Source organism: Talpa occidentalis, unplaced genomic scaffold (genome assembly GCF_014898055.3).
Source record: "Talpa occidentalis isolate TD23 unplaced genomic scaffold, MPIMG_talOcc4v2.1 talOcc4.12, whole genome shotgun sequence".
Classification (NCBI taxonomy): Eukaryota; Metazoa; Chordata; class Mammalia; order Eulipotyphla; family Talpidae; genus Talpa; species Talpa occidentalis.
This window is the reverse complement of record NW_023601212.1, coordinates 8,823,505-8,893,768: the sequence shown is the minus strand read 5'-3', so window position 1 is coordinate 8,893,768 and position 70,264 is coordinate 8,823,505. Positions and strand designations below refer to the sequence as shown.

The window sequence follows — 70,264 nt, the reverse complement described above, 5'->3', positions numbered from 1 at the left end:
GACTGTGGGCACCTTCCGTGGTTCGTGTCTGTGTTCTGAGTGGAACCAGCCCCCGCTCTCCGAAGGATGACTGTGCGGCAGAGCCAAGGAGGAAAGTCCAGTTTCTATAGACCTCATTTCCTCTCGGTCCCCAAGTCCTGGAAGGACCTTGAACACTGAACACCGCGTTCTCCCCTTTCAGCTTTTGGAGGCACTTCAGAAACATGTATTGACAACATTCCTGGTATAACCCTCCCCGGCAACTATCCTTCCTCTGACTGCCCATCCTAATGGCGGTGGAGGGAACAGAGACAGATGTGCTGACAGCCACCGGGGTGGAGGGCAGCAGGTAGACGGCCAAGAGGCAGGTTTAAATGTGCATGTGTCAGAAGGCCCCTCTGATGAGGTGCCATTTAAGCAGAGACAAGAAAAGTGAGAAAGAGCCAGTCAGCAGAAAAGGTGCAGGCAACGGCAGGTGCAAAAACACGGAGGTGGGAACCAGCATTGGAGAAACTGAAAGAAGCCCAGATAATCCCACTCTCTTCTCGGCTGAAATCCTGAGCCTCCTCCTGCCATCAGGGATAAAACTGGTCCCCAGAGCCTGTGTTTTTCATAATGAACATCAGCACTTAGACCCCCAGCAGGGCCTAGTACACAGTAGGTGCTTAATTAACACAGGTTGCTGACATAATAAACAAAACAGAGAAGGGATTTAAAAGACCAGTCAGTCCAGGGCTAAAATATTCAAATGCCACCAGGGCAGTCCACGTTCAAGCCCCCAGTTTGGTTTCTCTTTTTTAATCACACAAGAAAATGAGCTCTAGGGGTGGTCGATTCTGCATGAGATTTTTTATCCATTCCCTTCATTATGTTTGTGGAAAAAACGGAGTTCAGAGCCATTATTAAACGGCACTTGCCATTGAATCCTGATGATGATTAGCTGCTGTTAATTGAGAGCCTACTATAGCTTCCCATACATTCTCTCAACAAACACAACTCCCACGAATAAACAGTGGGATCCCCTTATTTGTTTTCTAAGTGATAAGGAATCAGAGGTTTGGAGAGGTAAGTTTTTTATACCATTCCCTCCTAGAGTTAACCCCTCCATGCCTTCGTCCAGGAGAAAACCGAAACTCAGCAGAATGGGGGGTGAGGGTGGGGGCAGTGAAACTCAGTGCAGCCAACAGCGACTGAGTATTTCCTCTGAGACCCCAATCCTAAGAACCAAACAGGCTGATTCTCGTCCCCAAATCCTGGTTTACCCAAGCTACAGGCTAGGGTTCTCCAACCCCACTGCAAGGGCTCCAGGGCTCCTGCCCTGCGGTAGGCGCTTAATGAGCTGTCTGATGGAGGTTATGGAGGCAGGGACCAGGCTGTGAGAGGCAGAGGGTCCTGCTTCCCTGCCACCCCCCTCTAACCCCCCCACCCACCCCGCTCAGACCCACTGGGCCTCCCAGCCCCCGCGCACTCCCGAGCTCTTCCACCGCAATTACGGTAATTAGCTCCACGCGGAGCGCCGAGGAGGGAGGAAGGAGGGAGGCGGACTTTGGCCCAGGCTGACCTGCTTCCGGGCGGGCGATGGGATTGGGCCTCCCCGGGCACGTGACGGGCGCTGCGGACTTGTTGCTGGGCATCTCGGCGTTGCCAGGGAAACGCCTGCCGCATGTCCTCTCAGCCAAGTGCTGGCGAGAAGTGGCTGTGCTGAGGGTCTCCAGACTGTGGGAGGCGAGGAGGGGGGATCCGGAGAGGGAGACGAGCTTGGCCTCCCTCCCCTGGCTCTCCCCAGGCCTCCGCCCTCCCAGCCCGCGCGTCCTGGCCCCCCACGGACACTGGCATCCACGTGGGTAGACCCAGCAGGTTCAGCTCCACGGACCTGGGGGGGGGGCACGCATCTGGCAACACAGATGGGACCCAAGCCTGGGACTCCCCCAGGAGCAGACAGAGTGTGCAGACAGAACACAGACATACAGATCTCGCGTTTAACACAGTCACTGAAGGCGCACCAGGTTTAGAGCCTGTGTCAGAAGATGCCACTAGAAAAATACAACGATGAGACAGTCCCTGTCCCCACCCCCGGCCCTGCCCCCAGTCTTGTCCGAGTTAGTCTCCCTGCACCTGATCACTCCCTGGCTCAGGGCCTCTGCTAAGCATTCCCTCTTCATTACACCCTGTGTTAATCCCATTTTACAGATGAGGAAACTGAGACGGGTCCGAATGGGGCATGCACCTATCCAACAGGCAGGGACTCCACCCTCCAAGCGCACATTCTTACTCAGTTTTCAAAACTTAATATAATGGTGGTGACGATGGTGATGTTTTACTACGCTATAGCTGTGTAAAAACTTCCCCCTGCCCCCCTAAAACTTAGTGACTTAAAACAACCATATTTATGTCTCATAGTTTCTGTAGATCAGAAATCCAAAGGTGACTTAGTTGTGTGTTCTGTGTTAGAACATTTCAGGCTGTAATCAAGGTGTTGGTAAGTCCTGGGGTTTTATCTGACTGGGGAAGGATTCACTTCCAAGTTCATGTGGTTGTTGGCAGAACTAAGTTCCTTGAGGGCTGGAGGCTGCCCTTGGGTCTGTGCCATGTGGGACTCTCTGCATGGATTGCTTCATTAAAGCATGCAGACCCAAGAGACAATAATCTGCTAAGAAGATGGAAGATGAAGTCTTTTATAACCTAATCAGGGAAATGATTTCCCATTACTTTGTGTGTGTGTGTGTGTTTATTGTGGTTATATATATCATAAAATTTGCCATTTTAGCCATTTTTGTTAAATTGTAAGCATACAATTTGGTGGAATTAAGCACATTTGCAGTGCTGTGAAACCAGCACCACTATTTCCAAAACTTTTTCATTTCTCTGAATAGAAACTCTATACCCACTAACAAAAACTCCTGGTTCTCCCTTTTTCTGGCTCCTGTAACCTCTAATTTATACTGGCTCTATGGATTTGCCTATTCTAGGCACCTCATATAAATGGAATAACAATATTTGTTATTTTGTCTCTGGCTTATTGTACTCAGCATAATGTTTTCAAGGTTTATCATAGCATAAATATCATAGTATAAATATCATAGCATAAATCAGAACATCATTTCTTTTTAAGGCTTGGTAATATTCATATTGAGTATATCTTATATATAGTTTATCTAGTCATCTATTGATGACACTGGAATGTTCCTCCTTTGGCTATTGTGCTCCATTCTGCTGTGAACATAGGCGAACCTACCTGTTTGAGTGTCTCATCACTTTTTTTTTAAAGATTTATTTATTTATCTATACAAGCACTGGGTACAGTCAGAAGGGCAAGAGGGTGAGAGAATTCACCGGAGCCAGAGCGGGGAACAGAACAGGCAGACTGATGAAGTACACTGCTGAGGGGAGCAGCGGGCACAGCAGGAGAGGTCTGTGCACCATGTGGGACCCTCGCTGGTGGCTGGGGATCGAACCAGCGCTGCAGAGGCTGCAGGCAGCTTCGCAGCCCAGCTCTCAACTGCTGCACCACTGGGAAGGCCCCTGCTGTATTTTATAATCATGCACCCCATAATGACATTTTGGTCAATGGTGAACCAAGGTGTGCAGTGGCTGTGCCACTTTGGTTTGGGTAAGTAAACTCTATGATGTTCACCCGAGACAACATCACCTGCCGATACATTTCTCAGAACATATCCCCATTGTTGAGACACTTGATTATTTGCTAGACACAAGTCACTCCTAAAGTAGAAGAGAGGAGAACAACTTGACTTCAGAGGAGGGAGTCAAGGAAGGATTTTGTGAAAATGGAAGTGACGTTTAGGCCACAACATAAAGGATGAGGATAAAGCAGCCAGCGATCAGATAACTTGGTGGAAGGATAATGCCAGCAGAAAAAAGAGCCCTGGAGGTAGGAATGAGGGTGTCTATTTCAGGATCAACAATGTCAAAGTGGCTGAGTGACGGGAGGAAACAAGCTCCCACCTGTCCAGATGTGTGATCGTTTTCCAGCTCTAGAAGCTGATATAGGCACACAGGGAGGGAGGAGTTGGGTGCATTTTTTCAAAAATTGTGCCGAAACCACATAACACAAAATTGACTATCTTAATCCTTTTAAAATGTACTGTAAATAATTGTTAAGTACATGATATTATATGAAACAGATCTCCAGAACTTTTTCAGTTTGCAAATCTGAAATTCTATATCCATTAAAACTATTTTCCCGTTTCTCCCTTCTCCAACCCCGGGCTACTACCATTTACTTTCTGTTTCTGTGAACCTGTTTCTGTGAACCTGTTTTTATATACCTCAAAATGGAATTAGACACCATTTGTCCATTTGGTTCTGGCTTATTTCACTGAGCATAATGTCCTTAAGGATCATCCACATTATAGCATGGATTTCTTTGCTTTATCAGTCTGTGTAATATTCCATTTTATGAATGCACGTATTTTGTTCACCCATTCAACCACTGAGGAAAATTTGAGTTGTTTCCAGCTCTTGCTGCTTGGACATGGGTGTGAAACTATCTTTTTGTGACTCTGAGTTCACTCCTTTTGGCTATTAGAGAACCAGAAGTGAGATTGCTGGATCATATGGTAATTCTATTTTTTATTTTTTTTTAAGATTTATTTATTTATACAAGCACTGGGTACAGTCAGAAGTGCGGGAGGGTGAGAGAATTCACCAGAGCCAGAGCGGGGAGTAGAACAGGCAGAAGGACCGAAGTACACTGCTGAGGGGAGCAGCAGGCGGCAGGAGAGGTCTGCGCGCCATGTGGGACCCTGGCCCAGCAGCCGGGGATCGAACCGGTGCTGCAGAGGCTGCGGGCAGCTTCGCAGCCCAGAGCTCAACCGCTGCGCCACCAGGGGAGGCCCCTATTTTTTAATTTTTTTTAGGAAATTTCACACTTTTCCACAGCAGCAGCACCATTTCCTAACCCCACTTGCTATTTTCTTTTTATTTTATTTTATGCTAATAGATATGAAAGCTGGATGTCTTTTGTATTAGGATCTTACTATGTGAATTTGAAAAACTTGGAAGGCAAGGAGGGATGGAAGACTAGGGAGTGTGTTGGTCATGAAAGGGGAATTACAGCCTCCCATGAACGGTCTGGGGGTCATGGGAGAAATTGCTAAGAGGATTATGGGGTGAAAATGCAAGAGGAAAGCTGGTGGGAGCGCTCTTGGGGTGAGGCAATATTGTGATTCATAATAAGATACATATATGTATGTGTGCATGTATATGTACACATGCACATTTATGTATAGTCTTTGTCCCCACTACTGATTCAGAGTTTTTCCTACATGACTAAAGCCAGAAAGATGAAATGGGTGATTTTGTTATCCAAAGGCCAGTGACTTCATAAATCGTGGCTATGTAATGAAGCAACCAGAATAATCCCGAAAGGACAGATTTAAGAGCTTCCAGGTAGGTGAACATATGGAGGTGCCAGGAGAGGACATGGAAGCTCTGTGCCTGTGCCCCATACCTTGCCCTCTGCATCTCTTTCATTTGGTCCTTCCTGACCTATAGCCTTTAAAAATAAACCCATAATCTAATAAGTGAACTGTTTTCCTGAGTTCTGTGAGTCATTCTAATATCATCCAACCTGAAGAGGGGGCTTTGGGGCTGCCAATTTATAGCCAACAGATGAGAAAGACGTGCAGGTGATGACCTGGACTTTCAGTTGGAGTATGAAATAGGAGTCTTATGGCACCGAGCCCTTAACCTGTGAGATTTGACACTGTCTCTAGGTAGAAAGTGTCAGAATTGAATTAAATTGTAGGAAACCTAGTTGGTGTCTGCAACTTTCTTGGTGCAGGGGGAAACAAACTCACACAATTTGGTGAAGTTCACCATATTGTTCTCCAGCTCTAATCTCTCCCATGACTCCTTAGTGCCCTCGAAATAATGTCCATGTTTCAATTTGCTCCTCTGCAAAATGGGGCTACTAATAGCATCAACCTCCTTGGGATGTCATGAGAATAAAATGCGAGAACACAGGAAGAATACAAACCATGTTGGGCATATAGTCAGGCCTCAAGTTCGGACTGTGACCGTGACAACTGGTCTCTATGATAGTTACCATTTCAGATTGGCTTCTGCAAGCCATCATGTACCCCACTCCACCAAAGACTTCCCTTTGATACAGTAAGTACCTTTACACCGGAGAACTTCAGTTTCTTCTTCTTTTTTTTAGATTTGTTTATTTATAGATACAAGAACTGGGGTACAGGTCAAAGTTGCAGGGGGTGAGAAGATTCACCAGAGAAAGAAGGGGGAACAGAATAGGCAGATCGACTGAAGTACACTGCTGAGGGGAGCAGCGGGTGAGACAGGAGAGGTCTGCCTCTCCATGCGGGTAGCGCTGCACTGTGAGGCTGTCTGCAGTCTCTGTGGTGAATACTTTTTTTAACCCACAAGCGAAATGCTTACCCCAGTGTTTTGCACATAGCAAATGCCCTGAAATTTTCAGTTAGTATAAAATGCTGATTATTAAACTTTTGACTTTGAGATAATTGTAGATTCATATGCAGTTGCAAGTTGTAATCTGACAGTAACACAGTGAGATTCAGTGGCCCTTTATCGAAGCTGACCCTAGGTAACAGCCTACAAGCTACACCCAAGATATTGACCTTGAACATTTCTGTCACCATGGTGCAACCTGCTTTTGCGTTTTTTATAGCCGCCCCTAATTTCTCTCCCCCCCCACCATAACCCCTGGCAACCACTAATTTGTCCTCCATTTCCACAATTTTGTCATTTCAAGAAGGCTACACAAATGGAAGCAAGCGGTGTGTAACCTTTGGGAACTGGCTTTTTTCTATCAACATAATTCTCTAGAGATTCACTCGGGTTGTTGTGTGTTATTGCTTCATTTTTTTTTGTTGTTGTAACTGCTGGGTAGATCCACGTATAGACTTCACTTTCTCTTTCAGAAAGAATATAAAATTTTGCAAGATTAGTACCTTTTCTTCTTGGGTAGCCACTGTCCAACCTCATCAGTTGCTAATACCTTACTACATACATCTTGTCATTGTCACTGCATCTCTTAAGGGACTTGGCACCTCTGAGCAAAAGGCTATTCTCTTACGTAATTAAGATCCAATAAGTTCATGAAATTTAACGACGAGGCAGTATTATTATCCATGTGTCATACATATTCAAATTTTGTCCACTGCCTGCATTGTTTTTTATAGCTCATTCTTTTTCAATCTGGGATATAATCAGACTCTTACGATGCATTGGGTGTTTCTGTCTGAACAGGCTTTCTTTGTCTTCCATGACATTTGATGAGAGCTGAGACATTGCTTCATGGATTGTTTCATTTTGCGTTTGTCCAATTCATCTTTCTTTGGGAGTCTCTAATTCATTTCATTCGTTCAACACTCATTGGGCACCTACTCCATGCCAAGTACTGGCTTCACAGAAGCGAACAGGACCTACAGTGATGCAATAAAACCAGCAAGTGAATGGGATATAAAGATGCTTTGAGAGTCCCAGCCCTTCCTTGCCCTACATCCCAGCTCCACCCTTCACTCGCTGTGTGAGCCTGCACTGAACGCTTCCCCTCTCAGCGCTTCAGTTTCCTCATCAGAAAAATGTCACCGAAGCTTATTTTTCCCACTTACTGGGGTTGTGAGATTTCAATGGGACAACAACGGGCGAAGCTGGTAAATACCAAATACGTAATGAATATTGTTAACTCTTATGATTTTTATTATTCTATGAAACTAGTTCAGGCTCTCTAACCTGGCACAGCTGACATTGGGCCCAACCATTCTATGCCCTGTGCGTGATCAAGTACCGAGCAACATCCCTGGACTCCAAGCACTCATGCTAGGAGAACCCTCTTTAAGTATGACAACCACAAATGTCCCCAGACATTTCCTAGTGTCTCATGAGGAGGAGAATCACCTCTCAGTGCTTCATAACATGGGATTTTAAAGAATGATGATATTTGAAAAAATTCAGAATTTGGAGATCAAATACAACTTGAGAGACGCCAATGAGTCTAAAGTCACTTTCTAAGTGTCTTGAGCGTAAGGTTCCTGGGTTCACACATGCACGATTTCCCAAACTGTGGTCAGACCCTCCACTTGCTGCCCAGCCTGCCTGGCTCCCCAGGGCATCACTCCTGGTTCATCTGCTATGCCTTTGTGGGCATGGGGGCAGCTGCCCACCCACCTCTGCTGCCAGTTGTGAGAACAGGGGCTCAGGTTTCAGCTCGGGACAGCTGCAGGGAGGTCCCCAGCAGGTGAGGGGCTTGGGAGGGAGGCCTTGCTGATGAGGATGGAGCCCCATAATCCCTGTGTCACTCATGCCCTGTGCAGTTTCCCAGATCACTCGTGACAGCCAGTTCAGGGGCCCCAGAGACAGGGAGAGTCTGTGTGCATGGAAGGTCCCAGAGTATCCTGTCCCAGGTGTCTGCACAGGGTGAGGAGGGCATTTGGCAATGTTTAGGCTTATTTGCTTCCTTTTGCTCCTTTTCTGGAACTTTGGCTGTTTCTAAGCTTATTAAATCCAAAGTCAGAAAAAGGCAGAAATTTTAGAGAGAGATAAAGAGAGTGAAACTGGCAGATGCAGACTATGTCTTCCTGAAACCATGGTGACCAGCATGACTTGGGAGTTGGGGGGGTTGCTAATGATATTAATAATTATTTGCTGGTGGATTTTGCCAGCATAGGTTATTGTGTAGGCAAGGGAGCCTGTGTGTGTGCATGTGTATATGCATATGCATACCCTGGGTTATGGCTGTATGTGTGCATATTTATGTAGGTGTATGAATGTGTGTGTGTGTGTGTGCATTGCAGGCGTGTGGCTCTGTGTGTGCGGTGCATGGATATGACTGTATGTGTGTGCACTTTTATGTAGGTTTTTTTGGTAAGATTTATTTATTTATGCATAAAGAACTGGGGTGAAAGCCAGAGGTGTGAGAGGTGTGTGTGTGTGAGAGGATTCACCAGAGACAGAGTGGGGCGCAGAACAGACAGATCAACTGAAATACACTGCTGAGGGGAGCAGTGGACAAGACAGAAGAGGTCTGCTGTGCTATGTGGGTAGCTCCCTGGCCGGCCAAGGATTAGGATAGCTTGATAGCACTGTCTTTTACCCCTGCGCCACCAGGGAGGCCCCTTACGTAGGTGTTGAGTTGCATGTGAACCCATGCCAAGTCCCTCGCATCTGTATCCCTTGCACTTGTGTGACCAGCTGTGAGCACATGGGTGCTCACAGGTGTGACCACATGCACATTTATGTAGGCATTTGAATCACTTTGCACAAACATGTGCTCTTTTGTGAGCCACCTATGTACTGGATGCAGGTGTGTGGCCCCCAAACATGGTGGGTGCACGCAAGACTCTTGTGTGTGAACTCACAAGTGTATATGCATTTAGGAGTGTGCCATGAGGGGAGCTTAAAATAAAATCCAGGAAAACGGAAATCCACAGTCTGGGCGACAGTGTTGTGCCAATGTCAATTTCTTGATTTGACTGTACTAGAGTTATGTAAGATGCTGCTGCAGGGAGAAGCTGGGGGAGGGGATGCCTTTGCTATTTTTGCAACTTCCTGTAGAGCCTATAATTATTTTTTTTAAGTTCAAAAAAATCTAGAGATAAGAACCATAAATTTCACACATTTTTGTGTCTCCTCCAAACAACAGAAGAAAACAGCAAAAAATCCAAATGGACAGTTGATGTTTTTTGTAAAGGAAGATTTAGCTGAGAACATAGGTTGTTGCCCAGTCTCCTGGGTGGGGATGGGAGTCTCCTGGGTGGGGGTTGGTGATCCAGGAAGGGCGTGTGTGTGTCTGTTTTTATGTGTGCCTATGTGTATAGGTGTGTCTGTGTCATACGTGTGTCATATGTGTGTATGTCTGTGGCTGGGCATGCCTGTGTATGTGCATCAGTGAGTGTGTGTGAGTGTGGTGGAGGATGGGTGTGGGGAGGTTCAGATCCTGTGACCTGGCAGGTGCTGTTTGTGTTATCAGCATGTGGCCGTCTGGTGACCTGGGACTACCCTGGAGGGGCTGCACAGGATCTGCCGCTTCGGGGAATGTGTGGGACTTCACAGATGAAGTGGAGGAGATTTAATCAAGGTGGAGTGAAAAAGTCATCGGCATCAAATCTCTTGGGGTGGCTGGGGAGCCAGGGGCAGAGCAGTTAATCCTCAGGGTGTCAAGTTGTCTGACCACCTGCCATGAAGGGGGGTCCTACCCCAACCCTAGGGTCTCCAGTTTGAAAGGATGGGGGTGGGGAGGGAGGCAGGGGAGACAGTGGTGCAGAGCGGGAGGCAGGAGGGAGACAGAGGCCAGGCAGAACACACACACACACACAGGCGCACACACACAGAAACAGAGACAAAGAGAGACAGAGAGGGAGGGAAACAGAAACATGGGTGATCAGAAACAACCAGGACACAGGCAGTGAGAAACCCAGAGAGCATTAGAGCTGCTGCCCCGGCCCCTAAAAGATGGGGGGACAGCAGAAGTCCCCCCCCCACCCGCTGGAGAGAAGCAGAAAATAACACAGATCAGGAATGGAGAAAGTGGGCCAAGGAAGGGAAAGACAGGCCCGAGTAGGAGGCAGAGACGTTGGGGCAGGAGTTTGGGGAACCCTGAGTCCATATGCTCAGAATCCCCCCACCCCTTAGTGCTGGAGCCCCCGTGGGCCAGGCTGCAAGTGGGGAAGTGGCTACAAGACAAGGTTCTTGCAGAGCTGAGGTCGACAAGATGGCTGGGAGAGACCGTGGGTGCCTTTTGCCTGCCTCTACCCAGCGCCTGCTGTCTGCTTCGAAACGGACATGGGCGGCCGTGGGACACCCGGGCGCTGAGTGGCCAGCCCAGGGAGGCCTCCTTTCTCTCTTCACTCCCACTTTCCATCCCTGGAAACGATGGCTTGTCTGCTGTGCTGGCTGACTTTGGGCCCAATAACTGTCAAGGACCTGCTTCCAGGAGTGGGGAGAACCTGGTTTCCTTTCCCTCCCAAGGGGGAGCCAAGGAACTCCTGTGGGTGCCCTGGAACGAGCCTCACTTCCCATCAATCACCAAGGAATTTCCTTTTCCTCCCAATATGCCTTCTCCTATCACAGCGCTGGTGCAGGCTGTCGTCATCACTTGTTTGGGTGATGCCCCTGCCTCCTCCTGACCCCTACTGCCACCCCACTTCCCTCCCCGTCCTCCGGGAGTTTGGGACACACCAGCCTGAGCAGGTGAGCGAGTCATTCTCCAGCACGAAACCTGCCCACAAAGACAGAAAGTGGCCCCACTGTTTGGGAAAAGCAATTGGCAGCTGCTGAAAACATTAATCATATACTTCCCATACCAGTCACTCCAATTCTTGCCAGTTATTTAAGAGAAATAAAAACATAATCCACATGCAGACTTGTCCATAAACATTCCTAACCACTTTCTAAGTGATTGCCAGTTGAAAGAAAGCTGTTCAAAAATGGCAGCAACAACAATAACTTTCCTTGGGGACAATAGGATGACGTCTTCCAAACTTAGAAAAGAAATATGCCCTTGGGCTAGGCATCCCCAGCCTCTTGGGTGAATCACACATGTGCCCACTGACATACGTGCAGGACTATTTCTTTTCTTTTCCTTTTTTTTAAAGACTTATTTATTTATTTATACAAGACCCAGGAGACAGGCCAGATACACGGGAGGGTGAGAGGATTCACCAGACACAGAGTGGGGAACAGAACAGGCAGACTGATGAAATACTCTGCTGAGGGGAGCAGCGGGCGAGACAGGAGAGGTCTGCTGCGCCATGTGGGACTGTTGCTGGCCAGCTGGGATCAAACCCACGCTGCAGAGGCTGCAGACAGTCTCACAGCTCTGTGCTCAACCGCCTGGGCCACCAGGGGAGGCCCCGTGCAGGACTATTTCTCTAGCATCACATGTATAACATAGTGGACACTAAATAAACATTGATCAACCAGGGACTGGCCAAACCAGTTATTAGAAATTCATGCGAAGAAATATTATATTATATAGCTGGTAAGAGTAACAAGGAAGCTCTTTATGTTACTGTTAAACACGTTTAGCAAAGTACACTCAGTTACCAATTGTTTCTGTGCATGCTGGAGAAATACATTTCTGCTCAGGGCCTTTGCATCGGCCCCTGCTTGAAATGCTCTTGAAATGCTCTTCCTGCTGATCTCCACATGACTCATTCCCCAGCCTCTGTTAGGCCTATGCTCATGTTACTTTCTCCACAGAGCTTCCCCTGGGCACCTGATCTATGATCTCATATTTCCCTACTATCCTTAGATTTCCCATCCCCTTTCTTGGATTAATTTTTTTTCCTTAGCATTTAACACCATCCAATATAATAGTTTATATATTGATACTGTTTTCTATCTACCTGTCCCATTGCAATGTGAACTCCACCAAGGCAGCAATTTTTAGTTGCTTCGAGTGCTGCTGTGTTCCAGCTCCTCTAACCACGGCCGTGTTCTGCAGGTAACGCCACAAGCCAATGGGCATTTAAATGTCACTATACTTTCACAGGCTGCCTTTGAAACACTTCATCTGCAGGGGGCCTCCCTGGTCACACAAAAAGTTAAGCTTCAGCACTATGAAGCTATCTGCAGCCACTGCAGCACGAGTTCAATCCCCAGCCAGGGAGATACCCACATGGTGCAGCAGACCTCTCCTGACTCACCTGCTGCTCCCCTCAGCAGTGTCTTTCAGTGGATCTGCCTGTTCTGCTCCCCAGTCTCTCTCTGGTGAATCCTCTCACCTCCTGTACCTCTGGCCTGTACCCCAGCTCTTGTATGCATAAATAAATAAAAATCTTTAAAAAAAAAAAAAAGAAAGAAAGAAACACTTCTTCTGTACCTTCCCACTCCCTACACTACCAGCCAGCCATTGCTGATAACAAATTACCCCACAGTAAAACAACGAGGCTTCAAACAGTCTCTGTGGGCCAAGAATCCAGAAGTTGACTGGGTGGTTCTGGCTCAGGTCTCTGTCTTAAGTTACAGCCAAATTATTGGTGGGGGCTCTGTCATCTGAGGTTCTACTGGTACCAAGACACTTACACAGCTGTTGGCAGGAGCTGGATTCCAGCTAGCTTTTGTTTTATTTTATCTTATTTTACTCTGAAATAATTGCAGACTTATAAAGTGTTGCCAAAATAGCATACAGAATTTCCATCTACCCTTCACCCAGCTTTCTCTTATTTAACATCTTTCATAACCATAAGAAATTAACATTAAAACCACACAATGAACTAATCTTAAGAACTTATTTATATGCATGTACAGTCACACATCACAGAAGGACATTTTGGTTTTCTTTTTAATAATTTTTAAAGATTTATTTTTATTTATTTAAAATAAATACAAAAACGGGGGTCTAGGCCAGAGATGCAGGGATGGGGGTGAGAGGATTCACCAGAGACAGAGTGGGGAGCAGAACAGGCGGACTGACCGCAGTACACTGCTGAGGGGAGCAGCCAGCGAGTCCGAGTCCGAGCGAGTCAGGAGAGGTCTGCTGTGCCTCTGTGGGTGGGTCTGCTCCCTGGCTGGGGTTCAAAGTCATGCCTCAGTGGCTGGTGATAGCTTGATAGTGCTGAGATTTCAACCCCTGCACCACCAGGGAGACCCTATAAAATTTTAATTTCAATATGCTTTTCAAAGTTCTGTTCATGTCCCAATACAATACTATTTAAATGAAGTATAGGTCCCAGTTGCTGACTCTGCCTGTCCCCTGCCCTTTGGCTGACATCTTTGTCTTCTTTGCCCTTGGCCATTCCCCCCCCCACCCCCCACCCCCTCACTCCCTGCTGGCAGGACCGTGCCTGCTTATCTCCACCTCTTCCCTCTGCCCCTCCTGTCCCTCTGTCTCTGTCCCTCGGTGTATCTCCATATCGCTATCATTTTCCCTGGCTCTGCTCCGCTCTGGGCTCCCCTGCCCCCCCACCAAGGGAAAGCAAGAGGGAATCATGGCCCAGTGAGTCTGGGACACCCCCTCCTTGGTTGCCAGGGCATTGGGGCCAGGGGGGCTGCTGGTTCATTACCCTAATGGCATCTGCTGAGGGCACCCAGCCAGCCCAGGAAATGGACCACTTAAGCTCACAGGAGCTGAAGGCAGCCCGGGTGCTTCTCCCAAGCTGCTTTCAGGGCTGGAGTGGGGGAGAGGCAAATGGGGAGGGGGAGAGGCAGAGGAGAGAAGTATGGGGGAGAAGAGAAAGTGGAAGAGGGAGGAGCAGGGGAGGGGAAGGAGGGAGGTGGAGCTGTCCTTCTTGGGAGTCCTGGGGACACTAGCTGGGAGGCTGGACCTCATACAGCAGCAGCACGGTACCCCTCGGGTACCCCAGAGAGTGCCATCCCCAAGGTCACCCCGGAGCTTGCACTGGGGGTCACAGTCACCCCCTGTTGTTTGGGCAGTTCCTGGGAGCGCACCTGGGACACTGCAGCCTCACACAGGAGTGTCCCAGGGCCACACACACAAGCATCTGAGGTCACCGGCAAGAGGTTTTGCACAGGATCCTGACACACATGCAACCCTAGAGACACAAGCTCGGCCCAGAGCTCACACAGCGCATGATGCCGGTCACGCGTGTGCTCACACCCATCCCCACACGCACCGGCACAGGAGACGTGCCCAAGGGCCTCTCCGCGGGACACGCCCCCCACAAGCACCTGGACACAGTCAAATGTCGCAAATGTCCACAGAGACACACATCCATTCACAGTCATGGGCACACGTTGGAAATACAGTCACACACCGAGGACGTGTCTGCATGTGCCCCACACACACCCATGGCCACGGAGGCCACGGGCCCACGACACAGGGACACAGATGGAACCTCAGTGCAGTCACTGACACACGGTCAGAGTGCACACTCACACTCACACCCACAGCCAGGCCCCAGACCACAAGCACACGGCACCTCACTCACAGCACCCAGGCTCACAGAGAACGAAGCATACACCAGGCTGCAGCCACTGCCAAATGGCTGGCACACACAGGGTGAGGGTAGGCACTCGCCGCACACAGTCTGTGCCCAGGGGCAGCATGTCCACTGCCAACACACAGGCCCACAGACTCAGACATGCAGACACACACCGAGACACTAGCAACTACAGAGACATGGGCTCTTGCCTTGCCTCTGCCTCCGGCTATCGGCAGGACAACAAACCCCACATGCTCTGAGCGGCCAAATTTTTCTTGAGAAGTTGGAGATCTGGATTTTGTGTGAAACCATTTATAGAGGTTGGAGAAAAAGAAAAGAAACTGCTTGCGGGCCTCCCTGGTGGCGTAGGGGTTAAGTCTCAGCACTAGGAAGCTATCCGCAGCCTCTGCAGCACGAGTTCAATCCCCAGCCAGGGAGCTACCCACATGGCACAGCAGACCTCTCCTGCCTCACCCCACTGCTCCCCTCAGCAGTGTATTTCAGTGGATCTGCCTGTTCTGCTCCCCACTCTGTCTCTGGTGAATCCTCTCACCCTCCACCCCTCACCTCTAGCCTTCACCCCAGTTCTTATATGCATTAACAAATAAAATAAATTTAAAAAAGATTTAGAGGATACAGAAACTCATGGGGAAGGGGCAAGAAACTGCCCCTGAGGTTACCATATTCTCTTATATGTTTCAGGTGTTTACATTAAGGGGGGACAGCCCCCTCCAACCCCACCGGTAACTTTCTAGACAGAAAGGGCCTCAGTGAACATTTTCTGATGGAAATGGTCTCTGTCTTTCTCTCTCTGTGTGCCCACCCCCCTCCCTGCACATAGGTTTGCTTTACAAAGTATCATTTCATCGACTTTTCATTTAACTGATCTCACACAGCTCTCTAAATCAATGCACATAGATCTACCCTGCTCATTCTTTTCTTTAATTGGATCAATTTTTGCATAAACAGCATGTGCACACGGGCCAAATTCCAAAGGCACTCAAGAGTGCGTGTTGACAAGTCTCTCCCCGGTCATCACCCAGATGCCTCTCCGGGGGGGGGGGGGGGACCACCGACTCCTTTTGCTTCCTTCCAAGATTTCAGTCTTATTGAAGCAAATATACATGTACAAATATAAATATACACTCTTGGCATATGTGTGTTATAGGATACATAATAACTACATATTACCATGTTATTTAATAGAGATTCTATGACACAAGCATAAAGAATATTTGTACATATTATATAACATACAGCATACAATCTGTATAAAATACGTACAGTATGACAATTCACTGTATGTACACAGTCAGGAGTCAACCCCAGGCTGCGTGTGTGAGGGGCATTCCCAGAGCCTGCACCTCCAGCTTGGGTGTGAGTGGGTGTTCGCACAATGGTGACATCAGCTAAGACTCAAGTCTCAAAATGTATCCCTGTCATTAGGGACGTAAGACTATGTATTGTGACTATGGCCACAATAAGTTAATTAACACCCATCCCCTTACATAGTGACACATTTCTTTTCCTGTGGTGAGAACTTTTAAGATCTACTCTGTTAGCATCATTCAAATACACTGCAGAGTACTGCTATCCTTTTACATAAAGGATGCTTTTTTTTCTTTACTTAGCAACCCGTCTTGGAGATTTTTCCAGCTCCATGCAGCCAAGCACCTCCTGCTTCCTATTTCCCAGCCCCTTCGTTCTTCCAGTATTCCAGCAGTCAGCTGTATCGTGACAGATAGAACCAGTTTCTTATTAGGGGGCACTTTGGCGACTTTTGAATGATGCTGTAACGGTATCCTGGGCACCGCAGCTTCACGCATGCCTGGAAGAACTGTTTGTTTTAAAATAGTGGAGAGGGGGCCTCCCTGGTGGTGCAAGGGGTTAGGTCTCAGCACTATGAAGATATCTGCAGCCACTGTGGGTGGCACAGCATTTGTTCGATCCCCAGCCAGGGAGCTACCCACATGGGGCAGCAGACCTCTCTAGTCTCACCCGCTGCGCCCCTCAGCAGTGTATTTCAGTCAATCTGCCTGTTCTGCTCCCCGCTCTGTCTCTGGTAAATCCTCTCACCCCCTGCATCTCTGGCCTGTGCCCCAGCTCTTGTATGCATAAATAAATAAATCTTAAAAAAATTAAATAGTGGATAGGCTAGAGGGTAGATGGATGGGGTCAGTGTTTCATGGGAACAAAGTTTCAGCTGGAGATGAGGGAAGTGTTCTGGGGGTGGAGGTGGGTGTGGGGGTGGCTACACAGCAGCGTGAATGTGCTTAATGCTGTTGAATTATCTGCTTGAAAATGGGTTTTGATGAGAAATAAAATTATGTGATGTATAGTCTATGTTGTGTCTGTTTTACAGATTTTGTAAAAAATTAATAATTTCCAAACAGAGTGCATTCATAGAAAATTTGAGGCCCATTAAGGCAAATAGACTAAGAGGTGACTGCCAGTGACAATAGAGTTTGTCATAGACCCCAAGAGACAGGTACACTGTGCCTCACAGGGCCACGTGGGGAAGCACCAGGGTCATCAGGAGGGGACAGAAACCTTTATTGGGGTTTCCACTGGGAGGTACAGATGAGCCAAGGTAAGTGACTAGGACTGGTTAGTTTGAATAATTTGGGGCTCTGGGGCATAGGGGCTGTCCTTACTTGACTGATGTCTGACCCTTGGGGTGATTAGGGCTGGGGATAGTGGCCCCCAGCACAGGCACCCCATAAAGGAGGGGCTGGGGTGTGGGATTGGGGTTGGCTGGCTTGTTTTGGAGAAGCATGCTAGAGGACAAGTTGTTTACTGTCTCCAGGAATCAGCCACCCTTGGGAGGGGCCATTCCTGCAGGGTCAGGAGGCCCCAGGTGTCAAAGCATCAGACTTCAAAAGGCATGGCTAATACAGTGTCCCCAGAAGGGACATCTGCGTCTGGAGAGAGGGGCTTTCATCTGGGAAGAGTGTGGCCGAGTCCCCTCCTGAGCCACTGTTCTCTCAGGCTACTCCGAGGTCTCTCCTGAGAGCTAACCAAGTCCCTGGAAGGTTGCACCAAGGTCTGGAAAACACAATTCTTGAGAACTTTAACTCTTTCAGGGCAGAACTTAAAACAGGCACTCCCATGACTGCTCAAGTTCAGGGGCACCAGGGGAAATGTCAGTGAGGCTAAATAGTTAACTTGCTTTCAGAACTTAAAGAGCACAAAAGGAAACCTTATCTAACTTTCTCTCTGAGGCTTGTATTTATAAATGAGTAACAACAACAATAACCTTGAGCTGAGCTCCAAAGCCAGCAGGGAACTGAAGACACAGGGAAAGAAGGGGCTACTCAGAGGCTGGGCACCTTGAAAAAACTGAATCCTGGGCTTCCCTGGTGGCCTAGGGATTAAATCTCAGCACTCCCACCACATGGGCCCCACCATGGCCTGAGTTGGATCTCCGGCCAGGGAGCTGACCCACATGGTGCCACAGACCTCTCCTGTCTCGCCCGCTGCTCCCCTCAGCAGTGTATTTCATCAATCTGCCTGTTCTGCTCCCCACTCTGTCTCTGGTGAGTCCTCTCACCCCCTACACCTCTGGCCTATGCCCCAGTTCTATGCAAAATAAATAAAATGAACAAAAATCTTACAATAAAGGAACAATTCTTAAAAAAAAAAACACATAAAAGAAGGAGAAGCAGGACATGCTCAGAGGAGGGAGCTGTCACTGGCCTGGTGACCATGAGTTCCTTGTCCTTGCCCTGCTCGTCCTTAACTCTGCTCCTACTTATCTTTCCTTGGCGACAAAATCAGAAAACCAGGCAAAACAGACTCACACCAAGACAGAGGTAGGAGGAAAGAAGGATTAAGTCCCTCATAGCTTCTGACCATGGCACCATTCATGCCCACCAGCGCCATGACAGTGATTCTAAGAGTAAGCTTTGAGGAAAAAGTGGTGTGATGCGGCTGCTGGAAAACTCTATTTCTCAGAAATCCTGTGGACACAGACCCTCCAGCTGCTCCCCTCCCTAGCACCCTGCCATGTGAGTCCCTGCAGGGCCCAGTTCGGGGAGATGCCTTTGTGACAGGAGCCTGCGCTGTGTGCAGCTTGGCTGCCACCTGACTAAACTGATTTCCTTGCACCAACTCTTGTCTCTCAAGTTTTGGCTTATGAGCAGCGAGGAACAGACCCCCTGCTCCCCAGAGAACTCCTATCACAGAACCAGCAGCTCTGTTGAGATGAGACCTAAACCACCATTTTATTGCTGAGGAGCTGAAACTTGACCATGAAGAAAAAGGCCAATGACTTTGGCTGCAATGTCTCAGCCGTCACCCTCTCAGCCACGCCACTCCCTGCTGTGTGGTCTTACTGGGCTTTTTGAAATGTCAGCATCCAAAATTTCCCCCATTTATTTATTTATCTATTTATTTATTTATTTATTTATAATAGAGGCATGTTTTTATTTATTTGTTTGTTTTGTTTATACAAGCACTGGGTGCAGTCAGAAGCGCGGGAGGGTGAGAGAATTCACCAGAGCCAGAGCGGGGAGCAGAGCAGGCAGAAGGACCGAAGTACACTGCTGAGGGGAGCAGCGGGCGGCAGGAGAGGTCTGTGCGCCATGTGGGACCCTCCTCTGGTGGCCGGGGAGCAGCCGGGGATCAAACCGGCGCTGCAGAGGCTGTGGGCAGCTTCGCAACCCAGCGCTCAACCACTGCGCCACCGGGGAGGCCCTCCCCCATTTATTTTTATTGTGGCAAAATACTTATCACATAAAATTAGCCATTTCAACCATTTCTAGGTGCAAGCTCAGTGGCATTAAACACATTCATGTTGTTGTGTGATCATCCCCACCCAACAGCTCTAGAATGTTCTCATCTTCCCAAATGAAGCTCCGTCCCCATTAAACACTAGCCCCCTACCGCTCCCCCAGAGCTGGCACCCACCAGCTACCGCCTGTCTCTATGGCTGTGACTCCTCTAGGGTCCTCTTGTGAGAGGATCTCCCGGGATTTGTCCTTTATGCTCTGAGGGCCTAGAAAGGTAGGTTCCTGTGAGCCTCTGCTCACATCTGTATCAACTAATTTTTACAGAATTATAACTAATTGTATCAACTAATTGTTACAGAATTTGTCCTTTATGCCCCGAGGGCCTAGAAAGGTAGGTTCCTGTGAGCCTCTGCTCACATCTCTATCAACTAATTGTTACAGAATTACAACTAATTGTATCAACTAATTGTTACAGAATTAGTGACAATTACTAATTGTTACAGAAGCTTGTTTTTTGTGTGTGTTTCTGTCTAAAGACGCCTTATTTAATATATACTATTGATTCATTAGCACTTAGCCCCTGGTGAACGGCCCCATAACTCAGGCTGAGCAAAGCTTATCTAATACATGGACTTTCTCCACAAGGTACATCACCGCCTTCTTGCTCTTAGGAACACTGGGCACTTCAGCACTGAGCTTGAAGGCCATTAAAACAGCCCCCCCAACACACACACAAATATGAAAAACACAGCATTCAATAGACCCTAAAAGAACATCGCTGACAGGAGGAGCTGAAAGAGAAAGCAGGGTTGCCTTGCCTGACCTCAGCTGGGATTAGGCACGGAGGGCAAGTCAAAATTTTCGCCATTCTATGCATGTCCTCAAACCATGAGGAAAGTCACAGGTATTTACTTGGGGGCTTCAAATAGATTTTATCACACAGGAGAATTCACAAATAAAACATCTGTAAATAACGAGGACTGGCATATATATGCATACACATATGAGTGTGTCTGTGTATGTAAGTCATATACAGCTGTCTAACTCCAGCTAAAATGTCACCTGGAGGGCCTCCCTGGTGGCACAAGGGGTTAAGACGCAACCTATGAAGCTGTCCGCAGCCACTGCAGCATGAGTTTGAGCCCCAGCCAGGGAGAAACCCACATGGTGCAGCAGACCTCTCCTGACTGGCCCGCTGCTCCCCTCAGCAGTGTGTTTCAGTCAGTCTGCCTGTTCTGCTCCCCGCTCTGTCTCTGGTGAATCCTCTCACCCCCACACCTCTGGCCTGAACCCCAGGTCTTGTATGCATAAATAAATAAATCTTTTTTGTTGTTGTTGTTCTTATGAGGCTAAGCAGTTCCCAGGGAACTTCGACAAAGAGACTCAAAATTCAAAATCTACCACACCCAGGTAACAGCTGCCATTGTCTCTGCCAAGGGCCAGGAGCCTCCCCAGGACTCCTCACCCGTATCTCTTCTCAGAGCCTCCCCTCCACCGGTCTCCTCCCAGCAGTACTGGGGTGCAAGTCAAAGCCGGAAAAGCAAGAACACAAGAGCACACGTGTGTTCAGTCATAAGTCAAGCATGGCCACTCCACTCGGCCCCTCGTTCCTCGCAGCCCCCCCATTTAGAAAATGGGGTTCATGGCATGCTGGGAGTTGTAATTCCGGCCCCTGAGACCTTCAGTGTGGAGATGGCCCAGGAGGCTATAAAAAAGGCCAGGTGTGGCTTGTCTCTCTAATACTCTCTTCCACAGACCCGCTTTTCCCATTTCTCTGCCTCGCTTCCTGTCTCTGCTCCCTGTCAGGGAATCTCTGTCTGTATCTCCCCGGCCCTGTGCTTGGGCCAAGGGTGTGTGTGCTTGTGCTGATGGCAGCTCCAGTGAGTGGGGTCCCCATGGCAGTGCCTGTCACCTCACACATTCACATCAGAACCCAGGGCAACCCACCCAGGCTGACAGCCACAGAGAGGTTTCAAGTCACACCCCACCATCTCATCTACAAAGTACAGCCTCTCAAGCACCCTGCTCTAATGCTGAGAAGGGAAAAGGAATGGGGGGCCCTACCCCCCAAACCCCCCCAAACCTGGATGGGTGGGAATCCAGGCCCAGCCAAGGATATTGGAGTCCAGGTCTCAGGGGAGAGGCCTCAATGGGGGGTTCAGGGAGGGAAGGGGACTTAGACTAGGGGTTCAAGAGGGGGGACTCAAGGAAGGGGCTCACAGAAGGAGGGGAAGAGAGAGGGTGGCTCAAAGTAGGGAGGGCACGCCAGGAAAAATGGGGAGGGACTGAGGGGAAGGGGGCAGCAGGCAGCCTGGGTTCCTGCAGCAAACCAAGAGTTGTGCTCTGCATTCCCCCAGTGGGGGAGGGGGTGTGTGTGCAAGGGGGAAGGTAGGGGGGGTGCAGCCACCCTACCTCACTGCCTAGAGAAGGGGCACCCTGAGCAGCAACTGAGGTCAGACCAGCTGACCCTTTCGGAGTAGGGACCCCTGTTCAGCAGCGCCCTCCCCCAGTCCCAGAGACAGTGGGGGAAGGGCGAAGGGCTTCCAGGGGGGGCGTCTGTGTGTATTTTACCCCCATGGGACTCTGTCACCCTTCGGGCCCCTAGGGCAGCCCTGTCCTCCTAATCAGGCAGGGGAACTCTGATCCCTGTGCTTCGGGCATTCAGAAGCCCCCATGGGGTGTCTACACACACAGGTCCCCCTAACACACAGGTCTTGGTGGCTCTGCAGGTCCTCGCTCAGATCCCCTTTACCCTGGCTCACGGGGTCTTCATGTCACCCCCTCCCTCCTCGCCCGCCCCGCCCTCCCAGCAGCCCACTAGGCCCCCTGCCGACTTTAATTGGCTTTCTTGAATTCACAGGGACTCTGCGCAGCCTTGCTTGGTGGGGCCAGGTCGCTCAGCTCTCCCGCCTTCCGGCCTGGCTAATTGGGGGGCTCCATTGTGGAGAGGCTGTGCCCCACCACCCCCTGCCCCCTCCCCGTGGCTGCCGACTAGCTCCCGCAGACAAAGCCAGCAGCCGCTGTCTTCAAGGGCGGGCTGCTGCAAATCGGTCTAATTCAAACCCGGAGACAGCGATTAGTGTTAATAAACAGACCCCTACCCTGCTTTGTCTCCCCGGGCCCCCACCTCGGCCTCCACTCCCTCCCTGCCCAGCTCCCTTTTCTCTCTGGAGCCCTTGGGGAGGGCGGGCAGGAACAGAAAGGCCTCCAAGCCTGTTCAAAAAATGACTGTGGCCCTGGACCCAGAAACTGGGGTTCATTTGTCTCCCTTGTATCCTAGGGGCGGGCCAAGGATCTGCTCCTCAGCCCCACCCTCACCTAAATACCAATCAGCCCCTCCGGTAGGTGACTCTGCAGGCCCCTCCCCGCCTCTCTTTACTTCTACCCAAATTCAAGGTCAAGGTTTGTCGTGAGGCTTGGGGGTACGTTCCCCAGGTGGGTCAGGGCCCTAGCTTGCCTGCACTGGATGGGGCTCCAGAAGAGAATTCCATCAAGGCCTTTAGGCTTAAGAAAGTGTGAGAGGGTCTGGGGAAACCCACGGGGGGGGGGGGGGGCAGTGGAGGGGGGGGCCCCGCACTGGGGGCCCACAACATGGGGGAGGGGCAGCATGCTCTTGGCAGAGGAGGGAGTAGCTAAAGAGTCCCCAGAGGAACTGTAGGGAAGGGTGCTATGGGCAGCTGAGTATGAGCTGTGGGTCCCCCCTCCCTTGGTGCTGCTGTCACCAGGACCTGGTGGCTGGGGAGGGGCCATCCTGGGCCCTGTGGGCAGCATCCCTGGCCCCACCCACTTCATGCATAGAGCCCCCCAACCCAAGTCATGTTGACCAAAAATGTCTACAGATTATTACCTAATATCCCCTGGGGAGCAGAATCGCCCCTAAAGGAGACCCGCTGGTGTACAGTGACGGTGCTGGCCCAGACGTTGCTTTCAGAGACCTGGGTTTGTGTTTCAAGTCTGCCTTGTACTGGAGATGGTCTAATAATGGCGTTTGTTTTCCTCATCAGCGCCGTAATGAAATGACACTGTAGTGGCAGGAATGCACAGAGCAGGCTCTCTGTGGATCTAGCGGGCGGGAAAAGGAGAGTCCTGAGCCCTCCGTGGCTTTTTCAGGCTTTTCATGATCTTTTGACACCATTTGCAGTGCGGCAACCAGGTGCAGGGCAGGCAGAGGGGCCTCTCTGGGCTCTGTGGCTTTCTCTGCTGCTCTCCACTGCTCTCCACCTCATGGTCCTCTGCTGCTCTTATATGCCGAGAGGTGCCACTTACACGTGCCCATACTGCATTCCGGGTGTCCATCATTAGGCACGCGCACCCGGAGGCCACGGTCCCAAGCGCCTCCTGCATTCAAGGCCGTGGGTGATGGCCACAGAGGCCAGGGGCGTACACGCCTGAGCGGTCTTCATTTACCCTACAGACGTTGAATCCTGGTTTTCTTATACAAGTCATTTTGCTTCAAGTCACAGCTTACTGCCCACTTACTGTCGGGGAGATTTGGGGCTACGAAAAGTTGGCCTCGCTGGAGCCATATTAAAATAGAGCTGGAGAAAACCATGGCAGGAAAAGATGCTCTTCTGTCCTCTTTAAACTACATCTGAGCCTGGTGCTGGGCCAAACTATTTTCCAAGGAGCCAACAAGAAGCGAAATATCTTATTCGAAAGCCCTGAGGAAGAGAACTTCCTCGTGACCTCCAACCCCCCCACCCCCCCACCCTCCCACCCCCGCCCTTCTCACTATGACCGCTCCTGACTCCGCCTTCTCCTCCACCACTCACCCTTCTTTTTCCCTCCATAAGAATTCCCCTGCCTGGGTCCACTCTCAGCACATGTTTTAGGGTTCTACCTTCATCTTTGCACCCCTAATCGCAGCCCTCAATTTATTCCCAAATTTACATTTATTCCCAAATAAATGTATTTTGACTTACTGCCAACCTTGCAGTTCTCTACTTGAAGATTAATAAGGCAAAAGTCTTAACTCCCTGGAGCCTCAGTTCCCACCAAGAAAATGGGGTGAAGGATGGTCACACAATCTCATGGTTGCTGTGAGCGTTGGGGGAATGAGCGCATGTGAGTGATCCTCACCCGTGCCAGCTCACAGTCATAAGCCACCAGCCAATGGTTACTCCTCCTACAAGGGACGCATGTTAGAGACACAGTTATCGGAAGAGCTCTAAGTTCTGTCTCGCCTTTCACTGCCTGTTCATCTGGCTGAGGCTTTCTCAGTCCGGGCACTGGAGACATTTGGAACTAGACAGTTCTCTGTTGTGGGGCTCCTTGTGCACTGTAGGGTATTTCACAGCCTCTCTGGGCCCTACCGTTAGGATGCTGATAGCACCCCCAACCTCCAGTCCTGACGGGTGGCCGAAACGTCTCCAGACATTGCCCAGCACTGCCAGGAGGAGGACCCTGTGACACAGGAGGGCACAGGCCAGGAGAATGAGCCACCCCCTCCTCCCAGCCTCCAACAGGTGGCGCTGCTTCCTCTGTCCCCCAACCTTCCAACCCAACTGGAAGTCATAGGATCTGGGAGTCTGAGCCGGCAGCCCATTGCGGCTGGCCTCCAGAAACAGAAGCAGAAAGGTGACAAACGGGGTCAGCTTTGGGGACTCTCAGTCACTATCTCAGATATTTACTCCATCACCCGTCAAGCGGAGTCCCATAGGGAGTCCATGCCCCAAATAGCTCTCGATCCAGGCTGAGCTAGGGGTGTGTGTGCACACACTGCTAAAAGTTTCTGTTCCTCTATTAATCTGGGGTCTCCAGAGAAACAGACCCAACAGGAGATGGTTACATGTATTTATGTGAAGGTGGTGGTGGTGGGAATCTGTGACATGGCAGGAGAGTGAAACTCCCCTTCTTATTACAAGTAATTGTCTCCTGTGGACTGAAAAGCTGCAAGACCTCCAGCCAGCGAGCTGGAGACCCAGAACTGCCTACCGTGTCATTCCAGCGCTGGTCCAGAGCTGCGAGAAGACCCATGTCCCAGTGCCAAGACAGAGAGAGTACTTCCCACCTCCTACTGAGCCCAAGGAGAATCTCATCCAGACACAGCCAGGACAATGTTTCACACAAAATCGGGGTGCCTTAGACACCTGAAATTAACCCTCCTATAAAATCAGTGGCTGCACAGAGCTTCATAGTGCAGCATCGTAACCAAGGTCAAGAAAGCAAGTGTAGCTTCCTCACGTGTCTCTGCTCCATGGGCCTCCTCCAGGCCTCCTTCTTGGTCTTCTTCCCCTTCCCCAGTCCCTGATCCAACTTCTCTGCTCTGCCCCACCCTTCCTTGGGTGGGGCAGGAGACCTGGAACCTCCCCTTTCCGTGGGGACCACCCTGTTACAGATTGAGGAGCAGGCCCAGTGCACAGAGAGGATGTAGCAAATGAAGTGGAAATTCTGCCTAAAGACCTATCGCATGAGGTGCTGCAAGGTATCCACGCCATGATATTTCCAATTAGAGGGACACAGGGCCAAATACATATGTCCATGGACATTATGCCCATGGTTAACTTTTATTTTGCTTAATCCTCTTATTGCTCTCCTAATATAGAATTATCAATTATCATTATACCCATTTCACAGATGAGGATATTGAGGCTCAGAGGGGGAAAACCACCTGCCTACAGGTACACAGAGAAGCTAAACTTAGGAGGCCACTGAGGAGAGACTGAAAGAGAAACCTAGTCCTGGGGAAATGCCGGTGTTCTGGGGGGGGGGAGGGACGGGGGAAGCAGACATGGAGAATAAAAAAAGCTTCCTCAGGCCCTTCCATCACTTCTTCTGCGGCATTCCATCTCTCCCTACATTCAGCCTTCAGACAGGTGATGGTTTGGTTGTGCAGAGCTAAAAATATCCCTGAACAATGCAAAGTAGCCTCGAGATGCTGTGGGGAGGTGAGAGGCAGAGAAGGAAGGAAGGAGGCCAGGAGAGAGGAAAGTTCCACGCCTCCCCTTCCCCCTCTCAAGTCTTTCCCTTTCTGTACTCGACCAACTGCGCAGGGCTTCTGTCTCCTTTATCTGCCATTCTTGCATTCCCACGACAAAGATAGCAAGCGTATTTTGAGAAGCTGTGTCTATATTTATAGGCACTGGATGGAGAGGTTTAGAACTGGATGCTTTGGAGTTGCAATGCCAGAGTTCAAATCCCCTCTCTCTGGCTGGCCAACTGTCCGAGTTCACTGTCTCCTTGGGCTTCATTTTCACCATCTGCAAAACAGGATTAAAAATCACACTTTTCAAAAGGCAGCAATAGGATGAAATGCATCAGAAGAGAGCACAGTAAATATTATCTATTGGTGTGGTTGCAGTGATGACGGTGTGTGAAACAGAATTTAAGGACTCAAAAGTGGTAGGAATTGATGGGAGGGAGGGCGCCTGCCTGAGCTTCAGACAAAAGGCATAATTTCACGAATCAATGAAAATTGCAAAAATAGGGTGGAGTGGGGAGTTCCCAGTGAAGGAAACCTCCCTGGGTAACCAATCAAAGAATTGCCACCATGGCATTAGGAATAAATGTGATTGTCATGGTGCTGACTATCAGGGAACAAATAATTTAATTTAAAAGTGCTTGTCAACAGCAAAATTCTTCTTAGTTGAAATACAATCATGGGGGGGTGGTCAGTGTAGGGGTGAAGTGAGCAAGATTGTTTATGAAATTAATCCTTCCCTCACAGATCACAGCGACTTTGAGTCTCTGACCCTTAGTGAAATTTTCCTCACCTGGGGCTTCCCTGGTGGCGCAAGGGGTTAAGATGCTTCACTATGAAGCTATGTGTAGCCACTGCAGCATGAGTTTGATCCCCGCCCAGGGAGCTGACCCACATGACACAGCAGACCTCACCTGTCTCCCCGCTGCTCCCCTCAGCAGTGTGTTTCAGTCCATCTGCCTGTTCTGTTCCCAACTCTGCCTCTGGTGAATCCTCTCACCCCCACACCTCTGGCCTGTACCCCAGTTCTTATATGCATAAATAAATAAATCTTTCAAAAAAAATGTCCTCCCCTGTAAAGTGGGTAGACTGAGAACCCAGCCCTGCAGAGCTAGTTAAGATAGAGAAATTATTACACCTACTTCAGTACCTGGCACCTTAGCTATTACTATTTAACATGCCAAATAATTATTATTTTCTTATCTAATTTTTTATTGAAAAATTGATGCCACTGCAGCAAAGATATCAACTACATCAGAAATAATGTATTTATTGTTTTAGAAAGACTCAAAGCAAGATTCTGTATTCTTATCATTTTAATGGAGTTTTCATTAGGAAATAAATGTTTGTCTCAAAAAATTCAACCGTGCAAGAGGGTAGCAGAAAACAGGGAGCTCGCTCTCACCCCTTTGAATTAGATTCAAGGGCTTTTGTTTTATTTTATTTTTGCTTTTCTTGATCACCTTGAACTTCAATTAGTTGGTGTGATTACTGGCAGAAACTGCAAACAGACAAAGCAATCTGGTGTGGTTACTGGCAGAAACTGCCTTCCTCAAGAGTCTCCTGTTTAGTTCTAGTGATTTCCCAATTGTGTCTATTTTCATGTGTCTCCTCAGGCAAAGGAAAACAGCCAGTTCCATCTGCCTTTTGCTCTTTTTAACAAGTGTCTTGGTGGGGAGGAAGGGCTCTTTCTACATCAGGGTACCCCCCTTACGCTTCCCCTAACTCCATTCTTTATGAAATGAGTTGTAGAAGAAGATTGTGTATCAAAGCAATGATTCTATTGTTCCACATATTTTTCTGTACTTTTGAGAGTTTGGAAAGTAGAAACTCAATTGTGTCAAGGTGTAAGCGTAGAAAGTTGGTCTCCCCTGAACCCCCATGTCCTAGCCCCCTGGTACCTCACCAATTGCTCCATGGTCAGCTACCCTGCTGCCCATTTCATGGGTTCCCTTCAGGGGTATTTTGCCCACGTGTCTGACCAAGTTAATATATATTTGTACTCTGTGAATTGTGGTTCTCTAAGTGGTGTCCTACAACATCCAACTCCCCAAACTGTCCCAACTCAGAACACAAAAGGCCTTCAAATTCATTTTATGGACTCACCAAACTGTGGGTAGACATTGGGCTGCTTCTGTGTTTTTGCCCAGAAACCTATTGGATACTAGGTCTTAATTGCTCACAGCCCTGTTAAGGCCCGGCCTAGATCTCCTAATGACTGGTTCAAATCCAATGACCTTTTATTTTTATAGAAGTTATCTTGATTACCTTGAACTTTTTTTTTTTTAAACAGATACTCTAAAGCTTCAACTTACTGGATTGTTCACTTTATTGTTTTGTTTTTTTAATTAATTTTTATTTATTTATACAAGTACTGGGTACAGTCAGAAGCGCGGGAGGGTGAGAGAATTCACCAGAGCAAGAGTGGGGAGCAGAATAGGCAGAAGGACCGAAGTACACTGCTGAGGGGAGCAGCGGGCGGCAGGAGAGGTCTGTGCGCCAGGTAGGACCCTCGCAGGTGGCCAGGGATTGAACTGGAGCTGCAGAGGCTGTGGGCAGCTTCGCAGCCCAGTGGTCAACCACTGCGCCACCGGGGAGGCCTGATTACCTTGAACTTTATCCACACAGAAGGCAGTTGGTTTTAGTCTTGTACCTTGGACTTTGGAGCCAGACCACCTGGCTTCCAAACTCGATTCCACCATTTATAAGCTGTGTGACCTTGGGCAAGTTACTTAACCTCTCTGTGTCCCCTTGAACAAGTCACTTAAACTCAGCACCTCAGGCTCCTCAACCATTAAAAGGGGGGCAATTATGTGCCAGTGCCAGTATCACAGGGTCATTGGGAGAACTAAAAAATGAGTTTAAAGTGTGACAATTTCTAAAACAGTGCCCGGCAGGCATTTCCATTATTTTATGCATGTCAGTGTCAGACAAAGGGGCCTGACGCAGCCAGTCTTGGCAAGTAACGTATCCCAGGCGGAAATCATGGAACCCCACGCAGGTCCCCTCTCCCCCCCTCTTTCCTTTTTCTCTCCAGTGTTGGGGGAGGCCCCAGGAATGGGTAGACTTGTGGTAAAACAGACCATCACCCCTGCTCTGCTGGAGTCGCCTGCTTGGGGCCAGGAGACACTTCTGTAAATACTGGGGTACACCGTGGAGGAAAGATCTCACTTCCAGATGCTGAAGTCTGGGGCTCAGTGGAGCCAGAAGGGAGGGTGGGGTGGGCTTCAGGAAGGGGCAGTGTTGGGTGGGAAGAGGGTGGGGGCCACTGCCAGATGCTTGTGGTTCTGCTGACATCTAGTGGAAAGGTAGAATAATTATCCTTTTCAGTCACGATTGTAGTCTCCCCCAGAACAAGTACCAGACCCGAGGCAAGCACAGACTGAGAGAGGGCGTGACGTGCTGGGTGTCACACAGCATGATGACGGCCCTGGGTGGGTTTGAAGGACCAAAAAGCCATTTTATTTTATTTTTTAAAGATTTATTTATTTGTGCATACAAACATTGGAGTGTAGGCCAGAGGTGTGGGTGATGAGAGGATTCACCAGAGAGAGTGGGGAGCAGAACAGGCAGACTGACTGAAGTACACTGCTGAGGGGAGCAGCGGGTGAGTCAGGAGAGGTCTGCTGCGCCATGTGGGTAGGTCCCTGGCCAGCGGGGGATAGAACTTGTCCTGTAGTGGCTGGCAGTAGCTTGATAGAGCTGTCTTTAACCCCTGCACCACCAGGGAGGCCCCAAAAGGCCATTTTCAAGACAGGGTTTGTTTTTGCAGGTGAGTGAGCTCTCAGGCCTTGATAGGGTTCGCAGGGGTGTTCACCTTTGTCTCTAGGAAGCAACACCTTTGCTTCCTCACCTCCGCCCCCAGGCATTTGATCTTTTCTGGTCAGCTTCTCATTTTTTGTTCATGATTTTAACAATTGTTCCTGGAGACCACAGTAACACGTAGAGAACGAAATTGGCTCAAACAAACAACCAACCACAAAAAAAAAACAAAACAAGCCTGTGCTGGTGGAACTCACAGTCCACTGGGGAAGACAGAGAAGAAACAAAAAAAATCTCCAAATGGGTTTATGTCAGAGTCTAATGAACCACTAAATGAAATGATGAAGTGACAGGGGCTGGGAAAAGGACAGGCTTAAAGTTAGTCAGACTGGGAGAAAAACCCATGAGGAGCTATCACTGAAACCTTGAAGGAGAGGAAGTAAATGCTGGGAATACTTGGGGGAAGCCAGAGGACACGCCTGTGCAAAGGTCCTGGGGCAGGACCAGGCCTGGAAAGTTTGGAGACCTGGTGAGAAGGCTGTGTGAGTGGAGCAGAGTGAACAAGGAGAGAAGGAGGTGAGGACTGGGAGGTAAATATCTGTTGTAAATATATGTAGACACTAAGGTGATTTTTTAAAAAAGATTTATTTATTTATGCATACAAGAGCTGGGGTACAGGTCAGAGGTGCAGTGGGGGGGTTGGGGAGGAGGGGAGAGGATTCACCAGAGACAGAGCAGGAAACAGAACAGGCAGATCGACAGAAGTACACTGCTGAGGCGATGGGAGGGGCGGACAGGAAAGGTCTGCCGCGCCATGTGGGTTGCTCTCTGGCCAGGAATGGAACTCGTGCTGCAGAGGCTGCCGACAGCTTCATAGGCTGCATCTCAACCCCTTGTGCCACAGGGAGGCCCTAAGGTGATATTGTAAAGAGAGTCCATCTATAAGATGAACTATTGAAGAAACTGACATCAGGATGGACGTGTGAGCAGGTTTTGTCTAGAATTGTTTTAATGGCCAGTGTTGGTGAATGTAAGAAGGGGGCGGAATGTTGTGCATTTATTGAATTTTTCCCTATATTTTTCTCACGGTAGCTGCTTCTGCATTAAACAGAGTAATGGGTGGTACAGGAGCAACGGGAAAATACCTCAGCGGGCCATAATGAAATATTGTTTATTTCAGGTGCCACAATGTAACAATCTCTGTAACATAATTTCTATCTATAAGAATACAAAGAATACGAAGAAGCATGTGGCATCACATTTCCGAAATGTGTCTTTTATCACGGCCTCGTCACATTCGGCAGGTCGCTGGTTCGATCCCGGGCGGGAGAGGGAAGGCGTTTTTCTTTATCATATTGCAGAATTTAAAAAATGTACTACAAACTAAACATAATAGAACACCCGCGCCGTCTTCTTTCTCCTCTTTTTATGAATCAGTATGGGATTTGCAGTTTTTTGAGAGCAAATTCTACTTGATGATTTTACTAAGCAAGAGGGGAAAAACAGACACCACTTCGCCTGCGTTGGCCGGGAATCGAACCCGGGTCAACTGCTTGGAAGGCAGCTATGCTAACCACTATACCACCAACGCCCCGGCGCTCTGTGGGCTCGCGGGATGCCTTTAGTAAAAGTCCCATTGGGCCGGCCGGGCGATACCAAGTTGCGTGGGGGCTCTTCTCCCCAAAGTCTCTCCGCGCGCCGAAAACTCAGTACCTGGGACTCCCGAGGCCCCGCGGGCCGCGCCGACGCGCCCCCCCCCGGCCGCGGCGCCTTGGTGTGGGCCCGGAGGCGGCCAATCCCACGGCGCCGCCTGGGCCGCTCGACTTCCGGGTCAAAGGGACCGGAGCCGCCGGGTCCCCCGTGTCCGCCGCCGCCGCTGTCCCCCGCGCCCGCCACTTCCGGGGCCGCAGTCCCGGGCATGGAGCCGCGCGCGTGAGGCCGGGACGCCCTGCCCAGCCCGGCTGCCGCCCCGCGCCGGCCTCGAGCCCCGGTGAGCAGCGCCCGAGCGCCCTGTCCGGCCTCGGCCGCGACCCCGACCCGCCTTTGACCGGCCTCCGGGGCTCTCCGCCCGGCCTCCCCGCGCCCTGGCCGCCGGGGGCCGGCCCCGCTCTCCGCACCCCCGCGGCGGCTTCCCCGCCCTGCGGCGCGGCCTCCCGCCCCGTCTCCCCCCCGCCCCTCCCCGGCCCGGCCGCCGCGCCGCCGCTCCCCGCCCGCCCCGTGGCTGCCCCGCCGCCCGACTCTGGCCCCTTCCGGGGGCGGCCGCACCCCAGAACCTCCTTGCCTGCTTGCTCGGGTGTCCGCGCCCCGGCACTCTGTTCCCGCGGAGAGAGCAGAGGTCGCTTTCCTGACCTGTGACCTGCCCCCACCCCTTCACCCGCCTGGGCTTTGTCTCCCCACCCACCTTCCGCAGGACCCAGCCCTTCTCAGCCCGCCCCGCGCCCCCGCCCTTGGACCTGTCCAGCCCTGCGCCTTCTCGCGCAGACTTCCACCAGCCTCGACGCTGCACGTCCACTCTGCAGCTGAACCCTAGGACGTGGCCGTGCCTTCCTTTCCCTCTCCTTTCCCCTCCACCTCCCCACCCCACCTTGAGGAAGGCACTTGCAAGAACAAACTTGCTTTCGAGGAGCTGGGACTAAAGCCCAGGAAGTGTACGCTGTAGTCTCCAATCTCCAGTCCCTGGATGGGTCCTGGGGGAATTGGGCCCCGTGGGTAGATTTTTCTCCAAGATGTGGTCAGGGCATGCAGACAGTGCTGCATGACTGTTCTTCTAAACTCCAGCCAAGTAGAGGAAACAGACAGTTGGAACTCCCCGGTGGAAGGAGACTAAGTGGTAAGCCTGTCCTTCTATTAATCCACAGCGTTAAAGTGTCTGGTGCCTGCAGCTGGAATGGAGGCTTTCCGGACCCTATAGAAGGTCAGTTGTGGAGGGGGCTAGAGGGGGGAGGTTGGTGGTCAGGAAGGCTGAGTTGGGGCTGGTGTGATTCATTTGCCTCCTGTAGCATATGGACATTGTCAGCAAGTGGTTTTCTAAGTCTTGGGGTCACTGCCCTCAGGGACAGTTGGCTCCAACCCAGGCCAGTGACTACAGCTTTCTGTGTCCATGCTGGATGCTTTCCCTTCCCTTCAGTTGCCCCCTGATGGACTAAGGGAGAAAAAGGGGACCGTGTTCAGTGAGTGGTGTGGGTTCTGCCTCTGAGAAGGACTTAGGTCCCCCTTGGTGGGGTTTTAACTAACTTGTTCTGGCTGTCATGGAGTTTCCTCTGTGCCAGGAAATTTCCTTGTGAATTTCATGTAATCCCCACAGTAACCCTGGGCATAGGTTCTGCAGTTCCATTTTATAGCCAGGAACGTTGAGGCATTATGGTTTAGTTGGGCACATTAAGTGGCTCCCTCAAGGTCACACAGCCCAGAAGTGGCAGAGCTGGGATTTGAACCCATACATCTCTGGACTAACAATGCAGCCACCACTTCTTTATGGTGACATTTTGCTTCATCTCTCCCATTGTGATCTCTGTCCTATAACCAGGCACTGCTTTCCTTTTAAGCATCATAGGACCTGGCTTATTGAGAAGGTGGTTATGGCCAAACTTGAGACAGCAGCATTCACGTGAGGACGGGGACTCAGTCATCCAACCTAAAATGTTCATTGAGTGCTTCCTGTTTGCCAAGCACTGCTGTGGGTTCAGCAAATGCAGTGGGAACAGGACAGATATGGGCCTGCCTCGTTGAAGCTGAAATCTAGTGCAGATACACACTCATTTAGCAGGGGGTCTCAGCCTCAACACTCATGATACTTAGAGCTGCATCACTCTTTGTAGTGGGGGAGCCGTGTGTGTATCGTGGGGTTGTATCGCCACCAAACAATGCCTTCTATTGGTGATGACTCAAAATATCCCCTGGGGAGGCAAATTATACCTGGTTGAGACCTCAAGTTAGGGGATTCATTGAGAACTCCCCCTACCTCCCTCCCCCACAAGACTGTTCCAACATCATCTGATCTCTTGAGGTCCTGGATGCTGTGCTGTTTAAATGTACATACTTGTTGAGGATGACTCATAGATGCTGGGGAGGGGTCACCCTAGTTTATGCTGTCTAACCCACTGGGAATTCATTCTGGTGTCTACTGTGAGCCTAAAGATCTAGCTCAATCTTTTCTCCAAATAATGAATGCAATTTCTCCCCCTGGGCACTGCTGACATTTGGGGCCAGATCGTTCTCTGTAGGGGGTATCTTTTTTAAGTATCCAGGCACCTACCTATTGGCCCTGGAGGGGGGAGGTTAAGCAGCATCCCTTGTCCCCAACCGCACAATGCCAGGAGTCTCCCCAACTGTGACAACAGGTGTCTGCAGACTTCACCTGGTGTTCCTGTGGGGTAGAATCCCTCCACTGACAACCGCTGCCCTACAGTGAGTGCTGGATAGAAAGACCAGGTGTTGTGATGGGTCACAAGGCAGCAGCTTTGCATTGGGTGCCAGGAGCAACCTCTGTACCCAAAGGATAAAGGGGAACAGGTCAAACCAAAAGTAGGAAAAGGGTGTCACCAGCAAGGGCACGGGCAAGCAGAAAGACCCTGAGGTGGGAAGAAGCGGGTGTGTTAAGGACAGATGAGACCAGTGTGCCTGGAGATCACAGCTAGGGAGAGCAGAGAAGGGGAGGTCAGGGAGCAGCTGAGTGTGGAACTGGTGATTTTTCAGCTTCTGGCAAGGGCCTGCAGGTGGCATCCCTGGAGTCATTTGAAACTCCCTTTTTCTCAGGGACAGCTTACCCGGGGGAAAGCTGGGGGGAAAGATGCTGGTTTCTGGCAAATGTCAGTTGGCCTCTTGAATTTCAGAGCAGTGTCTGAGCTACTGGCCTCCTCAGAATGCCCTTGGCATTAGCTGTTCCCCAAAGGCTTGGGGGAGGGGGGCAAGAATTATCCTCCCAGGATGCCAAGAGTTGCAGCCCCGTGGTCTCTCCCTCTCAGGCTCTCCTGAGGTCAGCCGAGTGGTTAATGCGGAAGGTTAAGAAGCTACGCCTGGACAGCAGCGGCACAGGAAGTTGGAGAAGGTAGGGGCACAATCTGGGGAGCTCGGATTGGTGGGGATGATACAGAGGGCCCAAATTTCCAATAATGTCTTAGGTCTGGGAAGGCCCCTTTGTTGCCCCTCGCTCCCCTACCCTCATTTCCCTGCGTGTCCCCGAAGTGCAGTTCTGGCTGCTTTGTGGGAAAGGCAGTACGGGCTTGTGCAGGGTTTCTCAGCCTCAGCATTTTTGACATTTGGGGCCACGCTCTGCGGTGGGCTATCCTGGGCACCGTAGGGTGTAGAGTAGCATCCCCAGCCTCTACCCACTCAATTCCAGAAACCTCTCTCGGATGTCCCTGGACATCACGCAGTGTCCCCTGGGGGCAGAATCAGCCCCAAGTAGGGACTGCTGGCCTGGTGGTTAGGGTGGGTTGGGGTCGCACAAATTTAGCCACGCCTCGTCTTCCTTTCCCGCTGACATTGGGCGGGTCATTTGACTCTGAGCCCACTTTTCAGTTCCACAATGGTAATGACCCCAGAACTCATTCCCTAAGGTTACAGTGAGAATTAAACCTAATTATCCATGCATGGCCTGAACACTTGGCAAATTCCATTCTGGGGCCTGGCACGAGATGAAGAGGCTGCAGGAGCTCCTTGACTGACCTGTCTTGAGGTCAGTTTTCTTCATACTCTCAGACTCATTTGCTTTAAGTAAGCTCAAGCAATTGGGGAGGCAGGAAGGAAATTGAAGAAGGTTCTGGAAGGCAGGTGATAGCAAGCATAGTGTTTTATTTCTCAGACTTAAGTTCTGAAAACAGGTGGGTAAATGCATCAGAGGGCCAATTTTAGTGATGGTGATCTGAGCTTCTCACTCGTTTGTAAGGCCCTGGGTGGGCACAGCTGCCTATAAAACCAGAGGTCTTCTCAGTGCTGGGGGCAGCCCTCCTGGGGCAGAGGATGGCCTGCTGTTTCCCAGGAACCCCATCTGAGGGGCACTCGATCGTGTTTCCTCCTTTCAGAGCATGGTAAGACCCCTACACCTTATCTCCCTTGCCTGGTCTGTCCATTGCCCATCTGCTTTCCTGCCTGATCGCTGTGGCCACTAAGTGCCCCCGGCCTACAGCCTGTGCTGAGAATGCACAGTTCCTTTTTGCTTTCCAGCTGCCTCCTTATCACAGGTCCTGCTTGGTTCACCAGCAGGTGCCGCTGGGGTCTGGTGGTCCTGGCTCAGGGAGCACGAACCCAGACAGAGATCATGGACCTCCCACCGAGCCTTAACAGTGCCCAGACCCAGAGAGCACAGCTCCTTGCTGCTGGCGTCACTGCTGTGAAGCTGTGAGGCTTCCCAGTGATTGGCGGAGGGAAGTGTAGGTGGATCTGGCCTAAGTGGCTAGGAATCCGTTTTCATTTCCTCAGCTGTGTAAACTCTTGACTCAGGCCCAGCAGAGGCTGGCGCTGGACAGGGAGAGCGAGCTCGGACTCGCTTCAGACTGGCTGCTCTCCGTCCACCTGTCCCTCCTCCTAGACCCTCTTGTGTCTTGCTTTGCCTCTGGGGAAGAGAGCAGTGAAGCGGGGCCAGGGTGGAGAGCTCAGCCTTAGCCTGTCTGGGAGCTGAAGCAGCCTGGCCACATCTAGAAGATTCCTAGAAGTTTCTTCCAATGTTTCATTTCTTTTCTCATCTCGTGGATCGGGTTTTTGCTCCTTGGGCACTCTGCGGTAATCGGAGGCAAGATGACTTTTCTCATTTTTTTTCACTTTGAAAGTAAGACGTGATTTATGAGTTCTTACGCCAGGCTTTTAGCTTGTAGGGTTCCTTTGGAGGTCTTAATCCACTTTATTGCCATGGCCAAGGCTTAAATTGCTACAGCAGAGTTTTGGGGGGCCCTGTCAGGTAGAGGAGTTCCCCCTGCATGGTATCTGGGCTCCCTGCCAACAGCACTTGGGGCCCTGTGGGTTTTAGAGCATTCAGCCAGTTCTGGCCCTGGCTCCTGTCTCCCTTGAGGTAAACTACAGCCCTGCAGCTGGCCTGGAGGCCTGTGTGTGATCCTCGGCAAGCTCCTCTCCACTCTGGGTTTGGTATTTTTGATCTGAGGGCCCTGACAGCACTGTGGCCTGTAGTCCGTGTCTTCTGAGCCATCAGGAGGAGCTCAGTCAGCTGTGCCTCCATGGTCTGGGGTGGGGGGGCATACTGGTTCATGTCTCTTTCTCTGCTGGCCTCTTCAAGCAGGCAAGGGTCCTTTCTCTTGCATTGGTTGCTCTGGGGGATCTCTATAAGCAAAGGACAAAGCCTTCTGGAACTCAGAAGGCACCCAAGTGGAGGAAGCACCAGCCCAGTCCTTTACTTCTCAGAAGCCCTTGACCCCAAGTCATCCTGGTCTGTAGGGAGTAATTTCTCCCTCTACTTCCAGACTTCCAGACAGTGAGGAAAAAACCTCCAGCCATTTGGAACCTGCCCACCGACTCACTACCACTCGCCTCCCTCTGGTGTCACTAGAGGACCCTGGTGCCTCTAGAACCAGGTCACCATGGCTATGTTTAGATTTCCTTAGAACAAATATTTGCCTGGCTAGTCTAATCCAGTCAAGAAGTGTGTTCAGCAGGGAGGGTGGGAGTGGGGCGGGTGGGGAGCCAGTGAAGGCAACAGCTGCTCCCCAAGCAGAAGGGGAGAGTGGTATGGCCTGGGAGGAAGTGCTCGTTTTTCCTCCCCCTGGAGTTGCCATGGTCCCCATGCTTCTCCAAGCGCTGCCAGTGAGGCCCCAATTTCCCCTGCTGGATGGCAAGCAGGTTTGGTGATTGGTCCATTAAGCGTGGCTCTTTGCACATGCACAAGCGTGTCCCGTGGGCTCAGTGACACAGTCACATCTCTCACTGTCTGGAACACCCGCTGTGTGCATCAGGCGACCCAAGGTTCTGGGGACACAGTTGTGAACAGATTAGGTGAGGGGGCGATAGATGGTACCGTCTTGGCAATTGCTCTGAGGGTAGGGAGCACCAGTGCCCTGTGAAGGGTTAGCAGTGAGTCCAACTTCAATGTGGATGGTTGGAGAAGGCTTCTGAGGACCCAACAGGACAGCCATTGCCGCATAAGGGCATTTTCATCCATGCCAATCCACATACATAATGAGGGTCCCAGGAGGCTGTACCATGTCAACTCGGGGTAGAGTGGCTGTACCATCGAAGTTTGTGTCATTACACTCTGAAGTTCTTACAGTTACAGAAACACTTGACAGAACATTTCTCAGAACATGCCTCTGTCATTAAACTACACCTGACTATATTTAAACTAAAATCTGATTAAAAGTTAGTCAGGCAAAGGGAGGTAAAACGTGTTCCAGGCAGAAAGGACAGCATGTGCAGAGGCCCTGGGGTGGAGGGAGGCAGGCCTGTTTGAAGGGCTGAGAGAAGATCAGTTCAGCCAGGGCATAGTGCTGCCCAGCAAGGAGTGTTCGAGAGCCCAGCAGGGCTCCACAGATGGGCATCTTGAAGGTCATGATGAGGACTGGTGTTGACTCAGGGGCTATGGAAAACCCAGGAAAGGGTTTAAGCAATGGAGTTAGACTAAAATAAAGGTGGGGAGTCCAAATGAGAGATGCTTGTGATAATTTAGCGGAGAGATGACAGTGGCTTGGCCTTCTGATGTGTACGTGGTACTGGAGAGAAATAGAAGGACTTGAAAAATATTTGCGGGACGTTTACATGGGAGGGCTTGGAATGTCTCCAGGGGGGCAGCTTGTGAGCGGAGCTCGGGTGCCACCTGCCTTCTCACTTCTCGCCCTCGTCTTGTCCTGTACCCTCCTCCTCATAGCTTCTCACTGAACTCTGACGGGGCGGAGAGGATGGCCACTGGGGCCAACCGGGGTGACGCAGTAGAGATGGAGGACCCGGCCTCCCGCTTCCAGGTCCAGAAGCACTCCTGGGACGGCCTCCGGGGCATCATCCACGGCAGCCGCAAGAACTCAGGCCTCATTGTCAACAAGGCTCCACACGACTTCCAGTTTGTGCAGAAGACTGACGAGTCGGGCCCCCATTCCCACCGCCTCTACTACCTAGGTGAGCCCACCAGGCCCCCAGCAGACCCTCCTGATGTTCTTAGACCCTCCAGGCCCTCTTAGGCCTCCCTCACTGCCCTTGGCCCAGGGTAGTGTTTCAGGCCAGGTGTTGAGTTCTCTTGTCTCCAGAGGTCAGTTAGACCCATTAGTTAGAAGGTCCAGACAGATGGCCTGGCCCCAGGCAAGCTGACCATTGAGGCCATGCAACCCATGGTGATGTCTGCTTACCACGTAGGGCTGGGGTAACCACCCCCGAGGGGGTCAGGTGTGCAGGTCAGCGGGGCAGAGGACAGTGTTCCAGTGGCACCGTGGTCCAGCCCAGTCTGTGGGTACAAGTCCTGAGATTCTTTCTGATACTAATCAGCTAGTCCAACTCTGAGATACTTCCCACTCCCTGGGTTGGGCCAGGGCTTGTAAGCAAGTGGGAGTTACAGGTAATTCCAGGTGGCACTCACCTTGAAGTGATGTGTTAAGGATCCTGAGGCTCTAGGAAGGGTGCCTTGTGATTACACAACCACATCCTCCATGACTGCGTAACCACGTCCCCATCATGGGCTAGCCACAGAGGGTGGCTTTGTCACATGTTTGCTGTCCCTGCCCTAGCTCCCTGGATAACCATGTTAATTGCTGTCACTTCCTCCTCTGGGAGCTGCACAGTCTGCATTATCTGCAGCAGTTTACGAGCAGGTGTTCCCTTCTGGACGTAAGAGAGCCTCAGGGCATGAATTAAACCCTGTGCACATCTGTTGCCTCAGCAGCTGGGCCACACCAGGGCCCGGCACCCAGTCAGTGGACAGTCAATTGTTGAGCAATTGAATGTCATCCTACTTTGCCTAAAGGTTCTACAGGCTGAGAAGGAACAGTGTCAAGTGTGTTCCTTTGAACGTGACACATTACTGTTGACCTGAGCCAGGTTTTCAGCTTCAACACCCTCGGCATTCTGTGCCATGTCATTCTGTGTCCACAGGGCTTGGGATAGTCCCTGGTCAGGCCTTCGATCACATTGGAAGGGGTGACGGAATCAGTGGGTGAAGGTCATCCTCAGCCAGTGGCTGACCATGACAGTGAACGAGTAGGACGCCAGATGGCTGTCCCTCCCCATGTGGAAACCAGATGGTGATTGGCAAGTACGGTCAGAAGTGGCATGCTCTAGAGCAGAGGTTGGCAGGCACCAGCCACCTGTTTTTGGAAATTGGGTTGTATTGACGTTCAGCCACCATCCTTTGTTTATATACTGATTGTGGCTGCTTTGAGTATAGTTGCAACAGATCATATAGCCCTCAAAGCAAAAAATATCTGCTCTCTGGCCCTTTGCAGAGAAGAGTTTGCCCACTCTAGTCTAGAAGAAATTCGCACTGTCCTGTAAAGTTTCTTTTAGCTAAGGGAGAGTTTGCTGTTAGACTGAAAGTAGCCAAGAGTTATGGCCCATGGTGGCCTTCCAGACTGGTGGGATTTTGCCCTTCTTTGTCTTTTTGGTTCCATGTCCCCCACCCCGGTCCCTTTCTCCCAATGCAGTCTTTCTTGGCTACAGTCAAGATTACATTGTGGGCCCACCTGCATAATTCAGGCTAACCTCCAGTCTCAGGTGACCGAGTTTCTTGGAGCTACTGAGCAAATCACTCTGGACTCAGTAGCTTAAAACAACAGAAATTTTTTCTCTCATGGTTCTGGAGGCCAGAAGTTTGATATCAGTTTCTCTGGGTTGAAGGGAAGAATCTGTCCCTGCCACGTGCAGCTCTGGTTGCTGCGGCCACATCACTGATCTTTGCCTTTGTAGTCACATTGCTGCCTCTTGTCAATGTGAAATCTTCTCTGCCTGGCTGCTACAGTCAAGATTACATTGTGGGCCCACCTGCATAATCCAGGCTAACCTCCAATCTCAGGATCCTTAACTTAATTCCATTTGTAAAGTCCTTCTTGCCACATACTGTAATGTAGTCATAGGTTCTGGGGATTAGAATGGGGACACTTCAGCTACCCACAGTCTGGAGGGCAGAAACCTCCAAGCTAGTTTGAGCCACCAAGGCACTTCATAATAAGTACGTGGTTATCCCAGGGATACAGGGCAGAATTCCTTACCCCTGTTCCCCCCACAATCCCATCCCTGGGCTTCATGACACGGCCCTGAGAACCTGAAGCAGCAAAGCCTGGCATCTGCCCATGTGTGTTCTCCTTCCTGTGTCTGCCTTACTGTCCATCTGCCTTTTGCTGCCAGGGCCCTGGGGTCACATGTTCCCGCTGCCATCAAAAATGGAATGGCTTTCTCCAGATTTCCCAGAGGGGGAATCTGATGGGCTCAATGCAGGTTTGGTGTCTACTCAGCTGTGACCTTTGCACATGTCTGGGACTTAGCTGGTGTGTCCCTGAAGTCCACGGAGACCCTGAGAGCCCACCCCTGTGAGTTGGGGCAGCTCCACCACACAAGGGCTGTGGACCCAGCAGAGACTCCAAGACATTTCTACAACAACCCAAAAGTCATGCCATTGATGTTATCACACTTGAGCTGATACAGCCTTTATCACTTAACACCCTCGGGTACCATGGACCTCACTTTACATCTGAGTTCCTGGGGCAGGCCCCCCTTGAACTCCCAAGTGTTTATAATAATGTCTTTGCACCAGCCCAGCCCCTTGTCAGACATTAGTGGGTTGAACATAACCTCAGGGCCCATGCCCATCCTGCTGGGACCATCTTTCCCCTCTGCCTCCCCGGGGACGCTGCCTCTCCTGCTGGCACTGGCTTCTTATTTGGGGCACGTGGAGCCAATCATGGGTTCCTTAGAGAACATTCTTTCAGATGGAGGGTGATGAAGCCTGATGAGGACAAGACAGCAGAGAAAGGTGTGGCTTCAGCTTCAGGGCTCAAGCTGCACTATGGGATGCCCATTCTGTCTGCGTTCCTGCTCCAAGTGACTTGGCTCCTACAAACTGGCATCTTATCATGGCCAGGGGAGGACAGCTCTGGGAATCCCTTATCAAGAGAAAGTGAGACCTCTTGGGTCCCAGTGTCTTGTGTCCAGACATGGAGTCACAGCCCATGGTGAAGAAAGTGTTGCTTGCACAGGCCTGGGCCATGCTGGTGGCTGTTGGAGTGGGTGCACTGTCCCCAGAGATGGCACTCAGCTAGTCGATATGGCAGGCGGGGCAGTAACGGCAGAAATCAGCAACTGTCAGGGGCTGCCTCAGACCCCTGCCTCAAAGGCTGACTGACACTGTCACAGATGCCTCTCCCAGGGAATGCTGAGAGAGGCCGAATGGGGTCACACTTAATAATCTAGTGGTAGGGGGAGGTGGCCTTGACTTCCTATTTGGAAAGTTCGCTCTCCCAGCTGTCCAGAACACCTGACTGCTCACTTGAGAATGGTCACCTGCTCCCTCCCCGCCCTCCACACTGCCCTGTGACACCACATCCCACGAAAGTCACTTTTAAATGTGGACATCTTAGTGCTTTTGATAGTCGTAGTTTAGTCATAGTGTAGTCATCACCATGATTTAATTCCAGACCACTCCATCACCCAGGAAAAAGTCCCATCCCCATTTCGGTCACTTTCTATTCCCTTCCCCCAGCCCTTGAAAGGGGCTTCCTGTGGAGAAACCCACGTTGAGAGTGGACCACAGGGGCCTCGCTGTCTGTGACCCATGGTCAGTGCAGGCACAGGGGCTGCCACGGGCCGTTCTTCTGCTGCTTGAGGGTCCACCTTTGGGGTGCGCTGCTCTGGTCCCCCACCTTCAGCAGAGTAGAGAAACAAGGCTTATCAGAGAGAGTCTGCGTCTGCTGTTAACTTTACTAATCACAACAGTAGTGTTAGCCATTACTGGGTCCTGCCAGTTGGAAGATACACCATTATTTTATTTTCCAGTATTTCAGCTGTTCCTTTATGCTTTTACTCCCTTACTCCACACAGAATCCTCACCAGGCAGCTAACACTTTACAGGTAAGGTGAGATTAGATCAGTGGGTTCACCTGAGCTCAAGTCTGCCCTTGGGGGATACTGGGGACATCTCTGGTTGTCATGACAGGGAGTCAAGGGGCCAGGGATGCTGCTCTGCATCCAACAGTGCCCAAAACAGTCCCCTACAGAGAGCGACCCAGCCCTGGTGTCAGCAGTTCCTGTGGGGAGAAACGCCTACAGTAGGTTCAGTTCCCAAGTCCTCGCTGCCTTTGCCCTTACGCTACCCCAGATTGGCTCCTGGCCTTTGTAATTGCTATTCAGAGAGGAGACCAGAGCCTCACCCATCGGGAGTCAGGGATCACCCACTGCCCCTTTTTGTTTCTCGTGCTAGTTCTTCTGTCGTTTAGGCCAAGCACAGACATACCAGGCAGAAGACCCTTTCACTGCTGCAGACATGCTGCAACCTGGGGTCCAGGCATCCCCAGGGAGGACCGCCAGCAGCCAGGCCTGCCAAGGAGAGCCTGAGGCCTGAGCCCCCCCGAAGGCCTCCCATCCTGGACAAGGGCACCCACTCTGGTTTTCTCCTCTTCCCCCAAGGGATGCCTTATGGCAGCCGAGAGAACTCCCTCCTGTACTCTGAGATTCCCAAAAAGGTCCGGAAAGAGGCTCTGCTGCTCCTGTCTTGGAAGCAGATGCTGGATCACTTCCAGGTGAGCTGTCCGGGGAGGGAGTGGGCACAAGCGCATGCACCATTTTGCCGTCAGTGTAGCCCCTGCAGGGAGGAGGTTCCAAGTCCCCCAGTTCCTGCTCACGCCCCATGCCAGGGCTTCCAAAGTCCTTTAAGAATGCTTATCAGAAGCGTCTCTTCCTTTTAAATGATTAACCTCGTCACTGAAAGTTGGCCATCTTCCAGGGTATGGTGGGTAAGGGATAGAGTCCCTTTCACTTTGATTTACCTTTGTTTATTCTTGATTGTAAAAGTGACACAAGGCGGGGGTGGGGCTGGCATACTCTGCTTCTCCCTGTGCCAGTACAGTAGCTGTCACTGTGGCCTGTGCCTTTGGTCTGTAGCTTTCTTTGCACCACAGTGGTCATTTTGCTTTGGGTTGTGCTTTTCCAGAATGTGTTTCTCTGTGTTAATATTCTTCCACATCTCCAAACCATCTCCTGAATTCTCCTTGGCACAGCTGTATGGTGTCCACAATAATTTATCTGCCCAAACACCCCCAGGGCTGGGCATTTGGGTGACCTGATGGCCCTGAACTTGCCCCACCCACCACCTGTGCAGAAAGTACAAATATGTAGCAAGAAGAGGTTACGAATGGCTGGGCAGGGGTGGGGTGACTGTAGGATTGGCATTGGGGTCCAGGGAGAGCTCCCCAGCAGTGTCCCTCTGTGCTTTGGAGAGGTTCCAAGGGGGAGCAGAAACAGGCTAGCCCAGAGACGGGCTGAGAGGCAAGAAAGCTCTGCTGAGCCCCAGAAACCCCAACAGCCATGCCTTCTATCCAGGCCCACTGGACACCCTCACGACCTCCATGTTCAGGCTCCCTCTGACCACCCTGTGGGGGTCTCTGCTGCCCATTTTGCTCATCAGAAAGTTCTTTCTGGTGTGGAACAAAGCTTGTCATATTCTTCCCGGGAATGCCAAACCAGAGGCTCTCTAGCCTGGGTGCTAGGGCCTCTGGTGGCTAATGCTGGTGTCCGGTCCCATGTGTTCCCAGGCCACACCACACCATGGGGTCTACTCCCGGGAGGAGGAGCTCCTGCGAGAGCGGAAACGCCTGGGTGTCTTTGGCATTACCTCCTATGACTTCCACAGCGAGAGTGGCCTCTTCCTCTTCCAGGCCAGCAACAGCCTCTTCCATTGTCGTGACGGTGGCAAAAATGGCTTCATGGTGAGCCCTGGGCACTGGCTGGGGTTGGGCAGGCAGGTGGGTGGCATCCTGGACCCCCACCAAGACAGACCACTCTGTCCCCAGGTATCCCCCATGAAACCACTAGAAATCAAGACCCAGTGCTCTGGGCCCCGGATGGACCCCAAGATCTGCCCTGCCGACCCTGCCTTCTTCTCCTTCGTCAACAACAGTGACCTGTGGGTAGCCAACATTGAGACAGGCGAGGAGCGGCGGCTGACCTTCTGCCACAGAGGTGAAAACCAGTGGAGGGTGGGAAACTGCCTCACTTGGTCAGGCCAGGGAGGACTGTTATTACTGCCAATCCAGCTTCTAGAAAGATGCCCCTCACCACTACCACTGCCACCCCCAGGCACCTTTCAGGCCCTGCACTCAACTGTCCCCCTCCTGTGCAGCCCTCTGCTGGCCTTGCAGGAAGTCCAGCCAAGGGACCCTTCTCCTTGTGTGTGGTTTTCTCTGCTTGACTTGGCCCAACCACAGCACCTGCCGTGCTGGGCACTTGCTCTGCATAGCCACTCATTCGGTCCCTCCCTCCGCCACTCTGCCCACCCTGCTCCAGCTGCTCCCTGGATTTACCCTCACCATTACTCAAATGCTCCAGAACTCTGCCCCAGCCCTGGATCCTCACCCTTCCCCATAGTCTAGGAGCCCCTTCTCTAAACCCGACCTCAGCTGGGGGCAGTGTGGACTCTGGATGTGTCCAGAAACACTTTTAGTGGAAACTGCTGGGTGAGGATTCTTCTGGCATTGAATGGATGGAAGAAGCTCACTAGATTCTTCATCGCTCATCTGACTCTCCTCCTCCAGGTTTATCCAACGTCCTTGAAGACCCCAAATCTGCAGGTGTAGCTACTTTTGTCATCCAGGAAGAATTTGATCGCTTTACTGGTTACTGGTGGTGTCCCACGGCCTCCTGGGAGGGTAGGTCCCTTTCCATTTTTTAAAAACACTTCTGTGCACACTTCTCTAGTCAGCGGAGTCACAGTCCACCAGCTTTCCTGTTCTTTTGCTCTTTTCAACTCAACATAATCTCACCAACCTTTCTCTTGAGATCAGTTTCCATTTGGCTAGGTGGCTTGCAGACTTACTTCTTACAGTCCTAGAGGCTGGAAGTTCAAGGTCAAGGCGCTGGCAGATTCAGTGTCTGGTGAGAGCCCAGCTCCTGGTTCATTGATAACCGTGTTCTGGGATCCCTTTATAAAGGCACGATCCCTCTCCTGAGGGCGCCACCTCGTGACCTCATCACCTCCCGAAGGCCCTGCCTCTTGACAGCATCACGTTGGTAGTTTGGTTTCAACATGTGAGTTTTGGTGGTGGTGGAGACACATCGGCCCACTGTCCCACTGTTGTCAGCACACAGAGAGCACTAAGTCTGGTACTGTCCAGGAACCGTGGGTGTCCTGCAGTTTATTTAACTAGTTCTATGCTGAGAGACTCTGGGTTTTTGGCCCAGTTTTTGCTTTTGGTTTGGCTTTGTGAACATCTTTGCACAAATGTCCCAGTGACCTGGGAGCATATCAATGGTTCCCAACCCAGGGCAATTCTGTGGTTGTCCGAGCTCCTGGCATCAAGAGGGTGGGAGCCAAGGATGCTGTTCCATACCCCACAGTGCCCAGAATGTCCCCCACAGAGAGTGACCACAGGGCAGAGGACCAAATATCCTGCCATAGCCAGAACTGCACTGCTCTGAGAATGGTTGCAAACCTCATGCATCTTAACTCAGGGACTTGCCAGCAGTGTGTGAGAGAGGCCAGGCAGCAGGCCTGTTTGTGTGTTTTTCTGCGTGTATAAGGTGGGGGCGTCTTACCCCCCCCCCCACACCACTCAAGCCAAGTCCTCTAAGCATGGGAGGTTGTTCCCTGGGATACACTAGACTGATGGCACCAGCAGGAGTGGGCTTGAGGTCTCATTGTTTACACGCACCCCAGCCAAAATTTCCCCTGTTCTGGGGGCCCAGTTTTGACTCAGACCTCTGCTGCTAATTAGTTTCTCCACGGCTTCAGTGCCTCTGTGTGTTTTGGGGGGCACATGGCAGTGGACGCCAAGCTTCCAGGTGTCAACTCTCACTGTCCACCATCGCAGCCACATGCTCTCGTGTGCTATACCCTGCTGCCTTTGTGTCAGCTCGCCTTTTCCTCAGATGACTATAAAAGCAAAGGTGATGGTCCTGCTGTAAATGGAAAACCAACCTAGCCTTCCATAAATAGAAGCTAGGCATTAGAATCCTGCAAAGGGGAGAAATTGGCACCATGCATTCTAGTTAATTCTTAGGGAAAGATGAGTTGCAAGCACCAGTGAGGCATCCAGGGCTGCTGGTACTGCAGAGACCTAGAAAGGTTCAGCACGTGACTGGGGAGAACCTATAACCATTCCTTCCACCTGGGTCTTTAAGGCACCCCAATGCCGTGTGTGCTCTCGTGATCTGTGCCTGGGGAAAGGGCCCCAGATTAGGAACTAGGGTCCTGAGGTCATGCAGCCAGCTCCCTCTGAATCTGCAACAAGTGTCCCCCCATCCTGGCCTGTAAACTGGCTGAGAACGGGGCTTCTCGTCTGGAGCACTGTGGACACTGGGGCCCGTCACTCAGTGCTGAGAGCCAACCTGGGCTTGGAAGAATGTTGAACAGGATCCTGGTCTCCTCTCACTTGATGTCTTGTCCAAATAGGACAACCACAGATGTCTTCCGGGAGGCCACCAATGGCTCTCAGTTGAGATCCACTGGCCAAGACGACCTCAAAGGTTCTAACCCTAATACTCTACGGAAGCTCAAAACGTCTCTGACATAGCCCTCTTGAAGTGCTGGGGTCCAGGAGACGCTTGTCCCTCTTGGGCCCCATTTTCTTGTGCTGAGTTCCCGGGCTGCCCGGATACCATCTTGCATGGAGGAACAGGGCTTTTCTCAGACCGTGGCCATCTGAGAAGATGCGTCCTGTGGGACAAACTTGAAGGGCCCGGAATCCTGTGTGCCCAGCAAACAGATGCAGAAGTCCCAGGCACTGAGTCAGAGCCTTGGTTTGTACTCCCAAGCCACGTGGCCCAGCCAGCCCCTCAGCCCCCCGGCAGCAAGGGCAGAGCCGGTCCTCAGGCTTGGTTGGCCCCAAGTCAGTCTTAAGGGAGGATGTGGGAGCTGCAGGTGAGGAAGGAGAGGGCTGGAGGCGCCTTCCCACAGAAACGGCACTGTCAGCACAGACTTCTCCATGAGCTGCTCCACCCAGTGACGCAGCAGGACCAATCCGCAATCCTCTCTGGGCCTTGCCCCTCAGTTTGCGTGGGCTGCTGTTACAAAGTTCCACAGACTGGGAGAGTTGAGCAACAAACATTTCTTCTGTCTTAGTGCTGGAGGCTAGAAGTCCAAGATGAAGTGTGGCAAAGCCTGTTCCTCTTGAGGTCTCTCCTTGGTGTGCAGATAGTCACCTTCTCCCTGGCCTCACGTGGCATTTCTGGATGTGTCTGTTCCGATTGCTTCTTATAAAGAAGAAGCAATAGAGACACTGGTCATTCTAGATTAACATCTACCCTAATGATACTATTTTAACTCAGTCACCTCTTTAAAAAACCCAGTTTCCAACTGTACTCACGTCTGAGGTTCCAGGTTTAGACTCCAACGTAGGAATTCGGCAGAGACACAGCCTAGCCCGTGGCACCCACAACATGGCTGCCTCTCATCCTCTTTGTGCTGGAAGTAGCTCAACTCTGGTTCCCGCTGAACACATAAGCCAATTGAGGCCTGAGCTGCTTAATGTCTAGTAAACTGCTGAGTTGGGCTCTTGTCTGGGCTCAGCCATAGAATGGTGTCCTGGTGCATGCAAGAGGAGACCCCAGCCCCCTCAGCAGCCCTGCCCACCCCCTCCCCACCCTCCAGGTTCAGAAGGCTACAAGACACTGCGAATCCTATATGAGGAGGTCGACGAGTCTGAGGTAGAGATAATTCACGTTCCCTCTCCCGCACTAGAAGAAAGGAAGACAGACTCCTACCGATACCCCAGGACAGGTGAGTGCAGTAGGGCTGGGGTTCACCCAGAATGGACCGACAGTACCCTGCCAGGGATGGAGTCAGAGACTCGGGACTAGCAGCAGGGCCAGTGCCCACCAGTGGTGACCTGCCCTCGCCCAGAGCCCAGGCAGTAGGAGCCAGGGGGGCAGCAAGGGGACCCTGTCCTTGGGCATGTTGGATTCTCCACTGAGCGAGAAAACAGACATGAAAGATTTTTCAAGAGAAACCAGAAATTCAGACTCATCCGAGAAATCTCCGTGCTCTTAAATGTCACTTGAGTTACAGTGGTCCTCACTTGTCATTGACAGGTTCTTGGAAACTTTAAGTGCAATAATTCACAAGTGAACCTAAATCCTCAAATAACATCATTTTGTTCAAGGTTGGCTGGGCTTTCTTTTTTTCTCATTGACATTACTTTGCAGCAACATTGAACAAAACATTATTCTAGCACTTGCTGTACTAAAAATACTTAATGAGCCACAAAGTACACATGTAGGCCAGCTTCGGCCTCAGGCCTCCTGTTTGTGGCCTCCGTGGAAACACACAGAAGAATCGTTAGCATGAATCTGTAGTGAGCGCTGACCAGGTACTGTGCTAGCCAGGGCTTTCCTAGTGCAAACTGGGAAAGTCATTTTCCACCCTCCACAGTGGACAGAGGAGAAAACCGAGCTCAAGATGTTACTCTCCCAGGAAGCTAGAGCTGTAAGGGCCAGAGATTTGTTGTAGAAATAACTGGAGCCTGAATGAAATCCCCCCTCTGGAGTTTGGTCCCAGCCAATAAGCCACCTGCCTCTGGTAGGCCTTGCTTAGCTGTCTGCCACCTTCAGCGTCACTGATGACTTCATTTTGGATGTGACCGTCTTCCCAACCAGCTTTCAAGCCTCCAGAGGCAGAGAGGCATCGTCCAGTTGTTTATGTCCCCCAGGGATTCCCCACCAGCACAGAGCCTGTGTTCTTAAATGGGAAAGATGATTCCTCAGGTCACTGCCAGGAACCAGATCCAGGCTGGAAGTCAGAAGCCCCGCCTGAAGCCCTTCATGCCGGGGCCAGAGAGGCAACACTTGCCAGACTCAACCCACTGTTGTTTTTGCAGGCAGCAAGAATCCCAAGATCGCCTTGAAACTGGCTGAATTTCAGACCGACAGTGAGGGCAAGGTAAGAGGGCCTGGCGTGTCCCAGCAGGAGCTTCCTGCAAGGAGAGGAGGGTTGAGGACTATGTTGGGGAGAAGTGGTGACATCAGCAGGCCCCTCACCCGCTTCTCGGGGACAGGTGCTTCCCCTGGCCAGCTACACCTGGCAAGGCACCCCCTGGAGCCCCTGCTCCCCTGCCACCGCTCTGAACCCCACTCTGAATTGAAGGGTGAGCCAAGCCCCGCCACCCCGCATGGTCAGGAGGCACGGAATGGTGATGTGAGTGAGCGAGACTGAGCAGGGGTCTCTTTCCCCAGGAAGGGGGTGACCTGCAGATCCAGACCTCCGACCCAGCTTCATAAATAGAGCTCTGTGGGCATGTCTGGAGGGCCCCAATCTCAGATTGGTTTGCTCCCGCCACCCCAGGAGTTCGGCAGATCCTCACATATCACTTACCTGGGCCCATTAGTTTTTTGGATATTTCTCTCTCTCAACTTTGAGGTCACGGGTGTTCCTTATGACCCAGGAGTTGTTTGGGACCCCAGAGGCAAGAGGGCAAAGAGCCATGTGACTGAGAAGGAAGCTGAATGTAGGGGTGCCAGGTATCAAAGGGAAGCATCCCTCACCCCCAAGTTACAGGTCAGAAATCTCAGACCAATCAGGGAAGCCCTTATATATATTTGCCAACGTGACTTCTAGTGTGCTGTTTCAAACAGGGTGAGATCACGTGGTCTTGTGTCCCTTTATGATGAGTATTCATTCTGCGGAATTTGTCCTCAGGCATGTGTGCCGTTGTGCGAATGGCATTGCGTATAATGGCACCAAAATGGTGCAGCCACTGCATGCCTAGTCTTTGGGGCCGCTGTCGTGCGTGTGGCCTGCCATTGGCTGTAATGTTGTTCAGCACCACGTGGTTGCACAGCATGCCCTCCCGTCATGCTGGTTCTCAAAAACCAGGCTTTTAGTGAAATGACGTATGACAAAAGCAGGTCCTCAGTTAACATCACTTTGCTCACCTTTGGCCAAGGTGGTTTTTCTCATCCACGTTGTAACAGAACAATGTGGAATGAAGTGGTGGTGTTTGAGGGCCTACTGGACACCTCTATGTTTCATTATGGGTATTGGTTTTGTCTTTGGCATGACTAGCCCCTAATCAGCTGGAACATCCTGGTCTTTACATGGATTCTCCCTAAGTGACTTTGCTGAACCCCACACATAGAGCCACCTGCCAGCTGTTGTAAATGGAGCCTGACCCCACATACTAGCTGAGTCCTGAGGTGGAGGTGACAGCACACATGGGTAAACGTGCTGGGGTCTGCTGCCTTTCTCCCTTCAGTCCTCCTGGGCAGATGCTGTGCCAGGCCCGCTTTGTTCGCGGAGGGTGCGGTGTCCAGAGGCTGTGTACTGCCCAAGGCCACCTGGCTCTACGTGACAGCCCAGAGTAGAACCCTCAGTTTCCAGCCAAAGGGCTATGCTAACAAAGTACTGCACACTGGGGGTCGGACCAATAGAAGTGTATGGTCTCATTTTGGGAGCTGGAGTCCGAAATCAAGGTGTTGGCTGATTGCTTTTAAGAGGGAAGGGTCGGTTCCAGCCTCTGCCCTTGGCTTATAAATGGTGGCCCTCAGTCTCGTCAGAAGATGCTCTCCTCCTGTGTGGTGCCTGTGCCCACATCTCCCCTTCATAAGGACACCGAGCCTATTGAGTCAGTCTCACCTGTCTTCAATATGGCCTTGTTTGAGCTGTTGACATTGGTAGCTACCCTGTTGGCAAATGAGGCCCATTCTGAAGCACTGGGGGCTAGGACTCTGATATACGGAGTGGGGAGGAGACTGCCCCATCCTGGGCAGTGAGTGGTTAGGGCAGAGTGTGACCCAAACGCGCTTTCCCTTCAGATCATCTTGACTCAGGAAAAGGAGCTGGTGCAGCCCTTCAGCACGCTCTTCCCTAAGGTGGAATACATCGCCAGGGCTGGCTGGACGCGGGACGGCAAGTAGTGAGTATCTCTGTCCCATGCACTCCAGGAGACTCACATTCAGGGCCCAGGGGCCCTGGGTGGGCCCATGAGCCAGGAGTGGCTTCTGTATCTTTAAATCATTGGGGAACTCCAAAGAATAATGATATTTCCTCACACAGGAAAATGCTTAAAATCCCCATTTCCACAGCTGTCTGCCTTCATGTAGGGAGCACGTGGGCAACCTTCCCACATGGTGGCAGAGCTGAGTGGTTATTGTGAAAGAAGCTGTGTGGACCACACGCCCTTGCCGGCCTGCTCGGCATCGTGGGGCCTCCTTCCCAGCAGAGGCGACTCAACGCTGAGGCCCAGCGCCTTTGGCAGGGGCCCCGCATCCCCGCCGTGTTCCTCTTAGGTTTGGTCTTAGTCATCCTGTCTCTGTTGAGATGTCTCTTCTCACGTGCACGTAATGGTGCTCTGGTCATCAACAGACCACATAGACCAAAGTGGTGCCCAAAAAGCCATACTTCACGTAGGCTACATGCATACAGTACCTGGGGCATGTGTTTGTGCTCCACGATGTTCACAGCACAGCATCGCCTGGCAGCGCGTTGCCCAGAATGCACCATTAATGTGTGACTCTACCGGCAGGTCTCCATTTAAAATACAATTAAGTTAAAAAGATGTCCATTTAGAACAGAATATGAGATGTAGGACAGTACGTGTGGGCTAAGAACTTGGCAGAAATTGTGACGTTTGCTAACTGTCTGAGACAATGACATGGGGTGATTGCAGCACAATGTGATAGCAGGGTTTGTCAGCCCTCCCGTCTTCCCTCACCAGCACTGTGCCAACCGGGAAACCTTGGTCAAGTTCCCTGGGTTTCACTTGGTTGTGTGTTGGTGAGGTTGGCAGCTTCCTCTGACAGTCCCCAAGGACCCCAGCTTCTCTCTCATCCTCAGCGCCTGGGCCATGTTCCTGGACCGGCCCCAGCAGCAACTGCAGCTTGTCCTCCTCCCGCCAGCCCTGTTCATCCCCACCACCAAGAACGAGGAGCAGCGAGTCGCCTTCGCCAGAGCTGTCCCCAGGAATGTCCAGCCATATGTGGTGTATGAAGAGGTCACTGACGTGTGGATCAACGTAAGGGCAGGGAGGTGCCGGGTGTGTGTGCCCCACTGGGTATCAGGGTCACGCCCAGTTGGGCCAGGGCTAGTGTCAGGTTGCGTCTGCCCAAGCCAGGACACAGGTTCAGGCAGGAGGGCCTCTGGCTGGGAGAGAGAGTCCATGGCTTAGCCCACCTCAGACAGCTGGCAGAGCTCTCGCAGCCTCGCCTTCCTCCACACGGCACGGCCCCACCTTCTGACATGTCTCCTCTCTTCTGCCTGGACAGGTTCATGACATCTTCTATCCCTTCCCCCAATCAGAGGGAGAGGACGAGCTCTGCTTCATCCGTGCCAACGAATGCAAGACTGGCTTCTGCCACTTATACAAGGTCACTGCCATTCTGAAACCCAGTGGCTATGATTGGACTGAGCCCTTCAGCCCTGGGGAAGGTGAGCAAAGCCTGAGTAATGCCAGTGCTCAGTGCTCCACCATCTGAGGTTCTGTGCACCATTTGTTTACTGATCCCGCCCATGGCCATGATGGAGCACGCCTCAGGAGGGAGGGGGCCGATGAGTAAGAGACCAGCCTTTCCTGCAGCTAAGCCATGGCCTGTGGGGCTCATAATAGCCAGCTTTTCCTTCATGCAGTCAACAGTATTTATTGCGCAGCTATTACTAGCCAAGCCCTTTGCACACCAGAGACACTGCCCAAAGATCACATCTGACCCACTGCATGTTTTTGTAAATAGGTTTTATTGGCACATGGTCATGGTAACTCTTCACATATTATCTGTGGCTGTTTTTCTGCCACGACCGCAGAATTGAGTTGTCATATCAGAACCAGCATGTTTCAAAAAGTGAAGTATTTACTGTAGCCACACGTCACCTAATGACAGGGATAGTTTCTGAAAAATGGGTTGGTAATTGATTTTTGTCATTGTGTGAACATCATAGAGTGTAATTTCATAATTATAAAATTTTACCTTTACACCTGCCTACACTCTGTGTGGAACACCATCCACGCACCAGTCGTTGTTGATTAAAAAGCCAGGATGCGATACATGTCCCTTTGTAGGGAAAGTTGCTGACCTTTGCTTTAGCTGCTAGAGATATAGAAAAAGAATAAGAAAAGTTCCTGTTGTCATGGAGTGTTCTAGTATAAGAGACTGGCAGTCATTCAAAAACAATTAAAGATGTTGTCTTGGGAGAAGGGAGATGTAGCAGGTCAGAGAGTGAGGGACTTTCTCAAATGGGTGGTCAGGAAGTTATCTCTGGATAATGTGCCATGGAGCAGAGCCCTGGAGGGGTGATGGAAGCAGCCACAGAGTACCGCAGGCCAAGAGAACAGCCCATGCAAAGGGCCTGGGACCGGATGAGGCCTGGTATGTTGGAGGAACAGTGAAGAGGCCAGTGTGGCTGGAGCAGAGTGAGGCACTGGGAGAGAGGGCATGGGGGTGGGTCATTCAGGGCTTTCAGGGCTATGAGGGAGATTGGCTTTTACCATTGATCTTATATCACTTGGAAATTATTCCTGGGGTTGCTATGTGGAGCATAGCCTAAGGGGCCAGGAGATGTTACAAGTGGATTCACTCCTAGATGCACTTGGACTGCTGAGCTTACATGGTTTGCCAGTAAAAGGGACATGGGGTTGGCAAAGATGCTTGGAAGGTGTTGCGATGTCCAGTCTGAGACAGAAGGACTGAGAGGGACAGTTTCAGGAGATGGCAGCATATGGATATGTTGAAGTGCCATACAGAGAAATGCCGCATGGACAGGTTCTTGTGCCCTGAGTTCTGGGGAGTCAGATGGAATTACAGAGGGGTGTGAGCACATGGGGTGGCATTTCAGCCTAAAATGCAATGAAGGGTTCTTTTGGGCAGGAAAGCAGAGTGGTCTGAGAGCCAAACCTACACTCTCTGAGGTCAGGGCAGGGCTTCCCCCAGCACTACGGACATTGTGGCTGGACCATTTTCAGGGGGAGGGAAGCATCCTGGGCACTGTGGGGTGTTGAGCAACATCCTTGGCCCCCACCCACTTACTGCCCGTAGCACTCCCCACTTATAACAACCACACATGTCGTCAGACATTGCCCGGTGTACCCTGGGGCAGTGTCACCTGAGATGAGTCCTGCAGTTTAGATGCCAAGCCCAACACAAGCCTGCGGCAGTTGCTAGCACAAGGCACAGAGACCTGGGTGAGGGTGACATCCAGGCTGCCAGGAACCCAGGGGAGCGCACGCATCAGGATTGGGCAGTACCACAAACTGCCTGATCTTCCATGCAGCAGAAATGCCACACACAACTCCCCTTCCTCCCAGTGCCTGCGTGGCCTGTTTGCTCAGGTGGGATTTGGAAGGGTCCCTCTGACATCTCTTCCTCTCCTTTCCTCCAGATGAATTTAAATGCCCTATCAAGGAGGAGGTCGCGCTGACCAGCGGTGAATGGGAAGTGTTGGCAAGGCATGGCTCCAAGGTACCAGAGTTCCCACACACCTGTGCACACACACACCCGCACACTCCCACCCCCGGTCCCTGTGACATCTCACTTCCTTCTTGGCTCCTTCAGCAAGCCCAGGGTCATGACGGCCGTGGAGCTGACCATCTGGAATCCCATGGATCAGGGCAACGGGCCATTCTGCTTGGATCCCGGTGAGGGGGCCTGGCCCCTTCTCAGGAAACCACCTTTCCTCAGGAGAGCAGTGTGTGGGGCATTCATGTTACTGTGGAATTGTCCCACAGCTGCCAACCAGAGCCCATCCTCACACCAGCCCCTAAGAGGTTCAGAAACAAAAGATTCAGTTGTGGATGAGAAGCCTACCCTCTCCCCATCACCCCATCACCCCAGTTACAAGCTGCCTCAGACCAGAGTGGCTTCCCTGGGGTCCTCTCTTCAAAGTGCCAGATCTGTGGAGGCACCCTACATGCCCCTCAGTGAGCCTTACAGAAGAGGGAGGAAACCGCACAAATGACGAGGAGATGCAGGGAGCTCTTCTCCAGCCAGTGTGCTGCTGGGGCGCCAAGAGAAGGGGGCAGGACACAGGGCAGCTCAGAATTGCTGGGGAGCAGAGGTGACATTCATTAGTGTTCCCAGTGCAACCCCAGTTCTAGTCATGGGCCCCTGAGGTCTTCCCAGAGCACAGCCAGGTGTTTGTTCTCAGGTGCGCATGCCCGCTCCCCTTACATGAAAATGAGTGAGCGTGGGCGCAGCGTGTAGGTCGCCGTATCAGCCAGTCAAGCCCCACCTGCCACTGCCTGGTCACTCTGCAATAGCGGAGTCTTGCGGGAGGCATCATGGGTTTGGAGCCTGGCGCTGCCCCCCATTAGCCAACTCAGTTTCCTCATCTGTAAAAAGGACCATCAAAAGCTCCAGTCCTCTCACCTTCACATCAGGGTCTCTCCTCAGCATCATGGATGTTGAGATGGGGTTCTCCTCTGAGGGAGGGGCGTCCTGGGCACTGTAGGGTGTTGAGCAGCATCCGTGGCCCCCACCCACTGAGAGGCTTTCATGTATTCCTTGGGGTCAGGATCACCGTGAGGAGAACCCGGCTTTAAAGTAATTTGAAGTCCTTGGCATCTGGTCTGTCACACACACAGCTGGTGTTATTCCTGTTCTCCCCTCTGTTTTACTGTTTGCACACTTAATCTTTTCAACCAGCAATTTTTTAGCAGCATTTTAAAGAATAAAAAAGGGAGAGAGTGGCAGTATAAAGTCTGCTCCCAAGGCCTTGGAGCCAGTCCGTGCTGGGGGCGAGCCAGCCTGGGGAGGCACGAGGCCCCACATTCCTCCTTTTGAGTCCACATTGTCCTTGTGACAAAACTAAGGTGTAACTACAGGTTGTGGATTCTTGAGCAACATCCTCTTTCTAGAAAACCCTCATTTATGTTTAAAGTGTAATAATAATAAATTCACCATATCATATTTGTGGTAAAAAGTGATTCCAGGTCAGACTAAAATAGGAATCATCCTTGATGCCCATACCCAACCCCTTGACCTCTCCCCTTGAGTGAAATCACTGAAAATTGTTCCTGTTTGTTAGCTCAACACAGGAAGTACGTAGTCATCAGCTTAGGGATTTATGGGTTTTTTGTTTGTTTAGAAAATATGGTTTCATTTGGCCACAGATAACTGTACCGTTATTATGGAACTAACCCCATCCTTTTGGACATTCAAGTTGTCACCATTTTTTAGCATTAAGAACACTGAGCATCTTTGTGCTTCCATTTTGTATTTACCTCTCGAGTGAAGTTCTTAGGGACAGTTCCCAGGGGCGCAATTGCAGGGCGGAAGGACACACCTTTCTTAATCATTTTGCCACCATGTTGCCAGGTCCACCCCCATGGCCGGAAAGGCCACAGCTGGACCATCCCCAGAGCAGTGCCGAGTCCTGCCTGAGCCTCTACTCCAATGTCTTTCCCGCTCAGGGGGCCCCTGGCACCCCAGGCTGCCTCCGTTGGCCTCTCAGGCCTCAGACACAGTGTCCCCCATCTACGTGCCAGACCAGCGTGGGTCCTTGATCAAGCAGAACTGGTTCCTTTCTGGTGGCCGGTCATCTGTGGCCGGCCCCTCAGTGGCATTGCTTTTTGGGACAAAACTATCCAGGCACATGTCCACCAGGGCTCAGCTTGCCTGAAACCAGAGGGACCCCTGCTGTTGTGAGCAGTCCCAGGTTCTTTGCTCTTGCTGAGGGCACCACCTGAGAACCACATTGGGGTATACTGGGGGTAAGGGTGGGGGTTCGCCAGAATATGAGCGGAGAAGGGAGTTGCCACTTTTTAACCTGAGCACCTGGGTTGGTGGGGTGGGAAGACCCCACCAGGGACCAAGGTTGAAGACTCGTGGCTCCTCCCTCAGCCTCTACCCTTTGCAGGACACCCTGAATCTGGGCAGGTCCGGAAGGAACTGTCCGGATCTGGAGTTTTGATTCCAAGTCCACCAGCTAGATCAGGGCCTGCTTCTGCCCTGTAGGGTCTGGGAAGCACATCCTTCCTAGGTGATTCTCCAGTCACTGGACTAGAGCCCACTCAGGGGAAAAGGAGTCCCACTCTGGGAAGCCCAGCGCCCTCTCACAAGGAGTCCCTTGTCCCTGCAGATATGGGTCAATGAGGAGACGAAGCTGGTGTATTTCCAAGGTACGAAGGACACACCGCTGGAACACCACCTCTACGTGGTCAGCTATGAGTCAGCTGGTGAGATTGTACGCCTCACCACACCGGGCTTCTCCCACAGCTGCTCCATGAGCCAGGTGGGCAATTTCCCAAGTCCCAGTGAGCCCCACCATCCCTTCACCTGTTCTTAGCCTCCTGGAACATTCTAGAATGGAACAGCACAGGCCTTTTTTAGTCCAGAGCAGGCATTTAGTGCCACCTTGCTGGTGGTACAACCAGCAGGAGGACCAGGCATCAGACAGATCTGGGTCTCACCCTGGGTCTGTCAGTTACCACCCAGGACCCTGATCAGGGACCGATTCCTCTCAGCCTACTCTGGTTACGTGTAAATGGGGATGATGGTGTAAGTGCCCACCCACACAGGTGGGGCTTGGGGTTTTGAATGTGTGAGCACACAGAGTAGACAGGTTGGGAGCAAGGGGTGTGGAAGTGAGGGTGGGATGCCGGTGTTGCGTGGTGCTCAGTGCCCCTCTCCACCCACAGAACTTCGACATGTTCATCAGCCACTACAGCAGCGTGGGCACTCCGCCCTGTGTGCACGTCTACAAGCTGAGCGGCCCCGACAGCGACCCCCTGCACAAGCAGCCCCGGTTCTGGGCCAGCATGATGGAGGCAGCCAGTGAGTAGCCGAGGCCCTGTGGGACCTTCCCCTCAGGACCCTCAATTTGCCGGGGGTCCATCATCAGCAGGGCCTTGGGGAACAAGGGACATCTTGTCAGGAGCCTGCAGAGTGACCAGGACTCTGCTTAGGTGATCTTGGGTTCAAACTCTGCCCAGCTATAGACAGGTCAGTTTGTCTCCGTTAAATGTCCCCTCATCTATGGAGTGGCACACCAGCAGTTCATCGGATGCAAAACCAACATTCCGTACAGCGACCTGCAGCACAGGAATCACTCAGTAAAAAGGACACCCTTCCGTGAGCCCAGAGCCTTGCCTCTTGGAAATCTCTAGAACATTCTAGGAAATAGAAGTTCTTGCCATTTGCAGGGTGTTTTGTGACTAGAAAGCATTTTGTGATACCGTCACCCCCTGGGGCCCATGAAAGACCTCCCCATCCCGTAGCTCAGGTCCATGACTCCCCACATCACCATGGGACATGGTAGAAGAGGAACTCTGGCCCTGGTTTTACAGATGAAGAAACTGAAGCCAGGGAGGTTCTGACCAAACACAGTGGGGCTAGGGGACAGTGATGGAGCTGGGGTGTCCTGACCCTCAGCTCTGGGCCTGCAGGAATGTGCACTAGGCAACCGTTTACTATTTCCCAAAATTCCCAATCTTGCTCTGTTTGAAGACCAATCTATGAGAAGTTTGAGAATTGTGGCCCCTGGCAAATCTGGCCACATCCAATCATTACTTGACTTCTGGGGCCACTCCAGGGCCTTCTGGGCTTGTAAAAGCTGGCCCTTTACAGAACACATTTGCATCCCCTGACTGCATCACAGCTTGCTTATTTTACTTTTAAATTGATTCATCCTGTTTATCTAAACAGATTTATCTTAAAGTTTGTTATCATGATTGAGAAACTAGTGTTGCTTTGCAAAATTGAAGGTATCAATAAAAGTGTGAAGGGAACCATAAAGTTGGCTGTTAGATCCCAGAGGTGTTCTCACCTCCATAGAAGGTCAGCAAGTGTTGGGTTGCTACTGGGGACTAGTTCCGGCCACACTGAGGCCTGGCACAAGCATGTCCAACAGAGTCCTCTCTGGCTCTCAGGTTCTGATTTAAACCATCAGGAAGCACAACAGATAGACAGTTTCCAGTCTGCCCCCCTAGCCGAGGGCCAGGCAGTGGAGTGAGGGTTGGGTAGATGTGGGCCCAGTAGCCAACAGCCATCCTGTCTCCCACAGGCTGTCCTCCTGATTATGTGCCACCGGAAATCTTCCACTTCCACACACGGTCGGATGTGCGACTGTATGGCATGATCTACAAGCCTCACTCTGTGCAGCCAGGGAAGAAGCACCCCACCGTCCTCTTTGTGTATGGAGGCCCCCAGGTAGGTGTTGGCCCTGCTCCTCAGCACCCTGCTCTCTATGCTAGGACTCAGGCCACAGCCAGTGTGCCCTGGCCACCTCCCAATGCCCCTCATCTCCACTGACTACAAAAGAGGGCCCTCTTCCTCCAGTCTCTGGATCTCAGCACACTCCACACCTCCCAACCCCCCAGACAGCCTCCCTGCTCCCCCTTCCCAGCTGATAACTCTCTCATCTCTCTGGGAAGCCCAGTGCCCCCTATATGTCTGTCAGGGCCGCCTGTCCAGCAGTGGCCCTTACCCCTAACACCAATTTGGGGACAGAGGTAGCTGGTCCTGGGCCCAGTTCTCTGAGGAATGGACAGGGCAAGGCAGGCAGATGGCTAAGCGAGCTCTTCTGAGACAGCAGTTCTTACTGGAGGCCTGCGCCCTCGACCCAGTGATACTGGTACATGTGGGGTTGTCGCCCTGCGGCGGAGGGGCATGTTCCTGCCATTGAGTGGCTGAGGGATGTGGCCAGCACCCTGCAGTGCATTGGGTGGCCTGCACAGAAAACCATCTAGCCCTGAAAGCCCTGGGGCACAGTAATGCTTGAGCTGATTGCTGGCTTGAGCTACTCAGAGAAGCAGTTGCCCACCACCAACCTGCTTTCCTCCCTGCAGCGCCCAGGCTTTGTGTCTCTTTTTTAGCTACAACTTAAAGGTAGAAAGGCAGAGAAACACAGAAACATGGGAGTAATTCCATAGAGGACCTGGAGCAGAAAAGGGAACATATTTGGGACCTCCTCTTTGTAGTCCTTCCCAAGAGCAAGACTTGATGCAGGGGGACCCTGTCCCCGACCTCCACCCCCCGGTGACCTTTCCAGGCCCTTCCAGGGCCTCCCACAGCCTTCACGGCACAGTGCAGGGCCCAGTCAGGCTGGGAGGCGCCACTCCTGTCCCTGTGGCGTCCGGCCCACCAGCCCACACTGCCTCGAGCCTCGTTCTCAGCACTCACCCAGCACCCGGCCTCGCCACGCCCACAGGTGCAGCTGGTGAATAACTCCTTCAAGGGAATCAAGTACTTGCGGCTCAACACGCTGGCGTCCCTGGGCTACGCTGTGGTGGTGATCGACGGCAGGGGCTCGTGCCAGCGGGGGCTTCAGTTTGAAGGGGCCCTGAAAAACCAAATGGTAACTTCTCTCCCTTTTCTGGGCTCCCCTTTTGTGGCGAAGGAAAACCTGGGTCTGTGGGTAGCCGGGATGCCAGGCCTAAGCAGGGTGGCCTTTTGAAATCAGTGGGGACGTCTGCTCTGCTGCTCATCCCTGAGCTGCACCCCACAGGGAGACAGGAACCGGTGGCTGTGGGGTGGTGCTCATGGTGATTCTGGTGACTGTAATGCTCGTGTGGGTGACGGTGGTGGTGGTGGTGGCGGTGGAGGTGATGATCACACTGAGGGTGGTGGTCGTGGTGAAGATGGTGGTGATTGATGCAGTTAACGCTAATGGTGTTGATGAGAAGGATTAGATGAGGAGAAGGAAGCTGGATGATTATGATGGTGATGACAAGGGTGGAGATGATTGTGGCAGTGATGACACCAGCCATTCACTAAGCCTTAGAATGTGCCAGGCCTCTGATTAGAGAAAACGCACCATCCCATTTAATCTCCACACCCATCATAAAATGGGCCTGCTTCTGTTACCATCCTCATTTTAGCAATGAGGAAACCCCATGTAAAGGGGACATGACTTTCTCAGCGTCACTCAACTAGGAGGTGAGAGGACAAGACTTGTGCAAATCTGTCTGACCACCGCCCCAGAGGGCGAGCAGGTTTTGAACAGGGCCGGAGAGAAGGGAAGCTTCCAGAAAATTGTTTTTGATCCGAGAGAGAGAAGGCTCCCTACAAGAGAGGTGGGACATTAGGGAGGAGGCCACTGAGAGGTGCCCGGCCTCGTCCCCAGGGCCAGGTGGAGATCGAGGACCAGGTGGAGGGCTTGCAGTTCGTGGCTGAGAAGTACGGCTTCATAGACCTCAGCCGGGTTGCCATCCACGGCTGGTCGTACGGAGGCTTCCTCTCGCTCATGGGGCTGATCCACAAGCCCCAAGTGTTCAAGGTGGGTGCTACCCCTGCCCCCCGCCCTCCTGTCTGCCCAGCGCCCACCCGTGCCCCTCGGAGCCCGCCCCCCTGGGGAGGCATCTTGGCAGGGGCCTTGCCACGTGGCTGTTTCTCCCCGCAGCAGCCCCATGGGGCCGAGCCCCCCTCCTCATTGCCCGCCACTGCTGACCCCAGGATGGCATCCGGCTGCACAAAACCCCGCCAGCAGCTCTCTGTGGGAGGCTGAGCCCGGGACCCCGGCCTCGGATGGGCAGAGGTGGGGCATGGTGTGAAGAGCGTCGGGGGAGGGGCCCCCAGGCCGGCGGCACTGTCAGGGCACCGCGGGCGGCGATGAGGAGGAGGAGGCAGGAAGGCAGTGGGGCCAGGGAGGGGCCGATCCCGGCCTGAATGCGCTCGTTCAGCTCACCCGCCCTCCCTCGACAACACATGGTCCATGGGGGACACACGGTCTGAGGGCCCCTCCCCTGCCAGCCCCACCCACCCCAGCCACCCCCGTGTGCATGCTTCTCACGAACTCCTGGGGAGGCCCCAGGACAGCCAGCCGAGCACGGGCTCTGGAGACCTGACCCGTGTGTCTGTGTGTGTCTCCCTCCTCTCTCTGTTCTGTCTGTCCACTGTGGCACTCAGGTGGCGATCGCGGGTGCCCCGGTCACTGTCTGGATGGCTTACGACACAGGGTACACGGAGCGCTACATGGACATCCCGGAGAACAACCAGCTCGGCTACGAGGCCGGCTCCGTGGCCCTGCACGTGGAAAAGCTGCCCAACGAGTAAGACCCCACCCACCTTGCCCTCTGCGTCACCGAGGCCCCTCATGGCTCTCACCACTCCTCCCTGGCCTTTACCTTTTCTGGATCCATGATGCCCTCCTGGGCTGGCCCCTGAGAAACAGGGTGTCGCTGGCACTGCTCCGATGCCAGGCAGCACAGCCTCCGCTCCTCCCTCTCTCTGCATGCACCTGGCACCCCCACATGCAGCCCTCTGTCCTCAGGCTCCTCAGGGAGTGCACACCTGGGGTGCGCTCTGGGAGGAGAGCAAGAGGCACCCAGCCCTAAGGAAGAATCTAGAATCGCGCTACTTTGCATCTCCAGGCTTCTCCTCACCGCCCCCCAAAACACGCAGCCCACTATGAGCCCATTCACCGGTTACTTGTCATGTCTGAATGGCTGCTGTCGTGGAGATTTTGACACTGCTTCGGGACCCAGGCCCACAGCTGACTGCTCTGGTGTCCCCTGCCTGGAGAGCTCTGTCTAGTGAGCATCCAGCCTTCGGCACTGGGGCTCTCACTGCTGCCTGCCCTGACGGCTCCCTCTCCCGGAGAGGCCACTTTGGCCTACAGTGCGGCGCATGCTCCCTGGGATGCCAGTAAGCAGTCAGACGCAAATCCAGCCAAGCACTAGGCCTATGCCATCCAGTGTGGAAGCCAGCATCTGCATGAGCCATTTACAATTAAGTTTATGCTCATTGAAAGTCACTGAAATAATCAACCCACCAAGTCAGACCAGGTCGGTGGTTGCCAGGGGCTGGGCTCATAGCTGGGGATTGGCTTTGAGGTGATGAAATGTCCTGGAACTAGATAGAGGTGTTGGTCGTACCACATTGTGAATGCATCATCATCCTCTTTAAAATGAGGTTATTTTAGGTTTTGCAAATTTTACCTCAATAAGTTTGTAAAAAGTGAAAAAGGTTAGTTCTGCATTCATTCTTGCCACATTTCTGGTGCTCAGTAGGCACCATAGGTGGTGAGTACGTGGGGTGGGGCGAGGCTAGACCATTCATCATCCAGAGTGCGTAGCTCAGGCACCCCACAAACACTGCCTCACACCCCACCCCCTTGCCCGAGAGGAAGCTAGGGGTGTCTCCCCCAGACCTGCTGGAGCCCCGGCTTTCTCATCTACCTCCACGTGTCTGCCGAGCTGCTGCTGCCACCCTATTGCTGCCAAGGCCAGGGGTGGGTCCGCTCTGCTCCCTGAACCCTGGCTGCTGGAGAAGAGGCTCGCCTCAAACCCTTGCCCACCTTCTCTTCCAGGCCCAACCGCCTGCTCATCCTGCACGGCTTCCTGGATGAGAACGTGCACTTTTTCCACACAAACTTCCTCGTCTCCCAGCTGATCCGAGCAGGAAAACCTTACCAGCTCCAGGTGGGTGGCTCCTGGGTGCTTCAGGACCCCTCCCCTGAGCCGGCAGTGTAGACAGTGGGTATGCCGCCTGACAGGCTGGCCCTCCACTCCCCACCTCTACCTGCTTCCCACTTACCGCAGCGCCCCTGCCTCCCAGGGTCCGCCCATCCATTTATTTAGCTGTTGTGTGTTGATGGTCCCCGTCCTCACTGCCTCGGTGCTGGGAACATCCTGGGAATGGGCCAGACTCACCCAGCTCAGCCTCACAGAGGAAGCCAGGCAGCACTGGAAGTTGTCACAAAGACACGTTTTCTTTTAACCAAGAAACTTGCTGTGACTGAACCAAACAGGACATTGAGAGCATCTCAGGAGGTGGGGGGATGTGTTACTTGATCAGAAGGTGACATTTAAGGGTGCTTAGGAGAGTGGGGAGTCAATTATTAGAGAGGTGGGGGGAGCAAGGAGAAGAGCGGGGTGGTGGGCATCATGCCCAGAAAATGAGCAGGTGGCTGGGAGAACAGGAACAGAGCAGGGGGAGGAAGAGGCTGGCCCTGGCCCCAGGGCCAGGGCTGCAGTGGTAAGGGGTGGGACCCTGGAGGTGCCCAGGAGGACCCTGGAGGTGGGCTGTGAGAGGCGGGCCTGGGAGGCGAGATGGGGCTTCATCAGTAAAGAGGCGGCTGGGGTCGGGGGAGCGCTTGGCTGGGCTTTGTGCAGGGCGAGAGGAGGGTGTGAGATGTGCGGGCCTGTGTGCGGTCACGACTGCCCTGCTCCCCTGGACCAACAGCCTCTGGCCACCCCACAGCCTGGGGCCTCTGGGGGCTGGCGGGTTGTTACACTGTCCTTGCAGGATAGGGTCAGCAGTGGAAGCTAGAGCCTGGCGGCTGTGAGAGGCGTTCTGGAGGTGAGGGGCAGATTTGTTGCACGCTGCTGCCACTCAGCCTCTCTGCTTCCCAGATGCCTCGACACATTGGTCAGGTCGGGTCGGGTGCCAGGTTGCCGTTCAGCAGGTCAGGAAGCTGAGTGCTTGAGGCTGTAGGGCAGGCTTCTGGAGCTGTGGCCTGTTGCAGAGCACTCCCAGAGGACTGATGACCTCCTGCCGCCTGGCAGGCCTCCCGTCCCCAAACACTCTCCTGGCAAAGAGACCGGAGAGAGCTCAGAGCATCCCTCCTGACCTGAAACTCGAAGTTGTAGCTGTGACAGCTGTCCCCTCCCTAGGTGACTTCAGGTGGTGCCAACTTCAGGCCTCACTTTCTCAAATGGGGACAGTGAGGCTGTGGGGGCCTAAGGGACTCACTCAGGAAAGGTTTTGACCTGTCCCCCTGACTCTCCAGGGGAAGGAGAATGTAAGATGAGAAACTTGGAGGGAGCCGGGCAATGTTTGGGTGCCCACCTTCTGTTTCAGAGACCCTGAAACAGTTAGACTGGGAGGTTAGTGGCCCAAGGTGCTCTTTAGTTCATATACTACATTTGTCTCATGCCAGGCCAGGGCTCAGGGCTGGGGCCTCAATGGAGAGCCAGATAGACCCACTCCCTGCCCTCACAACCCAAAAGGGGGAGGAGGTAGCCAGGGGCCAGGACCCAGGTTGGCACGATGGGGTAGGGGACAGCAGGGTCTGTCACAGGCAGTGCAGGGCCCCAGTGGGCCTGTGAGGCTGCAGGAGCAGCAGGACCCAGGAGGCAAGTCCTTGTAATAGTCTGAGCTGGGAACAGTTTAATCAGACTTGTGATTCATCCCAGGATGGATTAAAAAAGGCAAATCTGAAGGATGGGTACCAGTGGCCAAATGATATATTCCCAGAGGCATGAACAGGGACGGTGGCTGCGGATCAGGAGAGAAAGGAGTCATATAGTCAGAAACCCATCTCACTGTTGGGAGATGAGGAGCAGGCCACTTGGCAATGGTACTAGCCAACCCCAGGCACCGCTGGGCTGTTGGAAGGGAGGAGACCTTGCCTTATAGCCCAAGGCAAGACCCTTGTGCCTGCCGCCCTCCACCCAAGGGCCCAGGCGTCAGCTCAGCCAGGTCTCTCAGACTGGGTGATTCCTTGGGCATGGCCTTTGACACCAACATGTCATCTCCCCACCCTGGGGATGATACCCCTTTAGGTGGTAAGAGGACCCAGAAAGTATCTAACAAAGTCAATGGAGGGGAGAGTGGAGGGAGCAGGTGACGTGGGAGCCTTGGCATGCACAGTCCAAGCCTGGCCTTTTGGTGAAATGGAAATGGCCGGGGTGAAGACACCAAGAGTCCGGCCCTTGAGGCCCCCTCCTCTGCAGTGCTGGGCTCACTGCCATTGCCCTTCCCGGGTCTGGGGGACGGGACGGCAGTTCTCTTCTCCTTCATACTGGCAAGTGCTCTGCGCAGAGGCTCTGCTGAGTGCGCACACAGCCCCGGGGAGGTCAGTAGCCCCCACCCGGTGTTCCAGGTGGCTGTGGCCAGGAAGTTTGTCGCTGCTCAGAGCGAGACAGCAGGTCGGTAGCAGAGAGGGGATTTGAACCCTCTGCCACAAGTTCCAAAGTCCTGGTGTTAGGCAGGAGGCCCCCAGCAGTAACACCCTGAGCCAGAAATGGGGAGGACCTTCCAGGTGCAGGGGAGGGCGAGCATCTCGGGTCAGCATCCCTCAGTGCCACCAACCCTGCCTTCTCTCCACCCAGATCTACCCCAATGAGAGACACAGCATCCGCTGCCCCGAGTCTGGCGAGCACTATGAAGTCACACTGCTGCACTTTCTACAGGAATACCTCTGAGCCCCCACCCCACAGCGGGTTGGGCCTGCACATTCAGAGCACAAGTGGCTTCTGTGCCGCCGCCACCACCAGTGGGGACCAGCCAGGAGTGACCCCCCCACCCTGCTGGAGAGCCCTGCCTTCTCTGCCTGAATGCCTTTTATCGTTTTCTTAATGCTCCCGGGTGTTTTGCCTGCTGCTTCTTGGTTGCCAGGATGGAGAGATGAGGCTGGTATATCCGTGAGGCCCTCCCTCAAGCCACCCGCTCCTCTCCCTTGGCCGGGAGGAGGAGGCCTCGACTCCGGAACTCTGGAGCAGCCAGGCCAGAAGAGACTCAAGGCGCCGGGCACTTCCACCTCATGCTCCCCACCATCTCGGCCCTGGCTGCCCCCCACCCAGCACAGAAGCATGCCTTGCCTCCCCCACCACCCCACTTCATATTTGTGTTTTGTTTTGGGGGTCGTTTTTCATAATTATTTGAAAGAAAAGAAGCAGGGTCTGCTGCCTGGTATTGGGGTTCAACCCAGCCAGTCCTGTGGGGGGTGTGAGTCGTGCCCTAGAGTCTGTGAACGTCGGGCATCTCTGCTGGGGAACCCCCTGCCCTTCTTTTCCCTGGTGGGCGGCTGCTGCCCACTCTCTGGCCCAGCCATCAGGCTCTCCTTTCTGCCTGACCCACACAAAACGGGGTTCTAGGGGTGGAAGTGGAACCATACCCCCTCAGGGTTGTTCTCCCCTCCCCTTCCTTTCCTCCCTGCCAAGACTTCTGCCAGGCACGGGGGGGGAGAAAACAACCCACCAGAAAAGAACCACCTCTACATATTATGGAAAGAAAATATTTTTGTCGATTCTTATTCTTTTATAATTATGCGTGTAAGAAGTAGAGTCATTAAATGATTCCAGACGGAAGTGTGGCCCTTGCCTGAAGTTCCTTCTAAGCCCGGGCTGGTGACGGCGCCTCAGGAGGCCAGGAAGGTGACGGAGACAAAGCAAAGGGGGAGGGGCGCCAGCTTCCTCTTTGACAGCCCCATCCCAGATCCCGATGCCCCTGTGCTTGTCGCTTAGGGACCCAGCACAAGAAGGGGGTTGGTGGGGCCCAGACGGGACAACAGCACACGCCCTGGTGTGGGGGGCTCCATGCCGCCCCCCACTACTTTTATACCTGTGCATGGTCCGAGGCTTGATTCAGATCAGAAAAGCTGATCAGGGAGAGCGGGCTCTGTAGGTCTTCATGCTGGTCCCAATCGCCCCAACGAGGAGCTCCCCTACTCCCTTAGGCCCCACTTGTGGCTGGAGCATCAAACAGCAGCTGGTGGCCTTGCCTTACCTCACGCCATCCCCTGCTCCATGCTTTGGACTCCACTTTATTTTTCGCTTGTATTGAAGTCGCATTGGTTTAGAACATGGAGGTTTCAGGCTACTGCATTTTAATTCAATATCTGCATATACTACACATACTGTAGTGTATACGCTACCTCCTTTACCTGACTTCCCTGATTCACTTTTATCTTAATGGCTTAAAAAAATAACATTTAAGTACTAAGGGATATACAATTAACCCTTGAATATCACGGGACCTAGGGGCTCCAATAAACCTCTGCAACCCCAAATTCACATACAACTTTTGACTCCCCCAAATCTACTAACTGTAGTTGTCCCTTGACAGTATCAGGGAATTGGTTTCAGGACCTCCTTGGATACCAAAATCCACTGATACTCAAGTCCATTACCATCAACCCACATGTCCAGGGGTTGAAATCCGTGAATGTGGAGCCCTCAGATATGGAGGGCAGGTGTATTCATTGGGAAAATCCATTTTTAAGAGGATCTGTGTTGTGCAAGGATCAAATGTATAGAGAAAAGACACCCTTCTCCCCAAGTCTCTATTCTTAATACCTGCATACTATTCTACCCTGTGAATGTGCTATGATTTATTTTGCCAGACCTCTTTCAAGGGATACATGGATTATTCTAGACTTCTTGTATAAATCAGGGATCAGCAGCCTTTTTTCTTTTTTTGTAGTAAATATTTTAGGTTTTATGGGTCAGACTTCTTGTAACTACTCAACTCTGCCCTTCTAGTTCAAAAACAGCCTCAAATATTGTGTAAATGAGTGGATGTGGGCTGTGTGCCAATAAAACTTTATTTACAAAACCAGGCAGCTTTACACAGACTGACAGGCCAACCCTTACTATCAATGACAGCTACAAATAGCCTTGTATGTGTTTTAGACATATTTTATCACTTAAGGGTGAATTCTTAGAATTTCTAATTTTGAAGAAGATTGCCAAATTGCTTTCCAAAAAGAACACCTTAATATACACTTCTGCCAAAGGGGAGAATATTTCTCCATTTCTTCACTAGTGTTACACATTACATTTTAATCTTAGTCAACAGTGAAATATAGCATCTCATTGTAATTTGAACTTGTTTGTTTTATGTGTAGGAATGTTTTTATATTCCAGAACACCTGTATACTAGTAATCATGATTATGTTGTTGGTTCAAAACTCCAGAGTTCCCTAGATGGTGTGTAAAACAGGCCTCTGTATACAGGACAAGAAGAGAGCAAAGACAAGTAAAACATTCCAGCTTGATAGGTTACAGTTTTAATAAGAGAACTTTCAACCTTGTCTTTTTTTTTTTTTTTAAGATTTATTTATGCATACAAGAACTGAGGTACAGGCCAGAAGTGCGGGGAGTGAGAGGATTCACCAGAGACAGAGTGGGGAGCAGAACAGGCAGACTGACTGAGGTACACTGCTGAGGGGAGCAGCAGGTGAGACAGGAGAGGTCTGCTGCGCCATGTGGGTAGCTCCCTGGCTGGCAGGGGATTGAACTTGTGCTGCAGAGGCTGCGGATAGCTTCATAGTGCTGCGT

At 52.0% G+C, this 70,264-nt stretch overlaps 1 protein-coding gene and 1 non-coding gene across 3 annotated transcripts; one reads left to right on the top strand and one right to left on the bottom strand.

The window, feature by feature from the left end:
• Positions 1-31,794: 31,794 nt before the first annotated feature.
• Positions 31,795-31,866, bottom strand: TRNAG-UCC (transfer RNA glycine (anticodon UCC)). Its single transcript has one exon. It is a non-coding gene; the product is annotated as a tRNA-Gly (tRNA).
• A 1,286-nt stretch (positions 31,867-33,152) lies between these two features.
• Positions 33,153-68,362, top strand: DPP9 (dipeptidyl peptidase 9). 2 transcript variants are annotated; one of them, XM_037505128.2, is made up of 21 exons: positions 33,153-33,189; positions 35,240-35,322; positions 39,085-39,329; positions 43,818-43,930; positions 44,942-45,115; positions 45,200-45,368; positions 45,941-46,054; positions 48,994-49,122; positions 50,219-50,280; positions 52,152-52,252; positions 53,173-53,350; positions 53,601-53,763; positions 55,705-55,784; positions 58,402-58,554; positions 58,961-59,096; positions 60,325-60,470; positions 61,471-61,617; positions 62,386-62,538; positions 63,168-63,310; positions 64,570-64,681; positions 67,316-68,362. In XM_037505128.2, exons 2-21 carry the CDS (start codon positions 35,267-35,269, stop codon positions 67,406-67,408), a joined length of 2,667 nt encoding a protein of 888 aa, XP_037361025.1. In that variant the 5' UTR covers positions 33,153-33,189; positions 35,240-35,266; the 3' UTR covers positions 67,409-68,362. The 2 variants fall into 2 exon arrangements, with proteins under 2 accessions (XP_037361025.1, XP_037361026.1); XM_037505129.2 differs by lacking the exons at positions 64,570-64,681; positions 67,316-68,362 and adding an exon at positions 62,662-62,796 and having other exon boundaries at positions 63,168-63,205.
• The last annotated feature ends 1,902 nt before the right edge of the window (positions 68,363-70,264 follow it).

What these genes read in the sequence shown, in the direction of transcription:
- DPP9 (XM_037505128.2), top strand. Translation starts at nt 35,267, where the DNA reads ATGCGGAAGGTTAAGAAGCTACGCCTGGACAGCAGCGGCACAGGAAGT. An exon ending in TGGACGCGGGACGGCAAGTA is followed by an intron (nt 52,253 to 53,172) that starts GTGAGTATCTCT and finishes TCTCATCCTCAG; the next exon opens with CGCCTGGGCCATGTTCCTGG. An exon ending in GGGCCCTGAAAAACCAAATG is followed by an intron (nt 61,618 to 62,385) that starts GTAACTTCTCTC and finishes CCTCGTCCCCAG; the next exon opens with GGCCAGGTGGAGATCGAGGA.